Below are 72089 nucleotides of genomic sequence, written 5' to 3' on the forward strand. Positions count from 1 at the left end.
AGTATCCACTAAAGCTGAGAATATGTATGCCCTGTTACCTGGCAATCCCACTGCTAGGCATAGGCCCTATAGAAGCACATACAAATGTTTACCAAAAGACCCATGCTAGAATATTTATAGCAACACTATTTGTAATGGCTAAAACTGTAAACTACCCAAATGCAGATCAGCAGTAGAGTAAATAACTAGATCGTGGTATATTTCCACAGTAGACTACTGTACAGCTATGAGAATGAATAACCTATAGCCACACACAAGCATATGGATGAATTTCATAAATGGAAAGCTGGACAAAAGAAGCCAGACACAAACAAGTTCATACCTTATGATTCCATTTACATAAAGTGCAAAACTAGGCAAAACTCATCTATTCTTGGGAGCCAGAGTAGTAGTTGCCCTTGTGGCTGGAGGAGGCTAAAAGGGGACATGGCAGGGGCATCGAGGCGCTGGTGATGTGCTGTTCCTTGGTCTGGGCACTGGTCACATAGGTGTGTTCAGTTTGTAAACATTCAGCAAGCTATATACTCAGAATATGAGTATCTTTCTGTATGCATGTTAAACAAATTTTTTAAAAACCCACAGATTTGGTCTAGGAGCACAGAGTTTATTGGGCAGATAAGAGAAATGACAATAGATATTGTCTTAGCTCCAGCTGCCATAGCACAACACCATAGAGTGGGTGGCTTAAATAGCAACAATTTATCTGGTGGTTCAAGACCATGAGAAATGTCTTTCCAGCATCATCAGGAGAGAAGGAATCCTGAGAGGTTATCTGGTTCAACCCTCTGCCTCTGGCAGAATTTTTCCTAATCCCCCAAAACTGAGAACCAACTGAGCTTTCTGACAACTGTCTAGGGAGAGCCACATTCTACCATATTCTCTCCTTTCTGTCTTTTTCAGTGGTAGTTGGAAGTCTGAGATCAGGGTGCCCGCGTTGCTGGGTTCTGGTAAGGGCTCTCTTTCTGGCTTGCAGATGGTCACCTTCTCACTGTGTACTCACATGGCCTTTCCTCAGGGGTGCGGGAGGGGGGAGAGAGGGAGAGGGAGAGGGAGAAACAGAGAGAGACAGAGAGATCTTCCTCTTATAAGGCCACCAATCCCATCAGGTTAAAACCCCATCCTTAAGATCTCATTTAAGCTTAATTACCTGCTAAATTCCTGTCTCCAAATATAGTCACTTTGGAGCTAGAGCTCCAACATACGAATTGAAGGGGACACAATTAGATCCCTAGCAGGTATCATGCAATAGGAGCAGGAAATACAGAAGTTATCACTAGACAGCATGGGATACAGGCCATGTGGAAGTTAAAGAGTAAGTGGAAAGATGAGCTTACCAAGGGCTGAAGAACTTCCGGAAGGGGAAGAACTTGGGAGGCTTGTTGGAAGAGCAGAGAGGAGCTGTCCACATGAGAGGCTAAGGAACTGGAGGGAGAAGCACAGTATGTTCAGGCTGCAGGGAGACGTGACGGACAATAGCAGCTTTTTGTGAAACGAGTCATCTTATGCCAGCTGGGCTTGGAAGACTGAACAAAGCAGAGGCTGGAGAAGAGGCCAGTAACTGGAAGTCCTGTTGAAATGGAGGCAGGTGGTCAGTAGGCAGGCAGGCAGGGATGTCCTGTGCCAGGGGCTGGATGATGGGCAGGCAGAGAGCATGACGGGAGGCATGTCCAGCAGTGAATATGAGGATGAGGATGAGGATGAGGATGAGGATGGGAGGAGGCTACAGCAACAGCATACAACAGAGGCAGGTTGGGGCCAGACTGAGGTGGGGCTTGCATGCCACACCAAAGGATTTGATCCTCATCTCATGGGTACTTTTAGGGAAAGGCTGCATAGATGATTAGCTCACAAAAAGGAGGCCTGTCCATGCGTTGGCTGGCAGCCATGCTCATGCCATTTCGATGATATAGCAAAACCTGCCTCTGCTGAATAGGAAATCCTGTGCCTCAGCTGCATTTATGAATGCTTATCCCATTATCACTCAGTAATTTTAATGAAGAATTTATCCTAGGATCAGACTCCTCAGGTTGGAAGGGCCTCAGAGTCCCTAGTCTAGCATCCCCTGACTTAGTCCTGCCATTCACTAAGGGGTTAAATGAGTTAAATCTGCACTTAGATCCCTGTAGAAACACTTACAATTACATTTGACACGATTTTCAGAATGTCCTGTTGGTAGTGTTAGCAGTTATGTTGGAGGAGCAGATGTTTGGCTTGTTAGATCCCTACCTAACAGGTAGCTTGAGACAATGGCAGGTGTCCTCGCAGAAGCAGTGTGGTGCTATAGAATGATGTTGCCTTCCATCCTGAAACACAGCCATATCACAGGCTGAGTTTAATTTTTAAATGCTTACAACACGGTTCCTTGATCTCCTCCCTGACAATAGTCTTCAGCCTCCTGGCTCTACCTCCAACAGGTTAACCTCAGAAAGGTTATAAATTGACATCACTGAGACCCAAAGGCATGGCAAGGAAAACCCTCCCTGGAATACTCCGTTAATAATACCGAACTCTTGCTTAAGGGTTGGATTTCTCTCAAAAACACTCATTCCAGGAGACTTTACATCACGGAAGGAATTTATTCACCAGCAGTCCTCCTTGCAGGGAGACAGGACAGATGAACGTTGACCGCTCCGCATTCTTGAAATGCGTTCTTCCCTCTTGGTTTTCCTCCTACCTCCCAGGCCTCTTCTGTCCCTTCATTGGTACCTGCCCCTTTGCTTGCCATCTCAGTATTGGCCAGCTCAGATCTCAGCCTGGGGGTCTTTTCTCATCTCCATTTATACTCTTTGGATGAGTTTATTCAGACCCAAATCTTTAACTATTTCCAGTGCACCTATGACTGCCAGGCATGTGTCTTCAGGCCCCTGAGGAGAGACTCATGCATCCTCTGGCTCCCTAACATGTGCACCTGCTGTTGGCAGCACCTGGGGCAAACCCCAGCTAATATCACTTCCCAGCTTCTTTAGATTAAAAGCAATGTCCTGAAGCTGCCCTTCAATGCTGTATATGAGCTGGCCCTTTTCTATGTCTCCAATGTCACCTCCAGCCACCCCCTCTCTCACTTCTGTTGTGTTAACTCTCCAGCTCTTTCCTCCATAGGGCCTTGGTGCTCATTACCACCACTGCTGGAATGTTCTACCCCAGGACTTCAAATGCCAGGCTCCTTCTTATCATTCTGACTCACCTAAATGTCACCTTGCTAAGAAGTCTTCCCTGCCCTTCCCATCTCCACTCACCGACTTCCTATCTCACGGCCCTGTTCAGTATCTTCACAGCATTCCCCACTGTCTGAAATGAGCTTGTTTGTGTATTTGCTCACTAGTTTATCCACTGCCTCTTCCTCTAAACTAGCCTCTGGGAGTGCACAGATCTCACCTGTCTCATTCAACACCCTATCCCCAGTACCAGAAACAGGACCTGCATGTAGACAAAGCTGAATATATGTTTGTGAAGGAATTAATAAAATCATCTGAAGAGAGTACAGAAAAAGCATCACAAAGGGAGGAAGACACGGAAGACCAACCTCCCTCACTTCCCAATGTCCCTAGGGACCAGCTTTGTTCTACAACATGCATGGAGGACACAGGTGCAGACTGTGAAAGGCCAGGAACTAGAGACCTCCAGTGCGGCCACAGAGCCCACAGCCATAAGAGTACCCTCCAAAGAATCAGCAAAGACAGGTGTAGGCCCAGCTGGGGCAAATGAAGATTTAGAAGAATCGTGCCATTTCTTCACATGACCAGAGGCCATGGACTCTGGGAAGAGAGAGTTTGCAGTGTTCCCTGTGCCTTGCACATGCACATTCCCGCCTGAATACTTGCCTCTCCTTCCTCAGCAGGCTGTTTCCGCTCTTCTGCTACAGGCTGATAAATGACCACTCAAAGATCTCAAGAACTAATCCCTAGGACCTATTAATGTTATTTTTACAGAAAAAAAAAAAACGTCTTTGCAGATGGGATTAAGGATCTTAAAAAAGGGTAGATGATCCTGGATGTTGCAGGTGGGCCCTAAGTACAATCACGTGTTCTTACACAAAAGACACAGAGGGAGACTTTACACAAACCAAAGAGGAGAAGGCAATGTGAAGGCCGGGGCCAAGAGTGGAGCCACAAGCCAAGGAATGCCAGCAACCAGCAGACACCAGAAGAGGCAAGAAATGGACTCTTTCCTGGAGCCTCCAGAGGAAACATGGCCCGGCCAACACCTTGATTTCAGCCCCACAAAACTGATTTCAGACTGCTGGCCTCCATAATTGTGAGAATAAATTTCTGTTGTTTAAAGCCACCAAGGGGTTAGTAACTAGTGAAAGCAGCCACAGAAAATGAATACAGATTGTTAATATGCAGCTGAATACCTCCTCCTCTGAGTATCACCCTCATACTGCCCTGCCCCCTAGGCTAGGCAGGGGCCCTGCTACAAGGCTCCCGGCGTATTAGGGTTAATCCATGTACCTGCCGTCCTCATCAAGTGGTTAATTCTCTGGGGACAAGGGTTGTATCCTCTCACCACTCAGTCACTGAGCGCATAAGACCCAGTAGGTACTTAATTAACATTGAATGCAACTAAATTAAACCCCTACAGTTGTCCAACAAAGAAGTGGACTGGCACAGGAAGTAGTGGGCTCCTCTTTGCTGAGGAACCAGGCCAGCACTGGTTGTCCATCTCTGTGAATAAAAGCAAAACAAAACAAAAAACCCCAAAGTGAAATTCTTTATGTACCAATGTAAAAAGAAATCTAAAATACGTTAAGTGAAAGAAGTGGCATGTGGAGCAATATACCTAGAATGCTTCATTTTGTACAGAAACTGGGTGAAAGGAAAGAAGAATCTCTATCAATATTTGCTTTCTTGAGACACTCTGAGAGGGTACCACAGACCCCATAACAGTGGTAACGGAGTAGAGGGAAATGCACTAATGAGGTATGGGGAAGGGTTGTCACCGTAGCACTTTTCACATTTTTATACTAAATAAAATTAATTTTTAAGAGCTCTCCAGGTAATTCTAGTGAGCACTTTTAGGAAGCAATGATTTGGGGCAAATGTGGAAATGGTCCTTTATGACGTCCATTCTGGTTGGTGGATGATAGCAGGGAACTGACGTTTGCATCTTCATCTAATCAATACCCCAGGATGAAGTTCATGCTAAAATATGACCGGACTTACCAAAGGCCTATATAAATTCCTGGCCAGTGTGTCTAAGATAGCTAACCAGGAGAAGCACCGCCTGAGCCTCACGTCACAGCTAGCTGGTGCCAGAACCAGGAGAGGTCCACACAGAAAACCTCAAGGAGGAACCCTGGGTCTCTGCGCTGGCCAGCATGGGCTTTCCGGTATTCTAACGAAAATCCCTATTCCCATCTAGTGTCACAGGCATCTCTCCCAGGTGATTACTGAATATCCACTTCCTCCTGGAGACAAAGACACATCATCCCATCACTGTTTCTGTCACTGTCTTGTGTGAGTCTTCCTCTCCCACCCACCCTATCCTCCATGCCTTCCTGTCCCCATCCCAGCTCCAAGCCACAAAGAGATACCCAGTCACAGAGCTGGCCACCTGGGACTTGGACTGAGCAAATTACATGTTTAAAAAAAAAAAGTCAGAATGAAGCCCTAAGGGTTCAATCTTTCCTTACCATTGTTAGAGCAGATGGGGAAGGACTGCCTCATGAAAGCCAGATTAGTCTGCTCTGGGATCAGCAGGGCTGGGTGGGGAAGGATCTGGGCTGGAAGGGGCCAGGAGGAGGAATGGGCAGGATGGAGGTAGGGAAAGGCACACAATGGTTATGGACTCCTCCAAGGTGGGAGGTGGTCACCTGAGGTGCAGCTCCCTCGAATTGTTGCTTTCATTTGCTCCAGCCCAGTTTCACCTGCACCCATATGCAAGGACCCCATGTGCTAACACATGGACACACTCACACACACAAGCACACACTAACAAAGCACTCACTAGCACAAACACACGTCCATGAGCCAACAAGCACATCAAACACACAGGGAAGCAACGTTCAGGCCCAGAAGTCAGTTTTGTTCCAGGTTATTCTCGTCCTAGTCTGCCACTAGCTATACAACTTCAAGTAGATCACTCCTCTTTAGCCCAAATCACTATCTGGACTAGTATCCTCATCTGTCATTAAATTTTCCAATATTGGCTTCATGATGCTTCCACAACCCAACTGCTTCTCATCACCTCCACTGATATGCCCCCAGTCAAGCTACCCTCCCCCTTGCCTGGATTACTACAACAGACACCTAACTGATCTCCTTGCTCCACGCTTTGCCTCTTATAGTCTATTTACTCACCAGCCAGAGACATCCTTTTAAATCCTAGCCAGATCATGCCACCCTTAGCTCAGAACCCTGCAATGACTCCTGTCTCACTGAGAACAGAAGCCAGAGTCCTTGCAAAGACCTGCAAGATCCTTTATGGTGCTCCACTATCAGCCCCCATCATCTGTCTGATCATCTCCTACCTGCCACTCTTCCCAACCCCACCAGCCTGTTCCAGCCCCTCTTCTCCTTGCTATATCTCAAACTTGCCAGGCCAGGATCCATCTCAGGGCCTTTGCACATGCTGCTCACCCCCCAGGAATGAATGTTCTTCCCTCAGATATCCACACAGCTATTCCTTCACCTGTTCCACATCTCTGCTGAAATGCCACCTTCCCAGTGGAACCTTCACTAACAACCCTATTTAAAATACCATGCCTTTTCCCCTCTGAGACACTATCAAGCCTTCTTACCTGCTTGATTTTCTTTACACAGTTATCACCGTGTAACATAATATATATTTTACCATCTGGTTTATTTATTATGTGCTCCTCATCTCAAACCAGTGTGTAAGTCCCATGAGGCCAGGGATTTCAATGTTTTATTCAATGTTACATCTCTCCTCCCTTTCACAGGGCCTGGAATGTGTAAGGTGCTCCAAAAATGTTTTTTGACTATTAAATTGGTAGGGGAGGGGAGAGAAGTGATAGGAATTGCAGCAAATTATCATTCAAATCTCTGTCAGTGCATCCTATGAGTCTCTAAGCCCAAGACCTGCCAAAGGGCAGCTCTGGCCACCTGCCAGGCACCCACACCAGCTCCTCTCAATTGTGGGCCACAGTCTGAGAATGCCTCTGCTGCCCAAAGCCCTGTCTGTCTCTGAACTTGGGAGGCTCTGGACAGGAAAGAAGAGAGATAATTCCTGCCATCCAAGAGCTGATCCTCATACCTGTGTTACACACCGAACCAAAACCTCCAGAAGACCAGGTTGGTAAGTCTGACAGGAATAAACACAAGGCAAACAGATCAGAAAAGTGATCCATCACTAACCAATACAGAAGTGAGATTCGAGTTGGGTCTTCTAGCGAAAAGGATCTGGTTCTTCTGCAGAGAAAATTGGTGCACAGGGAACCACTTGCCCAAAGTCAAATGCTTTGCATTTGGCATCTATCTTTTCTAGGATGGAGCCAAGGCATATGAGGTATGGTTTCCATGCAGTTCAGCAGCCACTTCTGATAATAACCGACATAATAATGGCGCTGTTTCACAATTCTGTAGGCTTCTTCTTTATTTTCGTATTTGTTACTGTGTTTGCTTTCACAATATTTTTCTACTACAAACAGAAAAGGAGATATTACCTGTGTTCTATAGATGGGGAAAAAGAGACAAAGTCAGGCTTTGCAACTAACTTGCATCGCAGACTGGGGTTGGGTCCCACTTCTGGCCCCAGCAAGAGCCAGTCAGTAAAATATATATTATGCTAGACGGTGATAACAGCACTGACTAACCATCCATTCATAAAGGGCCAGAACCACTTCCCAGCCTGATAGGCCCCTCTGAAGCCAAGAACTGGCCTCTAAGACTTAAGGTGGGCTGCTAGTTGCTGAGCATTGCATTGCCACCAGGGTTCACAGCAGACATGATGCGTAAACCAGTGCAACGGTCTCCCTGTTCAAGAAGCCCCACCCCTGCGACATCACCATGGCTGTGCAAAGAGGTGGAGTCACAGTCCCCAGAACTCCCACGAAAATACACATTTGGGCAATACAGACTAAGCCACCATACAGTAGTTACCGTATGATATGTGATTCAAGGCAGTGCTACCTTGAATCTAAGGAGGCAAATCCAAAATGGGAAATTCTCAGTGAGTAGTTTGTAGGGAAGGGTATGATGAACACAGAGATGCACCACCCAGATCCCCTTTCAAGAAGGACTGGTGATGCTGCTGCCAGGAACACGGTCAGAGGTCAGCCTTCTGCTGTCAACCCCTCCAGGATCACCTTGGCTACAGAGAGCCACCGGGCCCCAAGTCACATCCTTCCAAGGGCAGCCCACATCTAATGACAGATGAAGATAGGAGTGTAAAGGCCAGGCTATTTCCACCTAATATGAAACAACTCCGATGAGCCATTTTAGCCCCAGAGCTCACCCTGGGATCAGCCAGGCTACAGCTGGCATGCATCACAGACCAACTTCTATGCAACAGGAGCTCTACCAGTGAGCTCCTTTCTGAAACTAACAGTGTCATAGATGGAGTGATGTGGCCCTCAGAACAACCTCACAATGGCTCCAGCTGCTGGGTCTGCCCGAGCCTGACTTTTCCCCATGACCAACCTCAGAGGTACCTGTTACCATGGCTCCTTAGTCTATGTCCCTTCTCCATCCTGCTCCCCCTCTCTTAGTGGGGGCACACTCATCCTTTGTTTTGTAAGTTGCCCTCAAGAAGCAGAAGATATTGTTTACCAGCACAATTCATTGGAATCCATTGTTCCCACTGCAGAGCCAGTTAGACAAAGAAAGGGCAGGGTAATAATTATCTACGACCAGATGGCAGCCAGCAGCCAACCCAGAAGGAATTAGATTTCCCATCCAGACCCTATTGGTGCCCTAGGAAACATCTCACCCTTCCCCTCTGACTCCCCAGCGTGCCTCAAGATAACTTTTGCTCACTAAGAAGTCCCCCATGATAGGAGGGAATTGGGTAGAAAAAAAAAAAAAAGCCACCTCAGCATCAAAAGACTTGGCTTCCAGTTATCCATCACTCTGTTGGGTATAGGACCAGAAGCAGCTCACTTCCTTTCTCTTGTTCAGTTTCTTCATTTGTAAAAGAAAATAACTGATTCCTGTTTCACTAAGGATGCTCTCAGTTGCAAGTAGCCAAATCCTCAATTTAAGTTGGCTTAAGTCATAAGGAAAACTGTCATTTTACTCAGCAAGGTCAAAGGTGGAGACCCCAGGTTCAGCTCAATGATGCTGCTGAGGCCCTAGTGTCTTTCCCTTGCTCAACTCTGTCCTCCTCTTGTCAGATATAATTTAATTTAATATCTTTCCCCTCATGTTCACAAGCTGGCTTCCAGGGACAGTAGAGCTGGGTGCTTTCTCATTCCCACACAGCAGGAGCTGGAAAAAGGAATCTTCCCCTGGTGCAACTGCAGTCCTTTCCTTCAATCTGATTGGGTCAACTTGCCCATCTCTGGACCCATTACCACAGCCAAGAGGATGCCAGGCTGATTAGCCAGGAGTCACAGGGATCCTCCTCTGAAGCTGGAGATGGTGTCAACAGGGCCCATTTGAAAGAAGGAGTAGAGAGAATGGAGACTCTACACTTCTCCTGTATATCACACACAATAGTGTGTGGTTTGTGTGCAGATTTACCATCTGACACCTCCAGGTGATGTGCAGAATAAAGTTGTGAAACCCATCTCTCATTGCAAGGTATTATAAACAGCAAAATGAGAAGAGCTTAATAAAAACCAGAGTTATATTGGACATATGCCATACTTATTGTGGTTTTCTTCTGGGGCACTTGAATCTTCATTCCTATGGACCTGACAGGGGATTTTCTTGGTTCCTGCCTTTCAGGGACTTTGTGTGATTTGCCCAGAGCAGACACTGTTGACTACCCACTCCACCAAAAAAACAACAAAAAAAAGAATTTCCTCTAACCCTGCACATATATACACATCTACTTTTTGTGGTTGACAGTTTCCATTTTGTTTTGGTGTCACTCTCTACCAGGCCATATATTCAGGAAAGGTGGCCCTTCTCCCCAGACCACCAGGGAATCAATCATAGGTCTAGACCAATCACAGTTGTCTCAATCCCTTTGACAATGATTAGTTTAGGGAAAACATGTGATCCAATCTTGGGCAGTAGGACCTGAGAAAATGTCAGCTGAGAAACTTCAGCTAATAAAGAAGCAAATGGGAGGAAACATCTTTTTTCTGGAAGTCACTTAATGTATATGTGATGTCTGGTACCACAGCAGTCATCTGTAGCCATGGGGGAACCTGGTAAGGTGGGTAAGTCAAACAGATTGCAAAGGCTGAGATGGCATTGAGCTGCTGTACTACACACCTCTGGAACTGCCATAACTCTGGATACCTTGTTCCACAAGCTAAAAAAAAAAAAAAAAAAACAACTCATTAGGTGTTAAGTTTAATTTAGTTTATTTTCATTTACTTGCAGTTACTTGCAGCAAAAAGCTCCCTAGTGATAAAAAACTTGATTTGGGTGTCAGGCTCCCTGGTCCTAAGTTGTGTGATATTCTCAGTCACACCACACATTAGCTGCCTCAAATGGAGTCCCAAAGAAAACCCTAAAACACACAAAGGGTTAACTCATAAAAGAAGTTATGAGGCCCAGTTTGGCCCATGTATCATATCATGGGGTATTAGCAAGAAGAAATAGATTGATCATTTTACCAAGTTGGGGAAAGCATAAATTGAAAATCAAGGGGAAAGAAATGGATTCACTCAAGAGAAGCCTCTGCTTTTGCCAGATAAGAGTTGAGTTCTCAGCCCAAGGAAGCTAAAAGAAGGGCAAGATCGTTCCATGCAAGTGTGGACACTAGGAATCCTCTGACCAAATACTACTGGCCTCATCTACAGGCACGTCACCTCTCACACTAAGAATGAGAGTCAGGGGACACAGGTTTTAGTCCCAGCCTTACCACTACTTTTCTTTTTTTTCTTTGAGATAGAGTCTTGCTCTGTAACCCAGGCTGAAGTGCAGTTGTGCAATCTCAGCTCATTGTAACCTCCACCTCCTGGGTTCAAGCAATTCTCCTGCCTCAGCCTCCCTAGTAGCTGGGATTACAGGCAGGCAGGCATCACCATACCCAGCTAATTTTTGTATTTTTAGTAGAGATGGGGTTTCACCATGTTGACTAGGCTGGTCTCAACCTCCTGTCCTCAGGTGATCTGCCTGCCTCAGCCTCCAAAAGTGCTGGGATTACAGGTATGAGCCACCGCAACTGGCCCCAACCTTACCACTACTTAAACTGTTGTCCAGAAGCAAGCCATTAACTACCTTGGGACTCAGTTGTCTCACCAACAAAGGAGTTTAGTAATCCACCCCAGAGTATCCGCAGGGCTGTTTTGAGATCACATTAGTGGATTACAAAAACAGCTCTCTCCCCACATTTTTTAATGTGTGCAATGTATCGGGCAGTGTTCTCAGCATCCATATCTTTGTTAACTCACTGAATCCTGACAACAACCCTATAATGTAGGACTATCATTATCCCCACTTTACAGGAGGAGACTGAGGCATAGAAAAACTAAGTAACTTGCCCAAGATCACAGAGCTAAGTGGTAAAACTAAGATTGGAAACTCAGGTAGAGGCTGTGATCTATGGCATGATGTCGTATGATACAATCACCATATTAAAAAATCCCCAAGAAAGGAAGGTCACCCATGACCCTCAATGGCAATAAATCATTGCTCCCATGGTAGCTTGCTTGTCAAGGGGAGAGGTCAGCTGATGATTCTCTCTAGTAACAAGCCCCTGGGATGCTGCATCTTCAGAGGATTCAACTGTCACAGGTTTCTCTGCCATTCTTCCTCTGCCCATCCCTTCTCAGAGGCCAAGGAAACCAGGATCAAGTCTCAGGCCCCTTCCCTGAAACCAGGGTCCACCCCTGGGTTTTCAGATTCTCCCTCCCTCCTCCCACATGTCTTAGCCCATGTTGCTTCCTCTTTACCTTTAGCCTAAAGTATGAGTGGGAGGGAAGCAAGGATGATGGAAGTAGGGTTCGTTCTAAATAAATGATGTTCTCAAAAGCTGAGAACTAGCAATTAGACATCCCAGGCAAGTTGCCTGAAAGACATCCACCAAGGTCTAATGTTCCTAGAAAAAAGTGCAAGGTACATTCTGGACCATTTAACAGTCTAGCTTCTAAGGAAACAAAAAGATGGAATCACCTAATAAGGACTGGTTTTGTAGACACTGATCAAGTGCCTCACGTCTTCATTCTCTGGATTCCTGCTCTGTAGGCCAAATCCAACCCCTGGAACTTTCCGGGCCCAGCAGGCTGTAATGAGCCCAACTGAACTTAATGAGCTTGTCATTATTCATCTCTGCTACAGCCAAAAAGAGGAGCACTGCATGGCAAAAATTTTACACAAACACACATGTATACTACCTAAGTAGTAAGTATTTCTCGACTCAAGTGTTGCCAAAATCAATCAATCCATAGAACAGAAACCCTCCCGGAAGCCTCTGACAGGAATAAGATAAGAAAAGGGCAATGGCTTCCCCACCCCCAAAAAGGGGGATGCAGTTGGAAATGTTCCATGTTCCTGGGCTCAGATTACCAACCCTAATTTATCATCAACCTCATATATTCTTATATAAGTAGTAATACAGATCACCCCAGCCAATTAATCAATCTGTAATTAGGAACTGACACGAACATTTACTACCATCAGGCATAATTTATATGATTACAGATGATTAAATAAAATGTAATTGAGTGAACAGGCAATTTGTTAAGCACATCTAGACGCAGTCATATCACCTAGGGCTGGGAGCACCCTGACTCCCCTCCAACAGTGGGTCAGGAAGCACAGTCCTGGGAGCGGAGCCCTCGGGGTGGCTCAAGGTAGAGTAAGATGATTCAGACTTCCAAGGGGGCCCAGGTTTGGGGTGTGGTGGGAAACCAAGCCATACAGATTTGCGGGGGGCACTTGAGTGCCCAAATGTTTTCTACAAAATACCTGGATTTTCAGAACTCCTCAGACAACAAGGAAGAAAGAAGGAACATTTAAATGACATGCCTGGAGCAAAACTATGCACAGTATTTTCCTTCTGGTCCCCTGGCCCCAAAACTACACCCACTGCTTACATGGAAGGACTCCTTCCTTTCTTTCTAGGAGCATTTCTAGCCATGAAGGGAGACTTATTTAAAGACAAACTTTATTCTTGCCAGGAAATGCCCTCACTGCTGAATGGAAAATTTTCAATAATATCAAGCACTAAATTCTGCCTTTCCTATTTTATTGCTTCTCTTCAGATTTTCTCTCTCAGTTTTATCCCTTCTCCTCTATTCCAGAGGAGAACAGATTAAAGTTAAACTTAACATATATTTTTTGGGTGCCAGCTATGCATGAGGTACTGTGCTGAGTGCCATCACATTAAGCTTGCCAGATCTAGCAAATAAAAATACAGGATGCCCAGTTAAATTTGAATTTCATATAAACAATATGTACTTTTTTTAGTATTAATATGTCTCAAACAATGCAACCTTACGCCACATTTGTTAGCTCATAATGTTCTCAAAACTACTCCATGAAGTGTAATTTGTTTCCATGAAGGAAACTCACTTCAGAACCTCGGCTCTTGCTGCTGTCCCCACTAGGGAATCCCTGTCTAATCTCCTTTGCCTGGCTAACCCTTCTCATCCACTGAAATTCGAGGTGAGCTTCACCTTTATCAGGAAGCCATTCCCCACCCTTTCTGGTCCCTTAGCCACCTATTCATATTTCTATCACAGCATTTGGACCACTGTTTAATAATTACCTTTTCCATACCCCCCACACACACGAGTGGGGCCCCTCAACACCTGCCTGAGCTGCATTCACCTTTATGACCTCTTTCCTAGCCCCATGTCAGGGGTACAGTAGCCCCTACATGCATTCTAAGACCTGCTCAGGCTTACACAGATGGCAAGTGATAGCACCTGCTTTCAATCCTGGTTCCACCAGACCCCAAAACATATTTCATTAGCACTACTCTATCTGCTTCTTTACATAAAATATGTGACCCTTGCCTGTGAGAAATTTTCAGTCCGATTAAAGAAACAATGAGTCCACAAAAAATAAAGTATGTAACAGAAGATGGAAATGATGAGTGTCTACCCCAGTGCATAACATGCTATGCGAGAACCAGGGGAGGTTAGTTTTTGACTGAGGGAGCTAGTGAAAAAAATAATCTTGACCCCTATCTCACACCATACGCAGAAATTAATTTGAGATGGATCATTGAACTAAATACAACAAGTTGAAACGAAGTTTCGGGAAGAAAGCATAGAAAAATCTCTTCTCTGGTGGACAGTCAGGTTTCTTAGACATAGCACAGAAAGCAATAACTATCAAATTTAAAAATTGATGAATTGGAACTTATCAAAATTTATTATTTCTGCTTACCAAGAATACCATTAAAAAAGAATAGGCAAATCACACTCTGAAAGAAAATATTCATCAAACACATGTCTGATGAAAAGCTGGCATCCAGAATATACAATCACTCCTACAACTCAATAAGATGACAAACAATCAAATTAAAATGGGACTGTAAGGCCTACATACCATTTGATTTCATTTGTATGACATTCTGGAAAAGGCACAACTTTAGGGACAGAAAATAGATCAGTGGTTACAAGGGGGAAGGGGTGAGTATAGACTATAAAGGGTGCAAGGACACTGTTGCAGTGACAGAAATGTCCTATATCTTGATTGTGGTAATTACATGACTATAGATATTTGTAAAATTCATAGAAAATATACCTACAAGAGATGATTTTTTACTGTATGTAGATTATGCCTCATTAAACTTGACTTTCAAAAACAGGCAAAAGATTTCAACAGATACTTCACAAAAGAAGGTATACAAATGGCTAATAAGCACGTGAAGAAATTATCAACATCATTTAGTCATCAGGGAAACAAATTAAAGCCGCAATATGATACTACTTATATACTCACCAGAACAGTTAGAATTAAAGACTGACAACACAATGTTGACAATGATATGGAACAACCAAAACTCTCATCATTGGTGAGAATGTAGGATGGTACAACCACTTTGGAAAACAGTTTGGCAGTTAAAAAATAAAACACAAACCTATCACATGCCCCAGAAATTCACTCCCAGATACCTACTCAAGAGAAAAGGAAATATGTCCACAAAAAGACTTGTACAAGAATTTATTCATAGTAGTCAAAAACTAGAAAGAGTCCAGATGTCCACCAAGAGGAGAATGAAGAGCCAACTGTGCTGTAGTCATACAATGGAAAAAAACAACAACAAAGGAAAAACAAGTGACACTTAATAACACAAAAAATCATTGATGCATGCAACAACATGGATGAATCTCAATAACGTTATACAGATGAAAATAAAAAGATCTTAATAAAAGAATGAAGTTCCAGAACACACAAAACTAATCTAATCCATGGAGGAAAAATAATCAGAAAAACCGTTGTCCGTGGTTGGCCTGGCAGTTGCTGGAGGCAGTGCAGGAAGTGGTCTGAGAACACTTTCTGGGTTAGTAGCAATGTTATAGCTCTCAATAGGGGTTTGGAATACCCAGTTGTAAGCATTGGTAACAGTCTTAAGATGATACATTTAAGATTTGTGCATTTTATTGTATATAAATTCTACCTAAAAACAAATAAGTGACATGCATGCTGAAATGGTTAGAAGTATACTGAAGTCCGAAACTTGCTTTGAAATACACTCGCCAAGAAAGTATGAATTAATGAATGGATAGGCCAGGTGTAGTGGCTTACACCTGTAATCTCAAGGTTTTGGGAGGCCTAGGCAGGAAGACTGCTTGAGGCCAGGAGTTCTAGACCAGCCTGGGCAACATAGTGAGACCGTTTCTACAAAAGAAAAACAAAAATAGCCAGGTGTCATAGTGCCTGCCTTTAGTTCCCACTACTTGGGAGACTGCGGCAGAGGGATTGCTTGAGCCCAGGAGTCTGAGGCTGTAATCAGCCATGATCATGCCACTGCACTCCAGCATGGGTGACAGAGAGATGCTGCCTTAAAAAAAAAAAGAAAAATATATAGATGTAATACACATGTAAGTCAAATAAAATACTAACTGTAGCATGTAGATGGTGAAGAACAGGAATCAACTAGTATCCATCCTTTCCATTTTTTTATGTGCTCAAAAACTGTCATAATCAAATGTTAGGGAGAAAATTATAAATGAAGTAAAGAGGGACATCCTGTCAGAAGAATAACAGGAACAAAGGCACAGAGGCTACAAGTTGCCAGACGCATTTAGTTTAAAAAAAAAAAAAAAGGAATAGTTCAATTGGGTGGGAATAATACCACTAATGATAATAATAAGCATTGGGTATCTATGTACCAAATATTGTGCTAAATGCTGGGGACACATTGAAGAAGAGGACAGACTCTTGCTCTGACCTGGGGAAGAGAGGCAATTTAGCAGGCAATGATAACCAAATGTGGTAAGTACTGTCATGGGGGCATCTGGAGGATGGCTTTATGAGGAGGTCATAGAAAAGTAGAGGGACCTCTTCTATTGCAAAGCCACAGATGACCAAGAAAGACAATTTGGTAACTTCTTACCAAACAGTGCAAACAGGGCTTTCTACGCAAAGCCTTGGAGAGAGAGACTCAGAGACATGTTCTAGGTTTTCAGAGGGAAAATAGCAAGAAATGAGGCTAGAGGGGTAGAGGTATATAGGAGGCAAATTACGGAGGGCCTTAAAAGCTATGTACAGGAATTCAAAACTTTACTGCAAAGAATTGGAGATCAACTGAATGCCTTTGAGCAGAGTAGTGACAGAATAGCAACATGATAGATTTGATATTCTGTTTTGGTGTGGAGAATGGATTCGAGGAAGAGAGACAATAGGTAAGAACAGAGGACTGGTGGAGGAAAGGAGAAATGATTGTTGTTGGACATCAACAACAGCATCCGGGATGCACTAGGAAGGTAGAATCAGCAATGATTTGGAGGAGAAAAAGAAGTAACATCTATAATAAATCTATAATAAAAGGACAAATTATGAAACAAAAAGCAGTAACTCCTACAACTCAACAAAAAGACAATCTAATTTCAAAGTGGGCAATTTGGGCTGACATTCCTTCAAAGAAGATATACAAATAGCCAATAAGCTCTTGAAAAGATGCTCCATGTTAGTCATTGGGAAAATGCAAATTGTATTTATCTGTCAGGGGTAGCATAATAAAATGTCACAAACTGGGTGTCTTATACACCAGAAATGTATTTTCTCACAGTTCTGGAAGCTGAATTCTGAGATCAGGGTGCAGCAGGGCTGGGCTCTGGTGAGGGCCCTCTTCCTGGCTCATAGATGGCTATATTTTTTGTGTACATGGCCTTTCCTCCACGCATGCATGGAGAGAGAAGAAAATGAGCTCTCTGATATCCCTTCTTATAAGGACACTAATCCTAGCGGAGCAGGGCCTGACCCTTACAGTCTCACTTAGCCTTAATCATTTCCTTAGAGGTCCTATTTCCAAATGCAACCACACAGAGGGTTAGGGTTTGGGGGGTCAGAGGCAGTGGGGAAGTGGGGTGCAATGCTCACAAACATTCAGTAAGACACCAATTCATACCTACTAAGATAGCTGGATTTTTTTTTTTTAGTGGAAAATAACAAGTATTGGCAAAGGTGTGGAGAAATGGGAATCTTCAAGCAATGCTGATGGGAATACGAAATGGTGCAACCACTATGAAAAGCAGTTTGGTGGGTCCTCAAAAGGCTAAACATAGAATTACCATATGACCCAGCAATCCTACCCCTAGGTATACACCAGAAGGAATTGAGAGCAGATAATGGAGCAGATGTTTGTATACCACTATTCACTGCAGCGTTACTCACGATAACCCAAGTGTCCAACATATGAATGGTTAAGCAAAATACGATAGATACATACAATGGAATATTCTTCAGCATAAAACAAGAATGATGATGCATGCTACAATATGAATAAACCTTAAATTATGCTAAGTGAAATAAGCCAGACACAAAAAAAAACAAATGTTGTATGACTCCATTTATAAGACACCTAGAATAGGCAAATTAGTAGAGACAGAAAATAGATGAAAGTTTTTGAGGAGCAGGAGGAAAAGGAGAATGAGGAGTTATTTAATATGTACAAAGTTTCTGTTTGGGGTAATGAAAAACTTTTGGAAATAGATGGTGATGTGCACATAACATTGTGAACATAATGCCACTGGACTATACACTTAAAATAATGACAATGAAAATTTATTAATGGGTAAAATGGTGAATTTTGTGGCATGTAAGTAATATACAGTATATTATAATACATTTTAAATATAGATATATATTTAATATATTATATAAATATATAACTGTAAAGTATATATATTTAATATATGACTTGTGTTATGATTTGTTGCATGAATGTGAAAGTATAAATCACATATATGATATAATTTGTGTGTGTGCGTGTATATATACATATGTGGACACACATACATATATACACACATATATTTACCACAATGAAAAACTCCCATATTGAAGTTCTATCCCACAGACTTTAGAATGTGACTGTTTGGAGATGGATCTTTAAAGAGGTGATTCAGGTAAAATGAGGTCCTATGGGTGGGCCCTGATCCAACAGGCCTGGTATCCCCGTATCCTGTGATTAGGACACTGACATTCACAGAGAGATGAGCACATGAGAACACAGGAAGAAGACGGCTGTCCACAAGCCAAGGAGAAAGAAAGGCCTCAGGAGAAACCAACCCTGACCTTAAACTTCTGGCTTCCAGAACTATAAGAAAATTAATTTCTATTGTATAAGCCACTCGGTCTGTGGTATTTTGTTATGGCTGCTCTGGCAAACAAATATAACCACACCCTGCATTTGTTCTTGTGGGGACCCCTTTGGGTTCAACTTCCAGACCTAGAATCAGACCACTCACCATCTCACTGAGACCACTCACCATCTCACTGAGACCTCCTCAGTTCAAATCACCACCATCCATCATTGCCTCCTAAGAGATCTATACTCCCAACAGTTTGGCTGCCAACAGACACCAAAAAGAGCCCTTGGAACCTACAGGATATCCTGTCAACCACCAAAGACTTTACACTGCCTCTTTCATGGACCAAAGTCTACCCAGCCCTGCAGGGTCTGGCCACCAGGAGCCTCTCAACCTCCATTTCTCTCCTTGCACTGTTGACTGCAGCCACAGTGACCTCCTGAGAGTTTCTGGAAGATGTGAGGAAGACTGAGGCTTTCTTCTGCCCCAGTGCTTCCCAAAGCTCATCCAGAACCAGTGGCATCAACATCCCTGTGTTTACATAGCCCTTCATGGGATAATAATGGTGCTCAAAGTGGAAAATGGCTGTCCCACACATTCTTCTGCCCATGGTTGTATTTTTTGGGATCTCCATAGCTAAACTCCACCATTTTCTTCTGGGATTTGACCCAACCTCTCCTTCTGAGAAAGGCATAGCCCTGCATCCTCTTTTAAATGTTGGCATGATCTTGCCCCTCAACTCTTTGCTTCCTGTCACCACTACAAGGGAAATTTTTGTGATATGCATATTTTACCACATTTTAAAAAAAATTATGTATTATACCAACATCCATTGAATTAAACACCTTAAATGAGTGGATTGCATGGTATGTGAATTATATCTCAGTAAAGCTGTTAAAAATAGATTATGAAACAAAAATATCAAGAAGCAGTGCTGGAGAAAAAAGACAGTCATTGAAATTAACCCAAGAATCAGGATAATTCTAAACAGGACACTGTCAAATAAAGAATTAGTGAACTGAAAAGTTGCACTAAGGTATTCACCCAACATAAAACAATAAATATAATTTTAGTGTGAAAAAAGAGGAGTTCCAAACACAGATAATTAATGGTGAAGGGGAAAATGTTCAGAGATAGTGGTTTACAAAGTCTCCCTGATTGAAGAAAGATATTGGCCTTCAGATAAGTAAATACAAAGCAGGATAAATAAAAACAAATTCATTCACCATATACATTGTAGCGAATCTACAAACCATCAAGGAAAAAGAAAATCTTAAAAGCTATCAGAAAACAAAACCTGATTACTGAAAAAGAAGTGACAATTAGACTAAGAGCAGACTTCTCATTAGCAAGAAGAGATACCAGAGGGCATTAGAGTAATAGAAACAAGTCCAAACATATCAATAATAAATGACACAAATAGTAGGAAAACATTTTTGTCGATTGGTCCAAAAGCACACAACACCATACCATATATTATTTACATGTATATAATAAAAGTATGAAACCATGGACTTAAAGGATACATGCCTAATTCAATGTTTGCCTGCCTCTGGGGAAGAAGAAAGGAAGGTGATGGGCTGGGGGTGGTAAGGACAGAACAAATAATAATAGAGATTAGCAAATATTAAAACTTCTTCATTCTGGTGTTGGACACATTGTTTTATTCGCCTCCACTGTATTTTTTTTTTTAATAAAAGAAATGGCAGAGACTTAAGCGGGTTGTTCACTTGTGGATGAGAAGAAACCAGTACAGGGAGAGGAGAAAGTGAGGGTGTGCAGAAAGAGGGAGATGGGCAGTGGGGAACAAATGAATGAGGCCCTGAAAAGCAAGAGGCTGAGTTGTGCACATTTGATGGGCTGGATGTGTCTTCCACTGGAGGAGGATGGGTGCAGACACATGGATAAGTGTGCAGATTTGCTGGTCATTGGTGTGGTCCTGTTGGATTCCACCATGTGCTGTGCAGCAGAGCGCATTTTCAACCTGACCTTCTGCTGTCGGCAAAGCAGAAGATGAACCCCATCCACATGCTCCTAATGCCACTCTGCTTATATTTATGGAGAGGTCCTGGACATATTGGTGTAGCCTAGATTTCATAGAATCATAGAATTAGATTGTGAAAAAATGATTCACCCTCACTTTTACATCATGAGAAAACAGAAGTTCTGCAAGGGAAAGGAATTGCTCCAAAGGCACACTGCTGACTAGTGGCCAGGACTTCTGAAGAAGTAATCGGCTACAGTGTCCCAGAACTTTCACTTCAGCAAAGTGTGGCTCCCCTATTTTGAGTCTTAGCTTGACTTATAATTTTGTGAAATTGTCAGCCCTACTTCTCTTGAGGATTATTTTCATAATAGTATAAGACAGTGCAGATGAAAGCACTTAGGAACTATAAACCTCCGTGACATAGCCAGTGTTTGGGTCTGGTTGGCCACACCAAAAAACAGTCTCATTACCTTGTCTTTGGCCTAACACGCCCTTCCCCAGCTTGGTCATACATCTTATTCACCAGATTTGGCTTTGACTTAACATCTTATTCACCAAAAAGGCTTTGACTCTTTCCAAGTTCTTCCCTTTTGAGAATATGTAAAAGGATATTTTACCTGCCCTGAGTATGCTTGCTGAGAAAACCAGACACTTCATTTGAAAGCAAAATTTGCATCTGATTTCTTTATAACAGGCACAGAGTTACTATGTCTGTCCAATGAATAAAAAGTAACTCAGAACTGACAAGAAGGCTGGGCTTGCTTCCTATGTTCTCTGGATCACAGATGTGTGCTCTTACAGAGATGGTTTAAGTTTATTAATTAACAGCCCCCCTCTTTTCCTACTATATCCAGGGTGGCAGGTTTCTAAGAGCATTTGAGAGATTTATTTTTATCCTTCGAACGGATAAAATACATTAATGAAACCATTGGAGACTTCAGGGACTGGGTTCCACCCACAGAAGACAAGCGTGAGTGACCGTTGATTATTAAGTGTCCTCTTAGCAAAGGAACATCATCAGACTGGCCTGATTGGCATTTAAGCATGCCGAAAGTCAGGGGAGGACCACATATGCATTATGTATAAAGAAACATCCCAGCTTTGTTACACAGAACAATGAAATCACTTTGCAAAAACGTGTAGACCTCCCCCTCCCCCACTCGACTACCAGCTGGTCCAGTCCTTGAACATAGAGCACCATGTTATGATGGCTCCAACAATTTGGGTCAGCACGATGTTTAAACTCTTAAGTGGAATCACTAATCTCCATTAATCTGACTGTAAAGATGAAACATAATGCTTAATACAAAAGCATAAGAGTTGGTAATGCATGTTCCTGACAGGCTGCCTTAATACACACCAACTCCTTTCCAAAGGGCAGGGTCTTTGGGATTGCATATGACCATTCAAAATCTATTCCTGAACCTTCCTGGAAGTCTCTTCATGCACAGGGACAAGGACCCAAGGGGAACATCCACCATGATGCTCACAAAGACATTCCTTCCATGGGACTTCTGGCCTCCACTCCTCACTAGCCCCTCTTTCTAATCAGCTGTGCAACAGTGACTAGGTACTTCATTTGGGACTTGGCAGAGCTGTGACTTTGTCACTGGCACCCATGGCCATAGGCTGAGTGGACCAACAGGCATGGTAAGCCCTTCACACCTATGTGGCACTCACCCCAAAGGGAGAGCACCCGGCTGATCCATGAGGGAAACATCATGGAGCCCTCTTCCTGGCTGGGGACACTTCGGGACTTTGAAAAGTAATAGAGTGGCTCCCTATCTCTGTGAACCCAGCTACAGAATAAGCGCTGCTCATTTTCCTCATCTCACCTCATCGCTACTTCTTCCTCTGGGCCAGTGTTTCTCAAACCATGGTCCCTGGAACCACTTGCAGGTGAGGAGAACCACTGAAGATGGGGTTACACGTCCACATTCCTGGGCCCCTCACCCTGACCTACTGACTCAGAATCTCTCAGGAGGAGATTGGGGGAAACCCTCCTTCATAGGCTCTAGCAGTGAGCATTCAGCACAGAATGTTATAATCACAATCTAAATTTTGCAAAGCTGTTACAGGAACTCAGGTGAAAAATGGTCATACCTAGATAACCCCGCCCCAGCACAGTGGTTTTGGACTAGAAATTCCCATAGTGTGGTTCCCAAGCAAGTTCTTAAAGGAAAAATTACGTGTCAAGTGAAATGTGGATGCAGACCCAGGTCAGAAGAGGTTGTGACTTCTGTTTTTGGTAGCCACTGTGTTCATAGTCTCCCTCTTGTCTTACCATGATGATAATAGCTAAAGCTTACTGAGTGCTTAGAGTGTGCAGTGCCCTTCTAAGGGCTTCATGTGTATTAGCTCACTGAATTCTCATAAGAGTTCTATGAGTTCTACTTATTAGTAGTTCTAGTTCTACTATCTAGTTCTACTTTATTAGTCCTCGTCGGGGGAAAGAAGAGCATTTAATCAGGCTATGGAGGATTGGTGGGAATATTTCAAACTCCTCACTCACATATTAATTCAACTGCCATCAGGAAGGATCCCCATTGCCTTTTCATGTCTATAATCTCCACTGCTAATTTACCAAAAAATGAGAACAATATTTGGACTAGAGTTGGTTGCTACTGGCACCATAAATTATAAGACTGACTCTGTATGGGTCCTCGAATTTTAATTAATCATTGAGGACTCTCATTCTACCCCCAAAGAATGACTCCTTTCATAGAATTTCAAGAGGCTGGCTGCCCACTCTATTCACAGGTAAATCTGCCTCTGCTCTGAGTTTTCCGATGAACCTAAGCTGTATCAGGAGCCAGAAAAATCGAGGCTCAATCTATGAACATTGCAACCCATATTACCTGGACTCTGTTCCTGCAGAATTCATACTTTATGGAGGCCACTGTCTTTAACTGCCTGGGACTTTTCCCAAACTCCAGATGCCAGCCTACGCTTCCGATGATAGACTCTAGCCTCAGAAGCTTTGGGATTGACTAGTGATGACTCTATCCCCTTGGCCACAGTGGGAACAGCAGACACAGTGACCAGTGATAAGACTGTGGCCCAAAGAAGAGTCAATCAGAATTCCTCCTGAAGGTTTTCCTGGCAAGAAAGACTAAAAAGTTGTGAATCTGGGGCTCTGTATGAACACTTTTTCTTTTTCTGCCTCATGGAGAAATCTGTCCACATTAAAGAGTGAAGACAAGCAAGAATGAGAGGGTCAGAGACAGAGGATAAAAGGCAGAGAGAAATTGGCTGCCAACTTTGGAGGACCTGTAGCCAACTCCAGCCCTGCCTTTCCTATAGTTAGGCTACAGGGACTAATAAACTTCCCCTTTAATATTTAAACTAGTTCAACATGAGTTTCTTACCACCCCACAACTTCCAGCTCATTAGATACATCTCATCTCTCCACTTAATTTGGTGTCCCATAAACACAAGCATGAAAATAACTTGGATTTGTATTGGCATTGGGTGTTTAATCATTCATGTATGTGGTCATCCTGTTATCTTTCTACCATGTGACAAGCACTTTGTCAAGGCACTGAGGGTAAAGGGGTAAACAAAGCAGTCATAGTTTTTGACCTCATGAAGCTTACAGTCCAAATAATTACACAGCTAAATATTTGAAATATAGTTTCAACAAATGCTACAGAATATGGTGATGAGAGGAATCCATGCTACTGGAGAATGAGAGTGAAAGGAGGGAAGTCTCCTCTTAGCATTTGGCATCTATCTTGAAGTCCGAAAGATATGTGGGAGTCATCCAGGCAATAACAGGATGAATGAACCTCCCAGAGGGAAGAGTCTGTGTGAAGGCTGTGGGTCTTAAAAGAAGCATTGAAGGAACAGAAGAGAGTGGTGTGGCTGGAATGGACTGGGGTGAAATTGATACCGAAGGGAAGATAGGGACAAGACTGTCATGGCCTGATGACCCATGTACCCAGTCTTGGCCAACAGACAGCCATAATTAAGAGAGGGATGTAAGTGACTTTACATTTTTAAGAGAATAGCTCTGGCTGCTGTATGGGTTGAGGGTGGTGCACAAACTAGAGGAGACAATGGTGGGTGTGGCAGGAAGAGTAAGAAGGTAACTGTCTTCATTTGGGCAAGAGATGAGATGGCTTAGACTAGGCTGCTCAGTGGAGGGAATAGATTTGAGAGTTACTTAAAAGATAGAACAGAATGTGTTATTGATTCACTACAATGGATTGGGGGATGATTCCAGTTTCCAGCATAAGCACCTGAGTAGTTTGTGATGCCATGACTGACTTGAGAATGCTAGAGAAGGACTAGGTTTGGAGGGGGAGATTCTATGTTCAATATGGGAAAGTTTCATTTTAAGATGCCTGGGAGATATCAAATGGAAACAGCAAGTAAATAAATGCATTACTTCACTTGAAACAACAGACTGATGTGTCCTTTTTTCTATACCCATTTTACAGGTGAGGAAAATGGGTACAATAATTTAATGTGACTACTAGGAGTAGCATTAAATTTCCTACATCCTAGTACAAGTGTTTTCAGTGAACCATGCTGAATCCTACTACACTTGACTGATTAAACTAGTCAAAAACAACGTTATATAATAGAAGACTTTGGTATAAGAGGCACAATGTCAATTCAAAGTTGCATTCTGTGAAATCAGTGTTACATTGTCTAACATTTGGTATCAGTTTAATAACTTAACAAGATATAGAATCCATCCTTATACTTCATACAACTGACAGTCAACCTTCCATTGAGAAAATAGTCCAATTCTTCTGTGGTTTAAGTTTCATCTGTGCTCAGCATTTGTATCAAACATTGAAACAATTATTGGTAAAAACTGTCAAAATACATTCATTCTAACTTTGAAGAGGAAACTATTTCTCACATTGGTTGCTTTACCAACAATACCTACCAGCTATATATCCAGATGAAAGAGACAAGTGGAGTTTTGTTTAAAAAAAAAATCAATAGATTGGCTCTGATGGAAGTCATTAATGCAAACTGTTTAGCAAGAGAGGCTGATTTTTCATTCCTGGTTGGCATTCCATAAAGAAAAAAGAGTTGCACTGAGTTTCTGAACAAATCCATGATTAAGAATCATATCAATCTTGTCTGTAGACTGTGCCCTGCTCCACTGATTCAAAAGAAAGGATGTGTTTAGTTTTAAGGGGAAGCAACCTGGCTGTGCACAGGAGAGGCAGTCTGGGTTGGACCCAGATGTAGTGGGAACCACTGAATTCCTGAGCAGTAGTAGGAGATATTAAAGTGATATTTGCAAAAATATTCCGCCAGATACTGCATTTGGTTGTCTGACACAGCCCTAAAGTCGAATTGCTAGTTGGAAGAAGAGTACCTTGGGGATAGTGACAGTTGTTATCCATCTTCATGGCATCCCTCCCCACCACAACCTGTAATTTGGTGGCTTGTGCACAGGAAAGGCTTGTTAGAAGCATGTGGGATGTGGGCAGTAAGGGCTGGAGGCTGAGAAGGGTATTGTGGAAGACGCCGACTTCTTTGTCCTGATCTACCATTATAAAACATAGTAGGGTTTTTCTAGCTCCATGAAGACAGCTTTTATAGATTTCTTACTTCATGCAGGGGAGATCGCCTTGATTTCATTTGTAAATGGAACTTGTCAACTGAAAATCCCAAATGGTACTTGTGGAGAGGAAACAGGTTTGAATTTCTGGGTTGGTCTCAGATAATGAGACTGGGGTTTCCCACCACACAGAAACCATGAGATGTTTCCCAGGACTCTGTTCTTAACTTGGCTTTGTTTCTATTAACACAGTCTTGCCATGCTTGGGACTGAGCAGGCTTTCAAGCCTGTACCACTTCTGAAGGAATCAGTGGGGGTATTCCCTGGATCTACCTGGAGAAGTCACATCACACTGGTACAGGGGTACCATGAAAAGACTTCATGGACCTGGACGCAGGGTATCTGGTGCCCAGTGCTAACTCTGCCACTGCCTCAGTATTTTACCTTGGACAAGTTGCTTCAACTCTCCGTGCCTCAGTTTCCTCATCTGGAAGGAGTGCAGACTGGCCTAGAAAATCTCCAAGGTCCATTCCAGAAGCATAACAGTGCAGATCATTTACCAGTTAAAAAGCAGTCCCCCCACTCACTTTCCATTAGGGGTTCTATATTAAATGTCACAGAGAGAAGTAAGAGAAAGATGTCTCTCCAGAAATTAAAATGCACTCTTAGATAGGTGGGGAGAGGTGGGGCTGCTTGCAGGAACCCCTGGGCCGTAGTCAACCATCTTCACCTGCATTTAACTCAAGTCTGAAAGGATGTGAGGCAGGTTCTGAGGAAGCAGTTGGTCACAGCTCACCAAGCCATGTGATTCCCTCGTGGCCTTCTCAAGGTTGAGTTAAGGATTCTCCAGGTAAGGAATTCTCCTAAGAGCCTCTGCTTAAGTTTTTAAAAAGTTTCCCCTGTGGAAGCCATGCTCCGGGAAATGGAGTCAGAAGGGGAGTTCAGCTGACTATGAAGGGACTTTGTTCTGTCCAGCCTCCATGTCCCCCTTGAATCCCATGCCCACATGGACACTCCCCCAAGAACAGGAGACCCCAAAGGACAGAGGCTCCTTTTGTTTAAAAAAAAAAAAAAAAAAAAAAGTCCTGTTTTCTGGGCCATTAATCATGGCTGTAAGAGCGTTTATTAATGCCCTGTCAATTGTTCAGAGTGAAGGCAGCCTGTTAGCTGTCCTCCCTCCCCGTTTGCTGTGTGCAAACACTGGTGATTAAGCACCAGATTTAACATCCTCATGAATATTTAAGAGCCTGTTTTTGAAAGTTTCCTGTCCTTTTACACTAATAGCCCCATTAAAACCTGTTTACAAGCCAGTCAAGAGAGTAACTGCATGCACTTAAAACATGAGAGTGCTCCCCCAAGAGGGGCACCAGGACCACGTGAGGATCAATACCCTGCTTAAAGTAAGACTGTCTGCCCACCCCCAGTGGAGCCCAGCCCCACTGGAACCACCAGAAGCAGCTGGAAAGGACCCAACTTGTTAATTAGGCTCATGAAGGGGATTGTAGGGGAGCAAACCCTTGCTACTGGGCTCCCCGCTGCCCCATGTAGGGTGACCCCAGCTCAGAGACTTCATAGAAGTTACCCAAATGATATCAAGAGCACACAGCCCGGGGCCAGTGCAGGAAAGAAAGTTTGTCTTTGTGCTTCTCACCTCCTGGCAATTGCTCCCCTTAGACCACCTTAACCCTGGACCTGGCTTCTGTGCCACAGCCCATCACATGAGTCTCCTCAAGGAGTTAAGGGCTAAAGGAAGTTCCTTAAGGAAGTGTAATGAGACCTCCCTCACTAGACCTGAGGATTCCCAAAAGCTCGAAGGCTCCAAAGAAATGAGAGGTGAATTTGTTAGGGAGATATTGGAAATTCAGTGGGGAGTCCTTTTTCTGCACAGAAGAGGCTGATTCCTCCATCGGCACTGAGGCTGCTTTCCTGCAACTGGAGAAGACAACAGAAGCATGGAAAACCACTGCTTTCAAATCAGTTGGACAATATCCTAATGTCTCTTTCTCAGTTATGTGCAAAGGAATTACCAGGCAGGAGAAACAAGGGTAGGGGGCTGTATTAGTCCGTTCTCACACTGCTATAAAGAAATACCTGAGACTGGGTAATTTATAAAGAAAACAGGCTTAATTGGCTTACAGCTCTGCAGGCTCTATAGGTTGCATGGCTTGGGGAGGGGGCCTCAGGAAACTTTCAATCACGGTGGGAGGTGAAAGGGAAGCAGGCACATCTAACATGTCTGGAGCAGGAGGAAGAGAGAAGGGGGAGGTGCTACACACTTTCAAACAACCAAATCTATGAGAGGTCACTCACTATCACAACAGCAGCAAGGGGGAAATCCACGCCCATGATCTAATCAACTCCCACAAGTCCCCTCCTCCAACATTGGGGATTACAATTCAATGTGGGCAGGAACACAAATCCAAATCATATCAAGGACCCTTCTGGTGGTTCCAATGTCACAGAGGAAGGGCACAGCCAGGTTGCCAGGTACAATCTACTTCCTTTCTCAGCCCCAGCAAGCAGCACTCCAAGGATGGGCAGATATGTGGCGGGACCTCCCTGCCTCCAGCATGGGAAAACTCTCAATCACTCTATCTCCTTCCCCATGCATGGCCTGTATGTATATTTAAGGAGATGAAGCACCACCATTTTTAGAGTAAGGAGGCATGCCCTAAACTTGACCATTTAAGTCTCACCGTATTTTGCAAAGTTCACCATATGGACCACTTCATGTTCCAGTAGTGTTACTGGGTCCCTCAAAATATAGTCAACAACTGCTCTACTTTTTACGTGACATATTTCCTGGCCCAGAGATGAATTTTCCTCTTATAATGGAATTCAAGCATAGTGATATAGTATATACTTATATATAACAATATTACTATAGCAATACTCACTGATCTGAAACATAGTAATCTAGTAATATCACCTCTCCAGAAATTCTACAAACACCAGAAGTTATTGCAAAAGGCATCTGAGCATCCAAAATATCACAAGATCTATGCACTAAAATTTACATGTTTTTCTCATCAGGCCTGTATTGCAACAGATTACTGATATTAATATGATTCCAATAAGCCTGGTTCTCTAGTCAAGTAAAAAGAGGAGTGAGAAGCTAGAGACATACTGACAATAAAAAGTTAGCTTCTAGAAAGTGAGCGAGAGAAAAAAAAAAAAAAAAAACTCTGAAAAGCAAGTCCAAAGGTCCCAACAGCCCAGCAGTTTGAGGTCATTTATTCCAAGGGAAAATAGATTTGCCCACTTCAGCATGCCCTGGGTTGTTCATAAAAAAGTAATAAGCCATAATGTCTCACGTGTAATGAAGTAGGAAAGAATGCAACAATTCTTTTCAAAGTTCATCAATAAAAGTTAAAACCGTCATAGTTTGGGCGCTTACAGAGCTAAGACTTCCACTACACAGGAAGTTTATCTCCAGAATAGCTCATTTATCCTTTGCCCCTCTTTTCCACTATATTCATATTTCATGTTTCCACCAGAGTATTCAGAAGAATCAGGACAAATTTATAAACCAGGAAGGCAGGTTGCTACACCAAAGCTGGTTTCATTCCTTTGCAGCCGGTGTTGTGTTGGAGCTGATTCACATAAGTTTGGGAGAGCTGAGTGTTCATGTATTAGTCAATTTTCACACTACTATAAACAACTGTTCAAGATTGGGTAATTTTTAAAGGAAAGAGGTTTAATTGACTCACAGTTCTGCATGGCTGGTGAGGCCTCAGGAAACTTACAATCATGGCACAAGGCAAAGGAGAAGCAAGCACCTTCTTCACAAAGCAGCAGGAAAGAGAGAGAGAGAACAGGGGAAACCGCCACTTATAAAACAATCAGATCTCATGAGAATTCTTTCACAATCACGAGAACATCATGGTGAAACCGCCCCCATGATCCAATCACCTCCCACCAGATCCCTCCCCCAACACGTGGAGATTATAATTCGGATTACAATTTGAGATAAGATTTGGTTTGGACACAGCCAAACCATATCAGTTCAATTTTCAGGAATTTCATGACTGATTGTTAAACACTGCCCTTATAAGACTTTATAAGACATTGTAAGCTAAATTATGTAAACTTACAATCAAATAAGTTACACTAAAAACAAAAGTAATAAACACTCAAAACTCATCACTTCCTAATCATTTTAGCAGACATTGCTGTTGTCTGTGCCCTTGCAGTTACTTAATGCCAAGTGCATCTGTTTGGTGAAGGTGCCTCTGATAGGTGGCCCTCTACTGCCCTGCTCCCACTACTTCACATCTGGTGGCAGCACTTTGGCAGCTTAAAATTGGCCATATGCTACAAATAGGGCTTTTACCCACACCCCACCACACCCCAGGTGATTGTTAAAGATTTGCCAGCACGCCACTGTTTGTAGTTTTTTCTCAACAACACCTCAGGTTGTTGAGGCTTAAAGTGTGGATTCCTGGGTACGCAGGTGAAAGTTGCTGTGTGCAGAGAAGTGGAAAGGGCAAGGAGAGGTAGGAGATGAACAGGATTTGTTTTCATGACGCTGCTGATCAAAACAGGATGTAGCAAAGGAACCAGCCAAAAGCAGTTAGGACTAGGAATTATAATACAGTTGCATGCTGCAAACTGTATTATAAACCAGCACTATGACAGTTGATAAATGCCATGGCAACACCCGGAAGTTACCTTATATGGTTTAAAAAGGGAGGAACCATCAGTTCTGGAAATTCCCCACACCTTTTGTAGAAAATCTGTGAATAACCCACCCCTTATTAAGCATATAATTAGGAGCAGCTGTAAATAGACCTAGCCAGCAACGCACAAGTGCTACTCTGCCTATGGGACAGCCCTGCTCTGTTTGTGGAGTAGCCATTTTGCTATACACTATTGCTCTGAAAACTTGCTTTAACTGTCGGCTCACTCTTGAATTCCTTCCTGAGCAAAGCTAAGAACCCTCTTGAGCTAAGCCCCAATGTGGGGTTTCACCTGCATCAAAGGGACTGGTTTTCAGAAAGCCTGGGTGCCCATCCTGCTCTCCTTCCAGCTGTGTGACCTCAGGCAAGTGTCTTCCTCTCTCTGGGCCTCCATTTTCTCATGTATAAAATGGGAGGATTAGACTAAACAATCTGTAAGGTCCATTCTGGTTATAACACTATCTGATTCTATGACTCTTCTTTTACTTTCAAGTCAGACAGGCATGGTGGTACTATATTTTGGCCCATGGTAGACTGGAGGAAAGGAGTTCAGATATCCAGCACTTCCTCTTCTTTTTCAAATACTTCCCAAAATAATGTAATAGCAACTGTGGTAAAGCAATCAAAAGGGACCCAAAACAGGTTGAATCAGAGAATAGAACATGAGATGCCCATTTGCTTTCATTCTTTCTTCTGCCTGCAACTGGCCAGTAGCACCAGTAAGCCATTTCTGATATTCATTCTGTAAATAACAAAAGCCTCAAGAAATCTTTTTATTAGTGCTCAATATTATGATCCAGAGACTTACAGGGTGATGCCCTGGAAAATAAAACGGCCCTGAAGTTACAAGGCCTGGATTTGGGTCCTTGATGTCCTAATTCACTTTTACTCCTTATGTGAGCTTGAGCAAGTTACTTAACATCTCCGAGACCCAGTTTCCAGTTAAACGTGAACAATTTCTAGTAGGATGGACTAGTGCAGGCTTTGTGGAGAGCCCTAGGTGGCACTTATTCAAATTAAGTGTCGATTTTATGACCCAGCCACCATGCTCTTTAGTCTGCATCCCAGAGAAATTCCCACCCAGGCCCATCAGCGGTCACATTTCATCAGCAGCCATATTTCGTCAGCGGTTCATGTTTGAAACTATTTGTGTGCAGAGTTGGAGGCCATCAAGGCTTCCACTAGGGGGTGAAGATGAGTAAAACATGATTGACAAACACCGTGGAGTATTATGCAGCATTTAAAGGCAATGGAGTAGATACACATAGCAATATGGATCACTTCTAAAAACAGAGCAGAATGAAAAAAGTTCAAACCAGAATGAGATTTAGAGAATATTACAATTTATGCAAACGAAACTGCATACACACTAAATATTCACTTTAAAAATATGCATACAAATAACAAGATAAACATTGGACATATTTAGAATGACTGCCTATGTGGAGGAAAAAATGTGAGTGGGAGATGGCAATAAAAGAGAACGGATCGATTGGTTAATTATTAAAACAAGAGAGGAGCCAAGCACAAACAATAGATGCTAGTATTCCATGCACTAAGCAGTAGGATTTGCTCATCCCTCTAATCCTAAGTCCAACAAAAATTAATGAAAAGTTGCTGGGAGCAGTGGCTCAGGCCTGTAATCCCAGCACTTTGGGAGGCCGAGGCGGGCAGATCACCTGAGGTCAGGAGTTAGAGACCAGCCTGGCCAACATGGCGAAACCCCATCTCTACTAAAAAAACATAAAAATTAGCTGGGCATGGTGGCACATGACTGTAATCCCAGCTACTTGGAGGCTGAGGCAGGAGGATTGCTTGATCTTGGAAAGTGGAGGTTGCAGTGAGCCCAAATCACACCACTGCACTCTAGTCTGGGTGACAGAACAAGATTTTGTCTCAAAAAAAAAAAAAAAATAAATGAAAAGTATAATCATGCCTTACCTACCCCACACAGTTATGGTGAGGGTCAAATGGATAACGTATGTGAAAATTATCTGGGCATCATAAAATTCAGATATGTTATTATCTTTATGTTTACAGCACAGCTGGGAAAAGGTCAAGAGAGACTGCAGAGACTATTTAAGAAACGTGGCAAGATGCCTTGTCTTTTTGTCTTGATAAGTTTAACAGGGAAGTTTAAATGTCCCTCAATCAGAGATGCCTCTGTAAAATAGAAATCTTTAAATAAAAATTATGGTCGTCCTCGATTCTTCTTCTGAGTAACATATTTGTGGTAGACACTGTCAGTTGCCTAGTCGCAGCCATTCTCCCTGCTTCCTAGGGGTACAGCACCCCACAGTTGTTCAGGTGGCAACATGTCTCTATCCCCAGAGGATCAAATGTGATTGGTCCAAGACAGGCATGGTAACACCATTTCTAATGACCAGTGATTGTTTTAGATGGGAGCACGTGACCCAGTTCTGGTAAGAGATATAAGGGGAAGTTTGCTTGGAGGAGGGTCTCCTCGAAGAATGATTTTTTTCCTGTTAAAAAAAGGAGACAGCGATAAGAATGAAGGCTTCCATTTCTTCCTACCTTAATCCTCAGTATGTAAGGATTTTCTGTTTAGAACTGAGGCAGCTAGTTGTGACCATGAGGCAATAAGTTTAAGAATCAAAAGACAACAAGCTAGGGTCACATAGAAAGAGCCTAGTTCCTGGATGACACTACTGAGCCCCAACACCAAAGCTAAAACAGTCCAGCTCCTGGTTATGTGAGCTCATTAAATGTCTTTATTACTTCAGACACTGTTAGTCAGATGTTACTTGCAGCCACACACATCTTAGCTGATATGACATGTAACCCAGCATTCCCTTGAAAGATCTCTTTTCTTGTGTATATCCTGCAGGAAAGATCATCCCCTTGCTAGTTTGTGATTTTCCCAAACGTTGTATCTGAAAGACTGTCAAGGAGCAGAAAACTGTGGTTTAAAGCAGGTGGAACCTGTCCATATTTTGAGTGAGCCAAGGAAGCCGGCATAGGTGAAATAATCCAGGCATCTGTTTAGGATGTCAAGGATTCTGAAAAGCTGCCACATACCAAATTTCACCTCTGAAGTCAGTGGTGGTGAGAAGTTTCTGGTAAGGAGTGGTCAAACCAAATGTGTGGGCTGGAGAGAAGACTTGACGTAAAACAACAGAATGGCTATGTGTGGCTTGTGTGTGTGTTGTCCCACTGGACCAAGGGTAAAATTAAGGGGGCCAATTTTAGCTTGATACCTCTAATTAGAGTTGCCCTACCCCCAGGACAGTTTACACTGTGCTGCTATGAGCTTCTAGGACCTGGATGTGTCCAGATCAAAGCATACCTCCATTGAGTAGCACGCCTCTAAGGTCCCATCCAAGCTCCAAATTCTAAAATTATGTAATCCTCTGGATTAAATGCAAATTATCTTCAGGGTCATAATTTAGTGAATACAGGTAAGGACAGAGGCCCTTGATGGAAATAACCATGCAGAGTGGAGAATCTGAGGTCATCAAAGATTGTCTTCCAACTCCATTTTTGGAGAATAAAGGGATATGGTCATTTTCTCAAAAAATTGAAAATAGAATTGCCATATGATCCAGTAATTCCACTTCTGAGTATATGCTCAAAAGAATTGAAAGCAGGGTCTCAAAAAGATATTTGTACACCCATGTCTATAACAGTATTATTCACAATAGTCAAAAGAGGGAGGCAATCCAAATGTTCATCAATGGATAAATGGATAAGCAAAAAGTGGTATATACATACAATAGAATATTACTCAGCCTTAAAATGGAAGAAAGTCCTGATGCATGCTACAACATGTGTGATCCTTAAGGATATTGTGTTAAGTGAAGCAAACCATTGATTCTATCCATATGAGGGATCAAGAGGAGTCAAACTCAGAGACAAAAAGTAGAATGGTGTTGCCAGGGGCTAAGGGGAGGGAGAAATGGTAAGTTGTAGTTGAATAGATATAAAGTTTCCATTTTGCAAGATGAAAAGAGTTCTGGGTCAGCACGGTGGCTCATGCCTGTAATCCCAGCACTTTGGGAGGTCGAGGCAGGTGGATCATCTGAGGTCAGGAGTTCGAGAGTAGCCTGGCCAACATGGCGAAACCCCATCTCTACTAAAAGTACAAAAATTAGCCAGGCATGGTGGCATGTGCCTGTAGTCCCAGCTACTCGGGAGGCTGAGGCAGAAGAATCCATTAAACCCAGAAAGCGGAGGCTACAATGAGCCAAGATAGCACCATTGCACTGCAGCCTGGGCGACAGAGCGAGACTTCATCTCTAAAAAAAAAACAAAGAAAGAAAGAAAAAGAAAAGAGTTCTGGAGACTGGTCGCACAACAACATGGAGTTACTTAAAGCTACTGAAATGTACACTTCAAAGGGTTGAGATGATAAATTTTATGTTACATGTATTTTACCACAACATTTTTTAAAGGAATATGGTTGTAAAGTAGTTTCTAGCACTCAGATCCAACAGATCTTTTGGCCACAGTCCTGGGGGCAAGGACTTCCTCCCCTACCCTAGAGAAAAGGCAAGCCTGTTCTCAGTGACACAAAGGAGGAGGAGGAAGCAGGTGCAGCCACTGCTTGGAATCTCTGCCCAGCAGCTGGCATTGCTTTAGAGACGTCATCATGCCCTCCCACAAATGACGGCCCTGACTCTAGCTGTAGTCATTTCTCCATCTAAATAAAGAATCCTAAAAAGTGGGACCAAATTAAGAGATGCCTTTGACGTCATCCATTCTGACCCGTCTGTTCTAAGACCCAGAGGGAAAAGTGATTTTGCCTAGATCACGCTCTGCATTAGTGACAGGCAAGACTAGAACCATGACAGCCTCAAGAACCAGCCCTTCTACTCACAGGTACCTTGGTAGAAGTATTATTTAGCATTGCTAAAGAACTTCATATTTGTAAAGTGCTTTATGCTCATCTATTATTCATGCACTAATGAGAATACTTAGATTGTGCCTTTTCTCCTAGGAGCTCAGAGCACTTTGTAAATGTTAACTCATTCACCCCCTATGTCCCAATGGGAGAGACAGAAATCCTCAGCCCTTGGCTCTGCACTTGGTAAAGAGTAGGCCCAGCAAAGGCAACAGGCGGGATGGGAGGCAGGCTCAGAATGAACTGTTCCAAGTTCCCGTTCCCTCACTGTCTCCTGTCTAACTACACAATGTCCCTGGGACTGATATAAAAGCTCTAGGAACCAAAGAGATATTTCTGTGAAGCTAATGGCATGTATGGCACCAGAAGAAAGGGGCTTAAGTTCTAGGGAGGGGGAGAAGAAAGCAAGTAAAGTTAGAAGGAATGTTTTCTAGCAATATCATAACAGCCAACATTTACTGAACGTTCATGATGCAACAGACCCACAAATTCTGCATCATCTTATTGAATCCTTATCCAACCCCATGACTGAAGAGTGATCATCTCCCTTTTGCATATGAGAAAACTGAGGCTTGGGAAGGTTAAGAAGCTTTCTCAAGGCCACACCTAGACAATATCAGCACCATGCCCAGAACACAGATCTAACTCCAGAGCCTGTGCTCTAAAGCTGCATGGGGAACTGCTTCTCCCCAGAGTTAAAGAATAATCGTAGCAGAAACCACCATTAAGTTATGTTAGAAAATCCCATTCTTGGAAAAAGTTACTCACTGAAGTCAGTAAGGAGGCAAAAGGATAAAGGAATCCTCCCCTCAAGAGGACTTTCACACTCTTTCCTCTGGCATCCCATCATCTGTGACTTCCTTCTAACACATCATTGGTCATGTCATAACATACCATACACTTACCGGATGCCTCTCCTCCACCAGACACAAGCTCCATGTCTTCATCATTTTGCATCCCTAGTGCTGACATCATACCTGCTACTTAGCAGGTGCCAAGTATGTATTTGTGGGAAAGGATGGGAACAAGGCAAGGCTTTGAGACAGACTTTAATACACATATGGCCCAACTGTCAACAATTTTATAATTCTACACTTAAAGCAATTGACAGAGGTCATAAATTTCACTTTTAAATTTTGCTCTGTACCCCTCATTCCCCACAAATAGGGAACAATCAATCAATAAGTGATAATTGAGTATCTGTGGCATTACAGGGTTGTGGGGTGTACTGAACATACCCATAAGGTGATCTTTACCCTCCCAGAATTTACATTCCAGTTAGGGGCATGATGGTAACATACAGAAGCAATTAAAGAATGACACAGGGTAAGTTTGCAAGCTAATCAGGGTTTTAGACTGGGAATTCTGGGGAGTTTGGGACTAGGGAAGGCTTAATGAAGAAACTGACATCTCAGCAAGCATAGCTGGGCACAAAAAAAGACATTCCTGCCGAGAGCATACATGGAACCAGTAAGGCCTATGAGCATAGTGTGTGGCCAGGACAGGAAGAGAATGAGCCTGTCAGAAGTGGGCACATTACATAGGCAATTCTTTGCCAGTCACAGACATTCCCTCGACTCCTTGAAAATCAGACATTGGCATGGGATGTGCAACAAGCTATTCAACATTAACCCTAGTTCCAAGGAAACATTTTTTTATGTCTTTGTTCATTAATAAAAGAGAAGGGTTGTTTAAACCAACATGTGCTCCTCTAATGAATACGGACTCACCAAGGTTCACAACCGGAGTTGGAAAACCTGGAAGTCAATAAAGAAGCAATATGTTCTAACAATATTAAAACTTCCTGGTACTACAGTAATTAGAATTTCAAACACTAATAAAAGACTGTACAGTTAATTAGCAGCAGTCGTAAAAGTCTAAGAACAAATATACTATGTATTAAATACAACAACTAATGTAATTGTTATACACCGATTGAAAAATTAAAGAGCGAGAGGTTAGAAAGGGAAAGTGCTTGCCACAAGAGTGGCAACACTGTTTCTCTTGGTCTTTGTGGCCACAACTCCTTATTATAGTCATATTAGTATTACACAGTCTTTACTGTTAATATCAGAATGTTTTATTTCTCATTAATAGATTCCACTTCCTTAAGAAGCCAGGAAATTTGGCATACCCTAACTAAGCTACAATCTGAACTACACATTATTTTCTCATTCTGGAGACAAAACTCATACGTAAAGACACATAGACACGTGTGTACACACACACACACACACACACACACACACACACACCTGGTAGCTGATTTTGTACAGGCATGAAGCTAATAGCCACTTTTCTAGTCAATAGCACCTTTCTAGACTTTAGGAACATCCCTCCCCAAATCACCCAAAATGATCTCGCTCACTAAGCTTACAACACTCCATCTTCAGGACTCCTTTATGAGAAGTCTCCTGGAGGAACACAAAACCTCCCATACAATAGTCTTACCAAAAAATCCAGTTTGAATCTGATCACACTTCTAGATTTAATGACCAGTTTACAGGGAATAGAGCAGTCAGAAGAAACAAGATAAACACCACCACAGGAACGCAGATAGAAAAACTCAAACTGTGAAAAATTCTATAGGACAAATAACCCAGTTTTTTCAAAGAATAAATCTCAAGGATAAAAAGAGATGGGACAGGAAACTATAGATTGAAAGTTAAAAGACTTCAGTAAGCATGCCCTTTGTTATTTACACAAAAGAGTTGAAGACATGCCCACACAAAAACCTGCACACAGGTGTTCATAGCAGCTTTATGCATAGTTGGCAAAACTTGGAAGCAACCAAGATGTCCCTGAATAGGTGAATGGATAAACTGTGCTACATCCAGAAAATGGAATATTATTCAGTGTTAAAAAGAAATGAGCCATCGAGCCATAAAAGGAATGAAGAAAAATGCATATTACTAAGTGAAAGAAGCCAGTCTGAAAAGGCTCCATACTGTATTATTCCAACTACACAGCATTCTGAAAAAGGCAAAACTATAGAGACAATAAAAACTACCCCATATGATACTATAATGCTGAATACACTCATTTGTTCAAATTCATAAAATGTATAACACCAAGAGTGAACCCTAATGTAAACTATGGTCTTTGGGTGACAATGACGTGTCGATGTAGGTTCATCAGTTGTAGCAAATGGACCACTATGATCAGAGCTGATAATAACACGGGAGGCTATGTATGTGTGGGGTCAGGGAGTACATAGCAACTCTCTATACCTTCCTCTCAATTTTGCTGTGAACCCAAAACTGCTCTGAAAAGGAAAGTCCACTTTTATTAAATTAAGACAAATAATTCCAATGTAACATGTGGGCCTTATTCAAATACTATTCAGACATATATATGGAAAACTTAAACACTGATGGACTGAATATTTGAGAATATTAAAGAATTGTTATTCCATGTTTTAGGCATAATACAGGTATTGTGGTTATGTTTCTTCTAAAGACTCCCTATATTTTTGAGATTTTTCCTGAAATAATTACAAAATAGGTCCATGTTTGTATTTGCTTCAAAAAGCCAGTGAGGGTGGGAGACTAGAGCTATACATAATAAAATAATATTGTTCTTGGCTAGGCACAGTGGCTCACACCTGTAATCCCAACACTTTGGGAGGCCAAGGCAGGAGGATTGCTGGAGTCCAGGAGTTTGAAACCAGCCTGGACAACATGGCGAGACTCTGTCTCTACAAAAAAATTTTAAAATTAGCCAAGTGTGGTGGCACACACTTGTGGTCCCAGCTGTTTAGGAGGCTTCAGCCTAGGAGTTTGAGGCTGCAGTGTGCCATGATTGTGCCACTGTACTCCAGCCTGGGCAACAGAGCAAGACCTTGTCTCTCAAAAAAAAAAAAACAAAAAACAAAACAAAAAAAAAAAACACTGTCCTTGAGTTGGTAAATCTTGAAGTTTGGCAATGGGTACATGGGAATCCATTACATTATTCTTCACTTCTGTATGTGTTTGAAAGTTAATGTAATAGAAAGGATTTTTTATCTTTAAAAAGGAAAGGTTCTTGGCTGTCATCTTCAACTGTATTCACTTTGGCCTGAAGTATTTTGTCAAACTTGCCCTGTCACCTCTTGGGTGGGAGATAAGGGAAGATCATGTCCTCCTCTTCTCAAACCCTCCAGTGGCTCCCATCTCACTCAACATCAAAGCCAAGGTCGTGGCAGTGAGCAGCTTCTAAGGACACCAGGCCAGCTTCTAGTGAGGGCCTCTGCTGTTGCAGTTCCCTCTGCCTGGAACATCTTGCCCCAGGTACTCTCACAGCCTGAGCATTCTCCTCTTCCAGCCTGCTCAGAGGTTGCCTTCTGAGTGGGGCCTTGCCTGGCAATAATTTTGAAAATTGTAAACCCACCCACATTCAACCCCAACCCCTAGGTTCATCACTCCTTTTCTCCTTCATTTTTTTTCATGGAATGTATCACCACTGAGCCAACTATAGACACGCTCTACTTATTTTTTTTATTGTCTCCCTCCCCCAGATAGAATGTCAACTCCATGAAGATAGGCTTTGTTTGCTTACTACTGACATAGAGTAGATGCTCTATAAATATGTGTAAAATGAATGAAGACAACTTTGGTAGCAAGAGATTATCAAGCCAAGCTCCCAGATGCCAACAAGAGGATCTGCTTGCGAGAGCTGCCCTAGTGGGCTACCCTGATGGAACCTCTAAGAAGGAAGCTCCTGAGGCAAGAGAGAGCTCCCAAATGCACATTGCCTCCTTTACAGCACTGCTCTGGGCAGCCTGCCTGCACACTTCCCTCCTAACCTCTCCTCTCCCCAGCATGGGAGCTTATTCCAGTCTTGTTTTCCTGCTCAGTTTGTCACAAGAGCAAATTCTCTTGTTCCCTAGCTCTGGGAAGAGATGATATAAGATATAAAGCAAAGGAAAGAGATGCCACGCTTTTTCCGAAATTTCTGTGCCTCCTTTCCTCCCTCTCAACACACTGTCTTCTCTAGTCAAGCTGGCTCAGGGCTCCCATCTCCTACTTCTCAAGGCAATCTTCCCCTACCTAATATGGCCTTCTCCTCCATCTCACCCTCTGGTCCTCAAGTTATGCCACCGAATGACCACACAGATCCACATGCTTCTCCCTTCTCTGCTGTCCGGTTGCTTTGGTTCTTCACATTTTAGCACTTAACTTTTCCACATTGGTGTGTTACTCTTCTCTCCAGACTATACTAAAAGGCAATAGACTTTCCTTGCTTTATTTCTTCTGGATCCCCCATGGACCTTGGCTCCACGTCAGCCACAGGCTAACAGGTCAACAGCACCACTGCCAACCCAGTTGCTCAAAAAGGAGACTTGGACTTGCTCCTTAACTCCAACCTCCCAAATCAGTCCCCAAGTCTTCTTGATGCTCATTCCCAATTATTTCTCCTACTGTCTCTCAACCCCCGCTGTCAGCCTAAACTCAGGCCACTGTTGAGCTCACCTAACTAGTCTCCTTGCCTTCTGGCTTGTACCCTTCCAATCTATTCTGCACCAAGAACGAAGGCAGTCTTTCTCTCATAAAATTTGGATCGTGCCACTCCTCTGCTTAAATTATCCGGATGGCTCATCACTGTCCTCCAAATAGTATTTGGTCTCCTTACATGCCTTCCAAGGCCCTTGTGATCTGCACCCTGCCTTCTTCTCGACCCCATCTGCCTACCCTCACTAAGCTTCAGCCAGACTGAACCTCTTTCATTTCTTTCCAATGGACTGTGCTCTCTCTCCTACAAGCCTTCCTCCTGGAAGCCTTTCTCTTTGTCTGAAAGACCCCCCCCCCCCATTATCAACTTCTGCCCTTGGCTCACACACCATTTCTTCCTGGGAGGCACCTCCTGGTCTGGGTTCCATATTCCTCTTCTATGCTAAGCACTAGGCCTTCCCCTTTTCATTCTGAGTTTGAATTTTCTGCGTTCTGAGGGCCTCCTCCCCACAGACTGTAAGCTCTGTGAGGGCAAGGAGTGTGGTGTCCTAGAATAGCCCCTAGACCTAGCACAATGCCTAGGGCCCAACTCCAGAAGTATTTGTCAAATGAATAAAGGAAAAATGCCTGTAATCTCAGAACTTTGGGAGGCCGAGGTGGGAGGATCACTCCAGGTAAGGAGTTCGAGACCAGTCTGGCCAAAAATGTGAAACCCCATCTCCACTAAAATACCAAAATCAGCCAGTCATGGTGCTGCACACCTGTAATCCCAGACACTCAGGAGGCTGAGGCAGGAGAATTGCTTGAACCTGGAAGGAGGAGGTTGCAGTGAGCCGAGATTGCACCACTGCATACCAGCCTGGGTGACAGAGTGAGATTCCATCTAAAAAAAAAAAAAAAAATCAAAACACCTAATGATCTGCGAGCCCAACAAAGTGGGACTCACAAGAATGTGGTTGGGGGGCCAGGGCAGGGGCAACAATACGAATGCTGATTTAGTTAAAGTCCTGCCTAACAGAGAAAGGTGGAAATCTATGATTTGATTTCTTAAGCTGCAACCCTAAAGCTAGGAATACCTTGCTAAACATGGCAGTTAAGGGTTGCCCAGGATAGTGCGCTGTAGTGTCACGCACGTCCGTGTGAAGAGACCACCAAACATGCTTTGTTTGAGCAATAAAGATTTTTAATCACCTGGGTGCAGGCAGGCTGAATCTGAAAAGAGAGTCAGCAGAGGGTGGTGTGATTATCATTAGTTCTTGTACGTTTGGGATAGGCGGTAGAGTTAGGAGCAATATTTTGTGGGCAGGGGGTGGATCTTACAAAGTTCATTCTCAAGGGTGAGGAGAATATTACAAAGTACCTTCTTAAGGGCAGGGGAGGATATTACAAAATACCTTCTCAAGGGTGGGGAGGGTGTATTGTCACAAAGTCAATTGATCAGTTAGGGTGGGGCAGGAACAAATCACAATGGTGGAATGTCATAAATTAAGGCAGGAACTGGCTATTTTCACCTCTTTTGTGAATCTTCAGTTGCTTCAGGCCATCTGGATGTATACCTGCAGGTCACAGGGGATATGATGGCTTAGCTTGGGCTCAGAGGCCTGACAGTAGGGGCTGGGGGAGTACCAGCTTGGGAGTCAGGACCACTGGCTGCTGGTTAATTTCTGTAACCGTTTGGCTGTGTGATTTGAGTTTCTATTTCTTCTTCTGTGAAATGCACCATTGGAAAGGTAATTTCTGCATCCTCAGCTTTAACATGCTTTGAATGTATGGCCAAATATGAAAGACAAAGGATTTAGATGTCACAAATAGATTTCAGTTAAGAGAAGATATTTCCTATGTCTTGGTTAAATTCTCCCAGGAACACACTCTGAGACTAAAGAGTTGAATGCAAATACTTTATTTGGGCAATGATTCCAGTAAGCACCAGAAGGGAAGTGGGAACAAAAGATAGGGAAGGGAAGGAAGTCAGCAATGAGGGAACTATTGATCAGGTGACCACTGTGGGCATCTGAAGCTCAGTCATGCTGGCAGATAGTATGGAACATGCCACAGAGTGGTCTTATCAAGGGGCAGGTCGGCAGGACATGTATACACCTACTTTCACCAACCATTGGCTGGTAGCTACTCCCCAGAGCATGAAGTCCCTAACACTTCCTGCAAGGAGATTCATAAGTGCTTGCAGTCAGAAGTCATGGGTATGTACTGGAACAGTCAGTGACAAGAGAATATGGGCAGAGCATCAACAGCTTCAGGGACCACCTAGGGACTTAAACTGGGCACATCCCTACCTCTTGCTTTTCGTTCTACTATTTGCAAGCAAGTCAAGTGCAAACAAAATCAGGTTCAAAGTTTGGCAACAGCTCAAATTATTCATTGTGATTTTTATTGCTGCACCTATGTTCATTTGTGCATTCTTATTTATAAAAGGCAAAAAAAAAAAGTGCTAATTCAGCACTGCCTTGGTAGGATGGCCTTGAAAGCTGCTGTAGAAATCTCCTGCGTGCTCAGAGCAGCAGTTTCAAATCTTTGTCGCCTGAAGAACATTCATCATGTTTCCAGGCCCTGCTTTTTCTTTTACAGCTTCGGGGAAAGACTCGAATTCCAACCAATTAGATGTACACAACGTCAGCTGTTTTGAATCTACCTACATGCAAATGAGACCCTCAGGAGCTGGTTCTTTAGGATGAAGAAAGGGGTGTAAGTATTGCCGTGAATTTTTTTAACCAATGCAGGCATCGTTTTCAAAAACAAAGACTCTGATTTTTCCCTGAAAGTAGTCCTGGAAAAACAACCAGAAACTGAAATGGAATTTCACTGAATTTTTTATTGCCCTCTCCCCACCTTTTTTTTAACTATTGAATTCAGTTCAACAGCTGGCTTTTGGTTGTAATTTTTCCTGCTATAGTGATTATTTGTCTTCATGACTCAGATGACCACACTGGCTGGGTTTTTTGTTTGTTTGTTTGTTTGATTGTTTTTTCACTCATGAGTGCATCATTTGGGCACTATGTAGACAGAGCTTGAGGCAGTTGGGTGCAGAGACAGATAACTGCACCAGAAGCAAATCTGCAGATTCTGTCTGGGGCTCACCTCAGTTTCAAATGCAGGTGACTAAATGACATCTGCCTGCCTCTCCCTCTTCCTTCCTCAACAAGGAAGGGGCCTCATTGCGTGCACACTCCGTATAGTGCAGCATTCAAATGAAACTCATCAGAACACTTGGAAATGACAGAGTGAACACCAGGAGCTTGTTTCTAACGATATTTTCGAGCACCGAGGATTTCACTCTAAGCCATGTTTGTCTTTTTTTTTCAAATTGCTAGAAAGGACATTAATAACATTATCTTTCCCCCAAAATGAGGTAAGAAACTCATCAAAGAATGGCTGATATACTGGGATAAAGACTCTAGGCTCCTCCCTCATTTTCCTGCCGTTAAAGGGCCAAACCAATGGGCCATCTCTAACATTCTGAGAAGTCAGAAATTTCTGGGCAAAATGACCCACATTGTTCAAAAACAGAAACATTGAACAGCAAGTTTTTTTGCTTGGTTGTTTGTTTGTTTTCCTTAACTACTACTCTCACTTAACAATGGGCAATGGAAACAGAGAAATCCAAGATAAAATAAAATTCAGACTCTTCTAAAACTTTACCTTAATAATACACCAGTGCTGTACCCTCTCACTCCATTTTTCTTTGTCATCAATAAGGGACAGGATGACATGATGGAAAGAACATTGTAAGTCAATGGGTCTGAGTTCAAGTTCCACCTCTCTGTGGTATTGGGTGAGTCGTTTTGCCTCTCCTGGTCTCAGATTCCTCATTTCCAATTCCTGCCCTTTCCACTTCAACTATAAAAAACTGACATGGTTTAAGCTGAACAGAGACCTTAGCAATTCCCAATGCAATCTGAGAAATGGCTGCTTTCACTGACCCACCAGAGGTGGAAAAGGCGTACGAGGTAATTAGCATGCAGGGGTGACCCCAGACTACTGCTAAACAAAGTAGACTCAAAAATAAGACTCCTCATTAGACGATTTAGATAAGCTAAGATTGGGAGAGAGAGCAGGCAGGGACTGGGATGGCCTCTTACTCAGAACGTGAATATTTTTCCCTTATTATTTACCTATCTGAGATCCAAAGCGGTGAGCAAATGACTCTTGTAAAAGGCTCTTGTCAGCCTTCTCTTTCTGGGAGTATGGCAGACAAAACACCCTAAAGAGTCCTTTTCATGAAAATATCTAAAATACTGGGGAAAAAATGAAATGTATATTTATAAAAGCATTGTCAAACTAGCACAATTATTTAAAACACACACACACACACACACACACACACACACACAGGTAAAAGATAAAGTGAAAGCAAGAATTCTGGGGCTGAATGACTGCCAAGGCTGGCTTTTCCCTGAGGGTCTCTTCTGAAATCCGAAGGCCCTGAGGTTCTACTATAGGGCTGCACTGGAGATAAGGTAAGGAGTTTATTAGGGAACCTTGACATAAAAGTAACGTCACAAAGAGCTACACCCTCTGTAAAAGAGCAAATGATAAAGAAATCTGCTGCTCAGAAACAGTCAACAAGAAAACTTGTCTATTTCAGCCTTAGCTTTGGGTGGGAAAAAAAATTCTATCTATAAGCTGACCTTTGCACAGGATTGTGGTTGAATTCATGCTACTTACATGGTCCAATAAATTTGCAAGCTTAGACTTTAACCTAAAATGATCCTGGAAACATGGATGAATCTTCAAAACATTATGCTAAGTGAAAGAAGCCAGACATAAAGGACTACATGTTGTATGATTTTGTTTATGTGAAATATTCAGAATTGACAAATCCATAGAGGAAGAAAGTAAACTAATTATTGCATTGGGCTAAGGGGTAAGAATACTGACTAACTGTAAACAAGGAAAGGGATCTTTGGAGAATTTGTTTATTAAGTTTTAAAACTGGATGGTAATAGTTGTACAATACTGTAAACTTACCAAAACTCATTGAATTGTATGTTTAAAATGGGTATGTTTTATGGTATATGCAGAATACCTCAGTAAAGGTGTTTTATAAGCTGGTCTTGGGTTATTGCTGGAAAACTAACTAGCAGAAGGAATGCAAGTCCTCTCAGGAGGAATATAACTTCACAAAGAATTCCCATAGACAAAGTTACACATAAAATGAGCAGCTCACAGTCAAAAATCACAAAACACACAAGAAATCAAGACATTATGAGTGAGAACTAGCAGAAACGTAGTCCAGCAAAGGCTTCAAATAATGGAATTAGTTCACATAAAATAACTACATTACTAACTATATGAATTGTAACTATGAACTAAAAGTTATACTTGGAAATATGTGCAAGCAACTAAAGGGTCTAAATACAACCATTATATTTAGAAGAATCAGAGAGATATTCCAGAAATAAAATGTACATATAATAACTGAAATTGAAATTTTAATTGATTGCTCTAAATGGTAAATCAAATATAGCTGAGGATGGAATTAGAAAACTGGAAGGTATAGCTAAAGAAATTAATGAGAAGTCGGGGCAAAAAAAAAGTTTACAAGATATGTAAGATAGATTGAAGCAGCCTTCCACATGACTAATCAGAATTTCTGAAAGAGACAATAAAGAGAATATGAAATAAATCATATTTGAAGAGATAATGACTGAGAATTTTCACAACCATTGAAAAGCATCAATCCTCAAAATCAGGAAGCCCAAAGCAATATTAACCAAGATTTTAAAATCTAGATACTTCATGGTATAGCTGGAAAACACCAAAGACAAAAAGAATATATTGAAAATAGCCAGGAAGAAGAAAGAGTGGCAGTTAGAATGATGGCAATTTCTCAGTGCAACAATGAGAGATCACAGCAGACTAATAGTATCAATATGCTGAGAGGAGATAATACTCAATTTAGCATTCTATTAGCCAGAAAAACAATCTTTCAAAAATTAAGTGAAACTAAAATAATTTTTAGACAAAGTAAGGAAAAGGAAGAAAAAGCTTGACCACATTACCAACAAATTCCTCATTAAATGAAATTCCAAAGAATATACTTCAAACGGACAGAAAATAATTCCCAAAGACAAAAAGGAATTATAAATAATATTGATAAATAAGTGAATAAGTGATAGACAAAAGATATTGACACATGTATGAGTAAATATAAATATATGACCATCCTGAGCAATCTAGTAAGGCCCCATCTCTACAAAAAATTTAAAAATTCCCTGGGCATACTGGTGCATGCCTGTAGTCCCAGCATCTTGGGAAGTTGGGGTGAGAGGATTGCTTGAGCCCTGGAGGCAGAAGTTGCAGTGAGCTGAGATCATACCACTGCATTCCAGCCTGGGTGGCAGAGCAAGACCCTGACTCAATAAAATAAAATAAATGTATGAATAAATGTGTGAGTAAATATAAATAAGCACTTACTATATAAACAATATTAATAATATACAACTTGTATGACTTTTTAAAAGGCTAAAATACACAGAACTAAATATAAAGCAACATAGCTGACAAGTTGGGCAAGAGGTGATCAGAGTTAAACCACTGTAAAATCATTGCAGTGTTCAGGAGGATAATAATATTAGGCTATGTTAAGTTAATTGGGCAATTAAAAATGACCTAGGTAACCATAAAAGAAGTATAAAGGATATAAATGATAAACTAAAAGAAGTGTGAAATAAAATGAGAACATTAGTTTAAAAAAAAAAAAAAATCCAGGCCAGTCCCGGTGGCTCATGTCTGTATTCCTAGCACTTTGGGAGGCCGAGACAGACAGATCACTTGAGGTCAGGAGTTTGAGACCAGCCTGGCCAACATGGTGAAACCGCATCTCTGCCAAAAATAAAAAAATTAGCCGAGCATAGTGGCACATGCCTGTAATCCCAGCTACTCGGGAAGCTGAGGCAAGAGAATTGCTTGAACATGGGAGGCAGAGGTTGCAGTGAGCCGAGATTGTGCCACTGCACTCCCCTAGCATGGGCGACAGTGTGAGACTCTGTCTCAAAATAAATAAATAAATAAATATCCAAAAGAAAGAGAGGAAGAAAGAAAAAAACAGGGGACCTGGAGCAAGATGGCCAAATAGGAACAGCTCCAGTCTCTAGCTCCCAGCGCAAGTGACACAGAAGATGGGTGATTTCTGCATTTTAAACTAAGGTGCAGACCGACATCCCACAATTCACACGGTGGGGTATATCGCTGAGACGAAGCTTCCAGAGCAAGAATCAGACAGGAACACTTGCTGTTCAGCAATATTCTATCTTCTGCAGCCTCCGCTGCTGATACCCAGGCAAACAGGGTCTGGAGTGGACCTCAAGCAATCTCAAACAGACCTGCAGCTGAGGGTACTGACTGTTAGAAGGAAAACTAACAAACAGAAAGGACACCCACACCAAAACCCCATCAGTACATTACCATCATCAAAGACCAAAGGCAGATAAAACTACAAAGATGGGGAAAAAGCAGGGCAGAAAAGCTGGAAATTCAAAAAATAAGAGCACATCTCCCCCTCCAAAGGAATGCAGCTCATCACCAGCAATGGATCAAAGTTGTACAGAGAATGACTTTGACGAGTAGAGAGAAGACGGCTTCAGTCCATCAAATTTCTCAGAGCTAAAGAAGGAATTACGTACCCAGCACAAAGAAAATCAAAATCTTGAAAAAAGAATGGAAGAATGGATAACTAGAATAATCAATGCAGAGAAGGCCATAAACGAACTGACAGAGATAAAAACCATGACATGAGAAATACGTGACAAATGCACAAGCTTCAGTAACCGACTCGATCAACTGGAAGAAAGAGTATCAGCGATTGAGGATCAAATGAATGAAATGAAGTGAGAAGAGAAGTCTAAAGAAAAAAGAGGAAAAAGAAGTGAACAAAGCCTTCAGGAAGTATGGGATTATGTGAAAAGACCAAATCTATGTCTGATTGGTGTGCCTGAAGTGAGGGGGAAAATGGAACCAAGTTGGAAGACACTCTTCAGGATATCATCCAAGAGAACTTCCCCAACCTAGTAAGGCAGGCCAACATTCAAATTCAGGAAATACAAAGAACGCCACAAAGATACTCCTCAAGAAGAGCAACTCCAAGACACATAATTGCCAGATTCACCAAAGCTGAAATGAAGGAAAAAATGTTAAGGGCAGCCAGAGAGAAAGGTCGGGTTACCCACAAAGGGAAGCCCATCAGACTAACAGCAGATCTCTCGGCAGAAACTCTACAAGCCAGAAGAGAGTGGGGGCCAATATCCAACATTCTTAAAGAAAAGAATTTTCAACCCAGAATTTCATATCCAGCCAAACTAAGTTTCATAAGTGAAGGAGAAATAAAATCCTTTACAGACAAGCAAATGCTTAGAGATTTTGTCACCACCAGGCCTGCCCTACAAGAGGCCCTGAAGGAAGCACTAAACATGTAGAGGAACAACCAGTACCAGCCATTGCAAAAACATGCCAAAATGTAAAGACCATCGATGCTAGGAAGAAACTGCATCAACTAACGAGCAAAATAATGAGCTAATATCACAGTGACAGGATCAAGTTCACACATAACAATAGTAACCTTAAATGTAAATATGCTAAATGCTCCAATTAAAAGACACAGATTGGCAAATTGGATAAAGAGTCAAGACCCATCAGTTTGCTGTATTCAGGAGACCCATCTCACATACAGAGACACACATAGGCTCAAAATAAAGGGATGGAAGAAGATCTACCAAGCAAATGGAGAACAAAAAAAAGCAGGGGTCGCAATTCTAGTCTCTGATAAAACAGACTTTAAACCATCAAAGATCAAAAGAGACAAAGAAGGCCATTACATAACGGTAAAGGGATCAATTCAACAGGAAGAGTTAACTATCCTAAATATATATGCACCCAATACAGGAGCACCCAGATTCATAAAGCAAGTCCTTAGAGGCTTACAAAGAGACTTAGACTCCCATGCAAAAATAAAGGGAGACTTCAACACCCCACTGTCAACATTAGACAGATCAATGAGACAGAAAGTTAACAAGGATATCCAGGAATTGAACTCAACTCTGCACCAAGCAGACCTAATAGACATCTATACAACTCTCCACCCCAAATCAACAGAATATACATCCTTCTCAGCACCACATCACACTTATTCCAAAATTGACCACATAGTTGGAAGTAAAGCACTCCTCAGCAAATGTAAAAGAACAGAAATTATAACAAACTGTCTCTCAGACCACAGTGCAATCAAACGAGAACTCAGGACTAAGAAAATCAATCAAAACCACTCAACTACATGGAAACTGAATAACCTGCTCCTGAATGACTACTGGGTACATAACGAAATGAAGGCAGAAATAAAGATGTTCTTTGAAACCAATGAAAACAAAGAGATAACATACCAAAATCTCTGGGACACATTTAAAGCAGTGTGTAGAGGAAAATTTATAGCACTAAATGCCCACAAGAGAAAGCAGGAAAGATCTAAAATTGACACTCTAACATCACAATTAAAAGAACTAGAGAAGTAAGAGCAAACACATTCAAAAGCTAGCAGAAGGCAAGAAATAACTAAGATCAGAGCAGAACTGAAGGAGATAGAGACACAAAAAACCCTCCAAAAAATCAATGAATCCAGGAGCTGGTTTTTTGAAAAGATCAACAAAATTGACAGACCGCTAGCAAGTCTATTAAAGAAGAAAAGAGAGAAGAATCAAAAAGACGCAATAAAAAATGATAAAGGGGATATCACCACCGACCCCACAGAAATACAAACTACCATCAGAGAATACTATAAACACCTCTGACATTCACTGACATTAACAGTTATAGAATATTATAGAGCCCATGCTCAAGAGGCGAAGCTGTTAGGAAGAGTTTCAAGGGAGTTAGACCACTTCTGTGTTCAATATACATACCAAGTCCCCCACTGTCATCTAAAGATTTCTTCTCTGGTTATAAAACTACCACTAGAATCATAAAAATTTTCATCAAGTCCAACCTACTCCACACACAAAGACAACTTATCACAGGTACAGGGAAATGTTAGGATATATATCTTGAAATAAGTCAAACTGTCAGCAGGCCTTCACTGACCATTCTTTACATGCTCATCTCTTTGCTATGTGCTGTAGTGAATGTCAAGTATAAAATAACCTCAAAGGTCAGGAAAATATTTTAAATAAAACAAAGACCAACATAAGATAACTATGGTCTTTCCCTGTTCTCCAAGAGGCAGACAATGGCTGCTGAGATATTTGTACTTCAGTTGGCAGTTTAAAATACAGTTAAGGCATAGGAAGCAATCGCAAGAAAAGCAGTAGGTAAATAAAAAGGAGGTGGTAGAAAGTTCAGGTGCTGGAAGAGATCAGAGGAAGGAAAAATCACTAAGGACTGAAATAGACATATTCAAGGAGGGGAAACTAGGGCTAAACCTCAAATGATAACACAAGATTATTCTTAAAGAAGAGACAGAAAACTTTTACAAAACATGAGAACATGGACAAAGCCACCTTCCCATGAGGTTCCCAAAGAACATGATTATAGAAGAACAGAAGAAAATGTTCCACAGAGTCAAAATTTACCACTACCTCAGTATAGACCCCAAATCCCAACATTAAAAGGGCTAGGCCAGGTGACCCACTCTTTGTCCTAAATTGGTCAGGCTTCCAACTAAAGTAAGCTGGGAAGCCTCCTGCTCAGTTCCACCTTTGCCAATGCCCATACACAAATGCCAAATCTTACTACTCTATATTCCTAATGACAAGAGATAAAGCAATGCCCACCAACCCAGCACTGACCTGTTACAATACAGCATCTTCCACTAGAAAATGTGGTCCTATCAGCTTCCTAAAGTCCAACCAATTAGATTAGCATTCATGTTTCTTAATAGGAGAGAAGTATGAGGATGAACTCCTGAGCACTAGGTACCAATGGGGCCATACATCATTAAGCGCAACCAGAGCCATAGGGAGTTTCCACTGAAAGATGAATCAGGGCCGGCAGCAAAAAGGGACAGATGAGTCTCTGACTTCAGCAGTTCTTTATGGTAGGTGAAATGATTGCTAGTGTTTTCACTTTGCCTATGCATTAGTCTTCTCCACGTTTCTTTCTCATTTCTTTCTATGCTGCTGTGAAAAGACTCATTTCAACAAATTTCTGAACCAGGAAATGTGGAATCCATAAAATGTTGGTTTGGTGTTTGATTTGGGGGTTTCTTAGTATCACATGCGTTCTACAGGCACCACAAGAATCCCCCAACTCTCACAAAGTAACAGTGCAACACAAAGACCTTAAACACAAAGAAGGCTTGTCTTCTCTGTGCCCCAATATTGCTTTTATTATGAATCACACAAGTTAGACTTTATTGCATCTTGTTCTGTTATGCTACTATTAATCTTGCGTCCCCAAGTAGAATGTAAGGGGCCTTGCTGGCACTGTGCATGCACCCCCATAGTGCCTTACCCAGTGCTGGGCAGGGTTAGAAATAGAAACTAAGGCAGCAGCCCTTCCTTCCAGGGTCTTGCAGCCGTGAACTAGCTTGACTTTCAAATAAGTTCACACCATACAATATAGTAACAGGAGAGTGTTCACAAATCTGGCCTTTTCTGGATATTAAATACATTTCTGCTGCTGGACTAGCCAAATAAATACAGAATGTATGTCATCCAAAAAGCAGGACAGATAAGTACTCGATTTAGAGTTAATAATGTGCTATTAAAACTACATATGTCAAATTATTTCATGTATAATGCAAACATATGATCTATCACAATTAAAATGATCTTGAAATGTCTAAGGGCCAAGCTCGATTAGGGCTCTAAAATATTTTGGTTTCTGCCATAACCTTCCTGGAATGGCTTAGCAAGTAAGAATCCCCTACTGTTTGCTTTAGTAAATCCCATTTTTCAAGGGTTAAAAGAGTGATGTGATTTAATCTTGATGATAAACATTTGCATTGGCCTAAAAACAGAGATAAACAGGGGAATTGCTCCTGGAAGGCTTCTGTTAAAATGTTCACAGAGTTTAACATGATAGAAACCATCAACCAACAGGTTTATTGATGCCCAGCAGGGCTAGAGCCTGTTTTCTTCCTTGCACACAGCTCTGGGTGCAGTTCAAGCCCCACACACACCTAGAGGGAAAGGTGAGACCTTTCAGGATGGACCAGGTCAAATACACATTCCAACAGCACCTAATTTAGAGCTTCACTTAAACTGTATGTGTCAGTAGGGTCCAGACATTTGTCTTCTTTGACCTTGCTTCCCACTCCCTTCCAAGGGAGAACACAACTACATGTCTGTGGTTCATTGCTCTCCATTCTGTATTTCCTCTGGACCATGTAGCTGAGTCCCAGCAGTAGGGTGGCCCTCACTCTTTGGTGTGCCTGAGTCTGCCTCCCCAGGTGAACTGGGTATGTGTGATTTTAAGAAACTTCAGGATGCTGACTTACATGAAGTCTAGGTTAGTGGCTTCTGGGAGGTCAAGGGGAGATGCAATCTGCTACCATAGCCAGAACCTACTTTCCCCACCCCCACCCCAGCCTCTGGGTTCTAACTGTATGATTGCAATAAAGAAGTCACTGAGGCCAGATGTGGTGGCTCATGCCTGTAATTCTAGCACTTTAGTAAGCTGAGGCAGGAGGACCCCTTGAGCTCAAAAGTTTGAGACCAGTCTGGACAACATGGTGAAACGTTGTCTCTACCAAAAATACAAAAATTAGCTGGGCATGGTGGCACACACCTGTGGTCCCAGCTACTTGGGGAGGCTGAGATGGGAGGATCACTGGAGCCCAGGAAGTCAAAGTTACAGTGAGTCATGATTGTGCCACTGCACTCCAGCCTGGGTGACAGAGTGAGACCCTGTATCAATCAATCAATCAATCAACCAATGAAAGAAGTCACTGAGATCTTGATGCAAAGAAAAGGAAAACAAGGGGTCTGGTATGAGTTTGGCCCAATCCTAATGGCCTGGAGCAAGTTACCTTTCTCTACGGTGATGTTTCTCAAAATACGCTCCCCGAATACCAGTTTCAGAATCACCTGCCAGAGATCTGGGTCCCACGCCAAGCTGGCTGAAGGAATCAAAGTGTCTAGCAGTGGGGCCACATTCTCATGTTTGAGGACCATGGTCTAAAGACTCTGAGTTTGTTATCCATCAAATGAAGTAACACAGGCCATAGCTACTTAATGAAGTTATTGTAAGGACCAAAATGGTATAGTGTATGTAAAGTAGTATACGGTCTGGTTTATCAATTAAGAGCATATTTGGGATCCAAACAGACCTGAACTTGAAACCAGATTTTGCCACTTACCAGCTGTGTGATCTTGAGAAAAGTACATCCTCTCTGAGCCCCTGTTTTCATAAGCTGTAAAATGTGGACAGTAATACCTAACTCATGGAAGCCACACGAGGACTAAATGAAAGGTTACATGAAAAATGCTTAACCCATTCCTGGCACAAGGTAAGTATTCCAGTCATGAACACATTTTTCCTCCTTCCCAGAAAAATACTTCAAACATGAGTCAGAGTATACTCCCTGCTTTACTACTACGGTGAGACTTACAATGCTTTTCCTACAGAACTTCCCAACTTGGTCTTAAGTTTTGTCTTTCATAAGTAATTGCCCAGGCTCTTCCAGTCTCTGTTAAGACAGGCTTATAAACTGTTACTATCTTGCTTATCTGGGACCAATAAATTGGCATCTTGGCTTTCTGTGCCTTTCCAAATATTTGATTCTCTTATATTTCCCCCCACCCCACATCGCTCAATTTACAATCCTAACCTATGGGATAATAGCCCCATCTCCATAGTAACTATTCAAGAAAGCGAAAAATATTTTTACCATATTAACGGAGAGTTCGTGTCTAAGGGTATATCTTCACAGCAACTGGTGCTAAAAGAAATAAAAGGAAGGCAAGTTGCAGGAAACCAAAAGATTGGCTTAAGCTGACCCTGGGAAATCCCTGGCAGCTGTATCCCCCAAAATCGACCTCCTTCAGCCCTGGTCTCAATATCCCATGCCAGGAAAGAAGGGCATAGGGGCTATCTGGGGTGAAGTTTGGATTAAAGTTCCTGACAAACAAGGCCACCTCCTTGTCCCAGGGCCAATTCTAAAGGTTCCATCTGATACTGTGGGGAAGCTATCTTCCCCTAGCAGTCAACTCTTAGTAATCCAAAAATGTATTTATTTATCCTACTGTCAACAGGAATAAATTATATTCTACCTCCCGGTCCTTGCATTAGGGGAAAAAAAGTGAAGGAAGACAATCTATTTCAGTTGTAATTAACATCGGGCCCGAGGGACCTTTCTGAAATGTCTGCCCTGGCAACATTTCCCCCAGCGTGGATAAAAACGCCTTCATGGAATGAGAGCCTTGGAGATCCCCCGCAGACATCTAACTGGATTCCAAACACGGAAACCCTGAGCAAGAGATGAGTTTCCTGCGAGACTGTCAACTTGCACGCATTTCCGATCCCACCGCTGCCCCCTTCATTTTAGGCCTCCCCTATTGCCTGGGGCAGGGGCCCGATTTTCTTACTTTCACCATACCGCGCTGGAGAGAGGCCCGCACCAGGCAGGCTCCAGGCGGCCAATCTCGTGGCTCGAGAAGGCGCTGTTGCCACAGGGCCCAGTCGCCCGAGGAGGAGGCCAGCGCAGACCCTGGAGAAAGCAACAGGAAGCAACACATACGAAACCCTGGGCTAACTCTTCGGTCCAGGACCCGGGTCCGCGCACTTTGCGCCACACCCGCCAGGAAGCTCCCTCGCCCCCGCCCTCTGCCCCCCCCCCCCCCCCCCCGCTGATCCGCCGCGAATTATGGAGTGAGTGCAGGGACCCAGTTCTGGAGTGCCAGGGGTTCTCCGGAACGGACCCCGGGGAACCCGAAACCCGGCATGGCCCTCCACCTCAGTGCACCCAATCTGATCCCGCAGCATTCCCTGCCTCTAGGCTGAGAGAGGGAAGAGGGGGAGGGTAGACAGAAAGTTAAAGACATCCCTTCCCCCACCCCAGCTAAGGTTTGGAACCGCACACCCGCAAGCCGGAGAAACCCCGACGCGCGCCCCGCACTCCTGCCTGGCGACCCGGCTGGGCTACGGGATCTATTACGCTCCGCGGAGAGGAAATCCCGTCCTTCCACTCGCTTCCTGGAAGAGTTGCTGCTTATGCAAAGGAAGGGAGGAGGGTAGTGTCCGGACGCCAGCAGAAGCAGCCGGCAACCCCGAGCAGGACCTCCGGGATGAAGCCATAGCAAACGGCCCCCTGCATCTCCTAGAGGTCCTGGGGCCCAGCCTAGGGGTCCCCGGCAATGACCTTCCCCGCCCACCTTCCGGAGGCGGAGCCCGGCCCGCGCAGCCCTGATGGAGAAGTTTCCTGCCGCTCCTAGGGGGCGCCATGAGCCGCGGCTAGCGCCCTTTTCTTCCTCCCAGCGAAGAAAGATTTCCCCAGAGCGGCGGCACTAAAGGGGCGCAAGGTCCTTTTCTTAACCAAAACCTTGCGCCATAGCACTCGCGCTTCCCTTCTCCTTGGAAACTCCATGCTGGAGCTTGGGGATATACAAGCTCCTAACCAAGCCTTCGGACGCTCGCAACACGCGGGAACTTTCTTCCTAGATCCCGCCAAGTTAGGGGTGGGAGGAAGCGCACCGGTCAAGTTTGACCTGCTTGCGCTGTCTCCCTCGATTATGAAATTGAAAGACTAAGCGTGATTTCCTCTGCAACGCTGTCTCCATTTCTTGTCCTGACAGAGGGTTGGTCTCAACTGACATAGTTACAGATGTGGCCTTAATCCCAGCCCCGCTCCCAAGCAGAGAAGAGTGAGAAAGAGGGAAAAGCAGAGGTCTAATCTCTCTCCCTTCAGATATTCATCTCTCTAGCCAACAGTTTTCTTCTCCCCACACCTCCCCACCACGCGAAAAATTAGTCTCATTTGTACAGAAGCTTCTCCCGGGTACAGGGTCCGGGAGCGTGCAAAGGGTAGCCGGAGCTGAGAGCTAAGGCTGAACCTAGATTTTTCATGAGACTGTGGCAAAATGAAAGAAGAACCAGGGACGGAGGGTGGATACATGCCATACCGGGCGACTGGATCTGGCCTTAGGGGAGAGAAGCTTATTTAACCCGGAGATTTGCTTCTCAACTGTGGCCCGGCCCCACACCACCGCCACCCCACCCAACAGGTTTGCAAACCACATTTCAAGCCCGAGGGACTCAAGCCCGGAAAGGTCATCCCGGGAGCTTGGACCTGCAAAGCCCAGTGTGTCTGGGAAAGGGGGTCTAAAGTCTTGTTAGACTAGAACGACGCCACTGGGTCACAAACCTGACTCGCTCACGCGCAAGGCGAGGGCCGGCGGCGGTCTGCACGCGTGTGGACTTCGTGCACAGTCGGTCTGCGGTGCCTTCCACCCGCCAGCACGGGGCTGTTCTCTTAATGAATTACTAATGAGTTAAAATTGGGCAGCAGGCTTAATTAAAGCGTAGAGGCAATGTGTTTACCACATTGTAATTGAACTCATTAGGGCTATGGCTTTTTGTTTTTTAAGCAGCCGCCTTCCTTCTCTGCGTCGAATAATCTATGGGAAGCGTTTATTAGAGAAGGAGGGAGCAGGGCAGAAACAGTCCATCAATTCTTCAATGAAAAAGACAGGACGAGGATGGGGAGGGGGATGCAACGCCTCCATTCCGCCGATGTCTTGGTGGAGCCAAGGCTAAACCGAGGCTTCCTAAGAAGTTTCAAGGGTAGGATGACCCAGTGAGGATTGCTGGCACTTGGAAAGTTGCCAAGGAAGGAGCTAGGCCGGAGCCTGAAAGGCAAACTTTGTAATACCACACAGGTCTGCCGAACTCGGTCTTCATCCCCTTCTGGAACGCTGGGCTCCAACTGGAACCCCTGGCCCGCGCTCTCCCGGACACCCAGTCTGACACTTCGTTATGAGATGGATTCGACTAACTTTATTTATTTATTTATTTATTTATTTATTTATTTATTTATTTATTTATTTTAAAGGAGCCTATGTTCAGCCCTAAAGCTTTCCTTCCTGGGGATGCTGAGAAGGGCTCAGTCTTCTGCATCCAATCTTCCCAGCTCCCCTCCTGGAGATGCACAATAGGTTCTCATCTCACCTCAGGTGGTCGTTCCCCAGGAGAGTATGGAAAGGGTGCCCCCTCCTAGTGGACTGCCGGTGGGCGGCACAGGAGAAGCGCACCTGCGCGTCCTGGGACAATCCTTATCGTAGGGAGTTCAAGCTGCCGGCCGGGGCTGCGCTCCCCCAGGGTGGATTGCTCCCTCCTGCCCCTGGCCTTACTCCAATTACTAGGCCTTCAGCCCTCGTCTCATTTATGTCCTCCTTCGACCACTGGGCATGGAGGGGTGAAGGGTGGGGTGATGGGGCTGGGGCTGACGCTGCGGTCCTCGCCCTGCCCTTCCCTGCCTGACCAACAGGCGGCGTCAGAGACCCAGGTCTGAGGTGGGGAGCGAGGGGGTGCGGATCTGAGCAAGCTAAGCCGAGAAGGAGGGCGCGAGGAAACCGACCCTCACACTAAACTTACAAACTTGCCCAGGAGGAGAGTAGGAAAAGCTGAGCGGCTGCAGGAACCGCCGAGAAGGGGAGGGCTGGGACAGGACAGGGTCGCGGCGAAGGACCGGATCGCGAGCAGGAACGCAGAGGACCGCGGGCGGCGGGAGGCGGCGGCTGATCAGCGCGGGGGAGGCGGCAGGCGCCGCGGGAGGCAGAGCGCCTAGGAGCCGCGGAGCGTGAGGCAGGAGGGAGGACCGCGAGCAGGGGGCCGGAGACCGCGCGGGCGGCGCGGACAGGTAAGTGGCTTCGTCCTCCGCCCTCGGCCTCCCTTCCTTTGGAGAATACGGGGACCAAGGGGACTCCAGGAATTTCTAGCCCCCAGCACAGCCCCGCAGCTGACCTCAACCTCCTCTGTCCCCTCCGCTTCAAACGCACACCCATTCCCAAGTCCCCATTCCTCACCATTTGTAAATTTTGTCGGTCTCCTATCCTGTCCATCCCCCCACCCCATCCCACCTATCTCCGCCTGACCCGGGAGGTTGAGGTAAATTGTCTCTAATTTGTTGCTAAAAGATTAATTGCAGAAGGTGGGTCGATTTGATTAAGGCAATTAATCTTTGGTTACAGCGTTCTGGTGTCACTTGTGGGCGGGGGGGGAGAATCTGAAGAGAGCTAGGGAGAGAAGGCAAACGAGACTTTTTGGAGACGCTGTGGAAAGCGGCTCCCTCGCCTAGGACAGCATCCAGATCTTTGCCCCTGAACCCCCGCAGCCCGCAGCCCCCGAGCTCACGCCGGCGGTTTCAGCACTGCCAAGCTCGGACAGCGACTCCCGCGGGTGAGCCTAGTAACTTCCCGGTCCCGGGAGGTGAAGGAATGTAGGCAGCCTCAGGAGCTGACCGGGACGAGGGGTGCACCCCTAGCTCCCGTCTCCGGCCCAACCACTGGGCTTCCCTTTCCCCACTGCTTGAAAACAGGATCCGGCCAAATAGACTCCCCGAAGACCCCAATTCTCAAACCGCCGTAGGGGTGGGAAAGAGAGAAACCCCCCAAACGTCTCCTAGAAAAGTTCCCAACGCTGGAGTTTTCTCTTTTCATGAATAATTAACGCTGCTCATAAATAACTGATGGAGGCAGTGGAGAAGGGAAGAGGGAGGAGGCGAGCGAAAGCCAGAGCGGCCAAAGAGAGATCGAAGAGTTTGTTAAAGGACCATTAAGGACGGCTTGCTGGGAACGGCATTCCTCCTAGATCACGCAGAGCGGTTCCACCCTGGCAAGGGGTAAAAGCAGAGAGGGGAGGCGCCCAAGAGAGCGAAGATTGTGCTGACCAAGCCCGGGGCACCCTTTCTAGACCCAGTCTTGTACTCTCACCATCCTCTCACACCAACCCAGGGCTCTTTCCAGAGCCACCTGAGACCTTCGGTCATCACCTATCCCCATGTCTACGCCCAAAGTGCAGACGTTCTAGGCCAGATAATAGAGGTCCAGGGCTGAATTTGGATTTTGAGCTCTGACCGTGCTGCTTAGGACTGTGGCAAGACTTGCCCAGTTCCAACTAATTTGCATGCACCTCCCCAAAGCTCTCCTCACCCCATCGCAGACCATACCATTTCATTCTTTTCACACTGGCCCAAAGTCTTGAGACTTCAGTTTCCAGCGTGTTCATTCCCACCTGCTCACATCAGAACCCTCAAGAACACAGTCTTTACAGTGCTCCCCCCAAAACTGCTTCGCTCTCTCCCACTGCCCTTCCACCACCTCCAATTCCGGACTTCGTCTAAAGGTCTGGAGCATCCTGAACTCACATCTTGTATCCATCCCAGCTCTGCACTGGGACTCATGAGCAGGGATCTCAGAACTTGGAAGAAAGTCCAAGAAGAAACCCTTGCTCCTAGGCTGCAGGCCTATGCCAGGGCCTTTTGGCTCCTCTAGGAAACACTGGCCTCTCACCAAATAGACAGCCTCAGATGGCTAGTACATGTTTTTAGAGTGAAACTCCTGAGAGTCCCTTGGCCAAGCAGCCAACGCAGTCCTTCACAGGGGCTCATGGAGGCCATCCCACAGCAAAGCCATGTCTTTTCCTAGTGCAACCGGGCATAGAGCAGTATCTTCCCAGGGCATCGGCCCAGGGAAGAAGATACTGTAGACTGCACCAACCACCACTAGCTGTGAGATGAGGTTCTGACTTAGGAGGTAGGAAGGAGCCTCTTTCTGAGCTTGACCATTGGTCAACAGCATCCACCACATACACTTCCAAAATGACCATCTCCTGACCTCTGGGTGTACCAAAGGTCAGACTAACTTCTGATATTTCTGGGCTAGGAGCTGAGAGTAGCTTCCAAAGAGAAAAATTTGTGGCCAACCCTCATAGAATCTACGCTTAGAATATTTGTAATGAGAATTTTCTCTTCTCTTTATGTAATATATAAGAAAACACTAAAACCAATTTTATTTTCTCAACTACCTCCTCCCCACCTCAACGCTTCCATACCCTGAGCTCTACCTTTTAAGAACAGGGAAGTTCTGAATGGGAAAAGAAAATGGGGGGAGAAGAGGAAATTCTTAGGGAATTGTCTCTCCACCTCAATAGGGACATACCAACCAAGGAGGATAGTTGTGAAACTAGACAAAGGGGTAGGAGGAAATCAGATGAGGAGGAGGCTAGCCCTGGAGCCATGGGTTGTTTACTTCTCATATAAAATATAACTCCCCCAAGCAGGAAGTTACTGCAAACAAGTATCAATAATGAATGAATCTCCTGTAATAAAATACTTACATAATTAGCACAAGTCAAGTGGCTGCATTATGTTAACCTTTTGCAACTCTGAGCTGGAAAATTTTGCTCCAGAAACCCTCAGAATGTTGTTTTCATTCTCAAGAGAGGGTGAGAACCAAGCGCTCACCCAGCCTTCCACTGTTATGATATGGTTTTCCATTTCTGAACCAGGACGTAAGTACTTCTGAAATATAACAGAAAACTCTCTTTGGTGAATTCAGAACAGTCATTAACATTCAGTTTTAAGTGAATGTTAACAGTAAATAAAGAAATCTCTTGATTGTAATAGTAGTAACAAAGCAATAATTACCCAGTAGGTGGTCATCAGTAATGATAAATGTATCATTATTACTGTGTGAGTCTGGGAACTCAGTTTTGGAAACTACTTCAGACTTTTTAGTAGCATGGCTGGTTACAAAGCATTTCTTAGCCTGCAAAAGCCATATAATTTTATACACAATTTAGGTGAAAATAAATTTAAATCTGTATATTACATTTTTAATTTCAAGTTAGTAATTAAAGTTGGTTCATTATATCTCCTCTGAAACCCTCAGTGCTCATCTCCATGGTTTGTTTGTACAATTTGTTTCTAAGACACCCAAGGTTACACAGTTCTAAAAGATGGAAAATTTAATTATTTGCCAACATTAAGAGTTTGCCGATGATATCATAATGTGTCTTGAAGAAGTTTGGGATGGTATTGCCTTTGGTCTGTTTAGCTGCGCTTTCACTTGGAACCCCTTAAGCTACATGACCGAAAGCCTTTTTTTTACTTAAAAAATTTCTCCCAACATTCTCTCTGCATATTCACTGGTTGCTGTATTTTCAGGGAAAAAAAAATCAATGACTCAGATTTCTATCACCTTCTTCCCTGGGATTTACTTTGCTAATATCTAATTTTATCTTTTGCTACCACTGAGTTAAAGTGTGCAGGCAGGAGAGAAGCTGAAGGCATTATGCTTATTGGGCAGTCAGAGAACACATGGTAGTTTAATAGTGCATTAGGTAATGGGATCAAGCTTGATGGCAAAGTAGAAATTTTTCAGATGAGTTGAGTGATGGGGGACAGTAAGACAGGGAAGACAGTAGGAAAGGGAAAAAGAAAAAGCCTTTATTTCCTTAGGAAATAAAATCTAATGTTCCTTCCATCAGTGTCAGCTGGGGAGATAGTAAATGTACATCTCTCTCATGACATGTCAACTACAATCTACAACCCCTCCCCCTACGCCCACTCCTTTGCTTCCCCTCCCCAAGCTTTAAAAGGTCCTGCTCTCCACACCCTCTCTGCATCCTCGGTTTTAATTACTTCTTAAACTGGTTGCTTGAAACAAAATAGCCAGTTGTAAAATAAAATAAGCCCTAGGCCTCATTTCTCATACTTAGTGGTAGTTGGAGTCTTCGTATGATTAAAGACTCTTTTGCAGAAATCCAACCAATTACTTGCTGTGGTTTCATCTTCCACAATCCTATTTCCTACTCCACTTTCTCCCTCTTCCCTTCTCCTTTTTTCTCCTCTCCCTTCTTTAGGAGTGACAATCAGAAAAGGCAAGCATCTTGCCTTGTTATTCATTATGATAGCAGCATCTTTGAGATGCATCTTTGCCAATTAAAACTCCATGTAGATGCCTTATCCTTTTGTTGTAGCGGCCTAGGTTATTCAGGAGCAGAGACAAAAGCCTGAAGTGATGTGATCTAAATGAGCTCCGGGGTTTTCCAGCTGGGACCACCTCCATTTCAAAGGACCCCCTCCTTCCCTATATAGGGAGGAGGTGGGTGGAGAGGGCGGGTACTTATGTGTACACATGCAGAGAGACAGAGAGAGAGTGAGAAAGAGAAAAGAGAAAAGGGAGAGAGCATAGTGGGCTTATTCCCTGTGCCAGTGTTTCTCTTTGATGCATATTCACAGGTGTGTTCAGGGATTGTGCATCCATGGGTCTGTGTGTAACCTCAGATATTTTGTGTGTCTTTGAATTTTATCTTGTTCAACTAATATTTGCTAAGTGACCACCAAGTTCACCAATTTCACCTTCCATTCTGGATATTATTACTTCATGGAAACGATGTGCACCTGTGTGTGCCTTTCTGTGTTTACAGGTTTGGGAGGACTTATAAGTGTTCTCTGTTACAATAAAGAAAGGCCAATAGCAACTGTTTCAGTTAGTCCCTGTGAACTCAGGGTAAGAAGGGTAAGAATCTTCTCTGCCACTTACCCAAATGCAAGCTTTCTTGTGAGAAAGATTTCCTCTGATTAAGGAAAACCAAGTCTCAGTTTCTCCTCCCACCATCACTATTTCTTTAAAAGGTGCTTGTTTGAAGTGTAAGAACTCACTGATTCCCATAGTCACTGGTGCATGAAGAACTCAAGGGATCACTGGGGCAGGAATACAGGTCCTTCAAAGTATGCTCTGTTTCCTTCCCAATTCCAGTTTAGAATATTTGGTTTGTGCTCTCGTACTTCTCTTGGACTGGGCCCTTGTTTATAAACAATATTTCAGAGAAGATTCAAAGATCGAGTCAGCCCCAGGATGCTCAGAGCCCTTTCTAATTTATCCTGTGACTTCCATCATGAATAAATCTTGAGTTTGCTCCTAGTCCCTGGTTTGCTCCATGCCACAGCTGGAGCAATAAAGGGAAAACCAGGGAGTCTGAGCCGGGCTGCAGAAAGCTTTTTAGGGTAGAAAGTGAGAGCTGAGGGCTATCAGCAATCGTTATCATTATGGCCATTATCATTGCTAATCTTTATTGTCAATCTACTTAAAATGGGTTAAACAAATGCTAGCTGGGGTTCTGGCCAACTGTATATAAAATAAAGACTAGACCAATTAAAGGCCAGATAAAATTTTAACAAAAGGACTAATGTTCCTCCAGAGAACTTGGTTCCCTCTCTGCTCATCACTAAGCTAAAATGCTTTTGATATCTTTTACTCTGGAGCTATTAAAGATTTCTAATGTATCTTGTAACAGGACAGTCCTAGCTCTTGTCCCATTCTCTGAGGAAAATGCTTTTAAAACTACCACGTATTAAATGACTACTGTGTGCCATGCACTTTGCATATATGATCTTATTTAATTCTCACAACACCCCTGTGGGCTACCTATCAATCTCCTCATTTTGCAAATGAAGAAACTGGGGCTTAGGGAGGTGAGGTATCTGAGCAAGATTTCACAGCTAGTCAGTGATTGAGGAGAAATTTGTACCCAGTTTCATCTGATTCTGAATCCCCAGTTCTTTCCAATATACCAGAATTCTTCTGCCCCTTCCAGTACTGCCAGTCTTCCAGTTTCTTTCTGGGCAATATGGGTCATCTTTTGCAGGGCATTTCTTGCCCTATTTGATACAGAAATGCCAATGCCAGGGACACTTCCATCAGGGAGATGAGAGCAGTAAGATTTCTGCCTAAGACCTGAGAATGGGGTAAGAGGGAGTGGGAGAGAAGGATAGAGGCTGTTTTTCTGACCTGTAACTGTCATGGGTTCCTTAACATCCAAGCTGGGAGTGGGAGGAGAGGGCATATCTGGTGTTTCAGATTGTAATGAATTTTTATCGAGGCTTTTATTTTCCTTGCTGTCAGTGCAAGGAAGGGGGTGAGGTTGAGGAAGCTGGATTGCTCAGTCCTTGGAGATGGGGCAGGTGTGGGAGAAGTAGGGGGTGTGGCTCTGTGTTGCCCCTTGCCCGCCTCTTAAGTCTATGAGGCTCTGCTCGAGCCCACCCAGAGCCGAATCTAGGGCTCGATTACAGGCTGGGAGGCTTCCTCCCGACCATGAACACAGTAGGATTCGCTGTGCTTTAGAACGATGCATCTCGTCAGCACCGCGGACAGTTCCCATCCCGGGTTTTGTTGTGGTCTCATATCCCGCAGAGTTCACCGCCGGCTCGGAAACCGACTTAGTCCCAAGTGGAGGAAGCTGGGCCCAGGTCCGGCTGAGTGTGGGTTCGCTTCAACCAGTTGTTTAAATTTGTAGCTGGAAGCTCATATGCGCTGCTGTGCTGGCCTCCTGCTCTTGCTTCCAGGCGTCGCCTCTCCAGTTATGAGGAGGCCAGCTCGGTTTGTGGTTTTCCTCTGGGTCCCGCGTCTGGGCTCCTTTACCTGTCCTTGGCCTGGGTGAACCGCAGCCGCTCGGAACGGAGATAGGAGTGGAAATGCTCTCCTCCATGTGGTGATAGATCATGAAAATGGGTGACACCAGTTTAACCAATAAAACAATTTGAATCAATTAGCCGGCTGAGGAGAGTCCCGACGTGTAAAATGCACGTCAGTTCGAAGAGGAAAGCATTGATTAACTAGGGCTCATCCAGCCTCCTCTCGCCGCCGCCGACTCCTCCCTGAGCCTGACAGTGTCCCAGGGGCCAGGACAGGGACTGGCAAGGACTCCACAAAGGATCAGCAGGAGACTTGTTCAAACTGAGGAGAAAACAAAGGGTCACAGAGACAGTGGGTGGCAGAAGGTTACTCGCAGACTCAAAACATACGAACAGGCTGTGATTCTGCAGTCCAGCTCTGGTCTCAAGATTAACTGGGGGCATGTGTGAAGTCTTTGAACAACTGTTATCCACTTTTACCTTCCAAAAAAGTATAATTGGCCTGACCTTTTAAACAGGCACCCTAGACTCACAGTGGAAATAAAATACTGTACTATTCTTAGAATTGTGTAAAATTATTTAACCTAACACTACGCATTTCTCTTTACAATGAAACCTTTTTCTATTAAAGTTACATATCCTGTTTGTCCTGTAGGACGGGGGCACTGGGGAAGAAAGTTACAGGCTTGTATGCAGTAAGCCCAGAAGTAATTTGTAAATGTTTCTGTTTTAAAATTCAGGTAAGGAAGTGGCTACGGTGCCACCCAGATGTGGATTCACTCCTTAGGGTAACCTGGAATGGGAGGGAAGGCAAAGATTCGGCCCATTTCTCTTTTCAAATAAATCTGTTTATGAAGACACTCTTTTTTAGAAGATAGAGATCTGTAAGAGGAAGAGGAGCTTTGTGGGGTAACAACGGGAACTATACAATCAAAACTGAAGACCTCGTAGTGCTCCCTCCCCGGCAGCAACCAAATATTTCCCTGTGGTAGTTAGTGAGGTGATAGGACTTCTCCGTTCTTCCCGCTCTCAGTCCTAAAATCAGTCCCATTTCCAGGGTTCGTTTCCACATGGCTCAAGCTTTCTTTCTGGCAGACTGGGGACCGGGAACATTTCCCTTTGTGGGAGCCCCTGACCCCAGAGAGGAGGCAGAGAAGGGGAGAAGAACCAGTTTAGCCCTGAAACCTTCTAAAGAGCACTGGGCCTTCAGCCTCGGAGAGAAGGGATTTTTGAATGGCAATGGCGCGCTTTTGGCCAATGGGCTGTGTAGGCAGAAAGTGTGAGTTTTCCTTTTTTTTTTTTTTTTTTTTTTTTTTTTTTTTTTGAGACGGAGTCTCACGCTGTTGCCCAGGCTGGAGTGCAGTGGCGCGATCTCGGCTCACTGCAAGCTCCGCCTCCTGGGTTCACGCCATTCTCCTGCCTCAGCCTCCTGAGTAGCTGGGACTACAGGCGCCCGCCACCGCGCCCGGCTAATTTTTTGTATTTTTAGTAGAGACGGGGTTTCACTGTGGTCTCGATCTCCTGACCTTGTGATCCGCCCACCTCGGCCTCCCAAAGTGCTGGGATTACAGGCTTGAGCCACCGCGCCCGGCCAAGTTTTCCTTATTTTTAGGATGGGAGGCTTTGGGGTATTGGCGGGGGAGCACTAGGTTGATCTCAGCCCCTTAGGACAAAGCCCAATTTGTGCCTTGAATGTCTTTAGAAACTAGAAGACGGGTGAAAAATTCTTTCATTGTCCGTTGAAACTTATGCCCAAACGTTTCCATTTTCATGGCTCTGTAACTGTGTTTTCAGGATATTAATTTAAAATAGCCACAACTCCTGAGCAACAAGCCCCTCACGTTTTTGTTCAATTTACTTTCCTTGGGTTTATTAACCTTTGATGAAGTGTTAAGATTTCATGTTTTTGCTCTTGTATTTAGGAGTGGTGTGTTGTTGGTGCTATGACACAATCTGGGTGGGCTTTCAGCTTGGTAGAGGTTTTTCCATCATTTCCACAATGCTAAGACTGTTTCACTAGGCAGCAATTGAAAATTCAGCTATGGCAGTAAAGGAAAAACTTAAAGGATTTCCCAACCCCACCCCGAGCCGGCATCCTTCTTAGAACATACTCCAAATGAATGGTTTCTTTCCTTTCTGATAAACTAGCCAGTGGTCGTTTTTAGTCTTAACAGCTGGTCAGTTGGGAGGCACAATATTGACACTTCATTAATAGACTAGGGTGTGCCTCATTTAGGGAAACTATGAGGAAATGTTTTCTTATCCTAGTCTTTATTTTAGGGGAGGGGAGCATGCTTCTACGTGTTTTCCTGATTAAATTTATTTATTTCTCCAGGAAAATTGGCAACTTGCTCAAGGACTGATCCATGTTAGGGACCTCCCTGCTTCCCCGCCCCACCCTTTCCTTGTGCAGAGGTAGCCTGTATGGATCTTGTAAAATGGGTTAGAGGACAATTCTGAATGCAGTTTGAAAATCGATGTGCACATGCACATATTGGGGTCCTCACCTAATGGTACACTCCACAAAATAGAGAAGGCTGCAGTGACTCTGCGTTGTGTCCTATAAAGCAAACATATGTGCCAAAGTCGGGGCACTCCAAGTTTTCAGATTGGGCACCCTATGTGGAAACTTCTCTCCGTTTTCTCATTTCATAGCGTTTTAAAGGAGTCACTGAAGCTAATTTATTCTCCGGCTGACTGTGGATTCTGTCTTCAGAGACACAGAGCAGCTTTGCATCGTGTACCAGAGGGATCATTCATGAAGGAGGGTGACTCAGAAATGAGGGGAGGAGACAATAACAGGCAGGGATATAGTTAATTTGGAGGCCTCCCTCTAGAATCCGGGGCCTCCAGGATCCAGGTCCCGGGATGCAGGCAGACTGCTCGCTTTCCACTCCTAAATCAGATCTGCGGCTCCAGCACCATTGCTGCAGTTTACTCAGGGGTTGAGGAGGTTGTTGTCAGTTGCGAGTTGGTTAGGTTGGTAGCTTTCGTGCCTGCTGAGAAACGATCTCTCTATTGCTCACGCTGGCTTTCGCTCTCCCCCTCCCTCCCTGTAACATGCCAGCCCTTTAATGTGGAGTGTCAGGGAGATGGTGACGTCACCCTGCCCGCTGGGTGGCGTCCCCTCGGTCCCACACGAGTTCAGAGACAGAGAAAGGCTCTGTCAGACTGCGCTCCACTTGGGGCTCTCCTGCCCCAGGTTTCCGCGTGCCCACACTTTCTGCGGTGGAGAGGACGCCCCGCCGCAATTCAGGCCATCATTCTCCCCAGGCCGGGGTTAGAGCGCCATTCGCTCGGGCGAGAGCCCGGATCTTCGCGTGGAGCCCGCCGGAGTCCCACCCGCTGGATACGAGGACCTGCTTGGATGCTTCGCCTCCGAGCGCCCTCGGAAGATGGGCCGGCAGCCACACGCCTAAAGACACCCAGAGGTTACCAGGTATTGCCGGAACCGGCCGCCCCGATCCGGCACACAGCTTGCAGTGCACTATTTGAGATCCCCAGCGGTAGGATTTTCCGCGTTAGGTTGAGGGGCAGCAGTGGGCTTCCGTGGTGACTGGTTTGGGAGTCGAGAGAACTAAGTTGGGGGTGGGGGGTCTTTGGCTCTTGGGCAGGATAGGGAAGTTCTCCAGCTTCCTTTCTCAGTTCAACTAACTTTTAATTGTCTCTTCTCCCCTCCCCACCCCTCCAAAAAAATAATGCCCCAGCCTAAACCTTAATTGTGTCTCTGCTCTGACGGGAGTTTCTGGGAGGGCTTGGGGTAAAAGTGAGGGGACGCTTCTGCCTGGTCTACTGCTGCTAAGGCTGCGAGTCCTTAATGCAGAGCCAGTTTCCCGCCCCGGTTGGCCAGTTGCGCGCCTTGCTGGGGAGAGAGAGTTGGAGTTATCCCAGGGTCTTATTAAGCGAATATGAACCTTGTTTGGAAGGGAAATGAGCATCGAAGGGCCACTTGGCGAAGCTAGTGTTGGTTGTATCAGACTCGGCTGTCACTGAGCCTTGAACTGCCATGTAACGCCTTGTCCCCTGGAAATATTGTCTCTGATCCACCCGAAGTGACAATCCAGGCTTTCCTCTCCTTTGATCGCGTCGAGGTTTGTTCAAGCTTCCTGGAGGCCGCCGAATGTAATGAGAGCTGAGGATCCAGGGGGCAGCAGGGCAGAGGCTGCTCTATAGATGCCACAGGGGCCCAGAGAGAGGACACGGATAAGAAATTGTGTGAGGGAGTAAGATCGTGTACCCTCTGAAAGCACTGTAATAGGGAACTCGCTGTACGTGGCCAAAAGGGGCCATACTATGGCCTCTGGTGATTTTTTAGGGCAAAGCATAGCCTTGGCCAATGCGCTTGAAATGTAGCTGTGGAAAGATCACTGTTTGTTTCCTAGGGAGTGAGCCACTTTCCTTGTTTTCGCTTAGTGGCATTGTCGCAAAAATTTCTTTCCGCTTCCTTTTTCTGGATTTTCAACTTACTGAATATTTTCCCTCATTGTGGCATTCTGTTGACTGGAGGTGAAGTTAGAAATTTTACCGCAGGCTCAACCTGGGATTTCGACTTTCAACACTCCCAAAGATTACCTAGTCCTCCGATTAGCTATATGGTGGGGCAGCTTTTCCTCATAAAGATATAGAGATATCGAAATAAATTAGGGGAAAAAAGTCACAGAAGGTGGTACACATCAAGCTAAAAAATTTGACTTTTGAAGTCTGCCAATGAAGATCCCCAAGAATTGTTCATTTCTGTGTACTGTTTCTGGGTTTAACACCCTTGCCTGTACTTACTTTCTTATCGTCATGGAAATGACAGGAAAACCGTTTTTAAACGATTACCATCTTCAATCATGTTTTTAAGCTACCTACCTATCTGAGACCAGAACCACTCAGTTCAGCAAGCAGGTTTTTTAAAAACTGAAACATCCTATTTTGGTGCAACTGTGTATACGACATTGTATATTTTTCACTTTTTCAAAAAAAATTATAATTACAGTAACAAAATATCTAATGGCAAGGATGAGGGAGAAGGGATTTCGTTTTGCTTTAATGACCTGCGTTTCAACCAATAATGAATTTCCCCAAGGAAACCACAGACACCATGAAAATAACTTTTTAAAGGGTTTTTGGGGTTACTTTTTAACCAAAATCAATCTATCTCCAAGCAAATGAGAATTATATCTCTTTAAATTTGAGTTTCTATGCCAAGCCCGTTTTCCATAACTTTTATAATCTGTACTAGTTACAACTGTCATTACTACCTAATTTCTAGCAGGCAAGCCATTTTATTCCAACAGCTTCTATAAATCCGGGATAAGGTCCTGGGTTTCTTAGGAATTCACTGCTTTTGAGCAAAATACACAGTTAATTCACTTTAAATGTTTAGAAGTGCAAATTCCTGCATTTCTAAAGGATGACCTTGAAGGAAATTAAGAGATGACTCTCTTGTGTTCAACACTTGGTCACTTTTTCCCGTAATAACCATGTCTTAGAAAGTTATTCTAATTCTTTGGTTAGCGACTCACCCCACCCCTCTATTTTAGTCTGAAAAGGCTCAAGTCAACGCTTTCTCCTTTCCTTTCCAGTGTCCAAGGCAGACCTGTAGGTCTCGGCCCGGGGTTCTGCGGCGGAGATGGCATCCAGTCCGCTGCCGGGGCCCAACGACATCCTGCTGGCGTCGCCGTCGAGCGCCTTCCAGCCCGACGCGCTGAGCCAGCCGCGGCCAGGGCACGCCAACCTCAAACCGAACCAGGTGGGCCAGGTGATCCTCTACGGCATTCCCATCGTGTCGTTGGTGATCGACGGGCAGGAGCGCCTGTGCCTGGCGCAGATCTCCAACACTCTGCTCAAGAACTTCAGCTACAACGAGATCCACAACCGCCGCGTGGCGCTGGGCATCACGTGTGTGCAGTGCACGCCGGTGCAACTGGAGATCCTGCGGCGTGCCGGGGCCATGCCCATCTCATCGCGCCGCTGCGGCATGATCACCAAACGCGAGGCCGAGCGTCTGTGCAAGTCGTTCCTGGGCGAAAACAGGCCGCCCAAGCTGCCAGACAATTTCGCCTTCGACGTGTCACACGAGTGCGCCTGGGGCTGCCGCGGCAGCTTCATCCCCGCGCGCTACAACAGCTCGCGCGCCAAGTGCATCAAATGCAGCTACTGCAACATGTACTTCTCGCCCAACAAGTTCATTTTCCACTCCCACCGCACGCCCGACGCCAAGTACACTCAGCCAGACGCAGCCAACTTCAACTCGTGGCGCCGTCATCTCAAGCTCACCGACAAGAGTCCCCAGGACGAGCTGGTCTTTGCCTGGGAGGACGTCAAGGCCATGTTCAACGGCGGCAGCCGCAAGCGCGCCCTGCCCCAGCCTGGCGCGCACCCCGCCTGCCACCCGCTCAGCTCTGTCAAGGCGGCGGCGGTGGCTGCCGCGGCCGCGGTGGCTGGAGGCGGGGGTCTGCTGGGCCCCCACTTGCTGG

At 44.1% G+C, this 72089-nt stretch overlaps 1 protein-coding gene and 1 long non-coding RNA gene across 5 annotated transcripts in view; one reads left to right on the plus strand and one right to left on the minus strand.

Annotated features, from left to right (window-relative positions):
- Positions 1 to 31768: 31768 nt before the first annotated feature.
- LOC105489362 (uncharacterized) lies at positions 31769 to 55986 on the minus strand. Its single transcript, XR_011616890.1, has 3 exons — positions 55799 to 55986; positions 55102 to 55152; positions 31769 to 33463 (listed from the first exon to the last, which is right to left on the minus strand). It is a non-coding gene; the product is annotated as an uncharacterized lncRNA (long non-coding RNA).
- Positions 55987 to 67306: 11320 nt separating this feature from the next.
- LOC105489363 (SKI family transcriptional corepressor 2) overlaps positions 67307 to 72089 on the plus strand; it is a 47889-nt gene continuing 43106 nt past the window's right edge. For 2 of the 4 annotated variants that reach the window (XM_071085408.1, XM_071085409.1), the window contains exon 1: positions 69097 to 72089. This exon is cut by the window's right edge and continues 1763 nt beyond it. In XM_071085408.1, coding sequence (XP_070941509.1) covers positions 71243 to 72089 — 847 coding nt within the window. In that variant the 5' untranslated portion in view covers positions 69097 to 71242. Of the gene's footprint in view, positions 69065 to 69096 lie in introns of those variants that run through there. The other 2 variants (XM_071085407.1, XM_071085406.1) reach the window with 2 other exon arrangements.

The sequence above is a fragment of the Macaca nemestrina genome, chromosome 19 (genome assembly GCF_043159975.1).
Source record: "Macaca nemestrina isolate mMacNem1 chromosome 19, mMacNem.hap1, whole genome shotgun sequence".
NCBI classification, from domain to species: domain Eukaryota; kingdom Metazoa; phylum Chordata; class Mammalia; order Primates; family Cercopithecidae; genus Macaca; species Macaca nemestrina.